Source organism: Drosophila albomicans, unplaced genomic scaffold (assembly GCF_009650485.2).
Source record: "Drosophila albomicans strain 15112-1751.03 unplaced genomic scaffold, ASM965048v2 ctg37_pilon, whole genome shotgun sequence".
Taxonomy (NCBI): domain Eukaryota; kingdom Metazoa; phylum Arthropoda; class Insecta; order Diptera; family Drosophilidae; genus Drosophila; species Drosophila albomicans.
Genome location: NW_026263666.1, coordinates 1,252 through 62,199, shown reverse-complemented (window position 1 = coordinate 62,199; position 60,948 = coordinate 1,252). Strand labels below are relative to the sequence as shown.

General features: G+C 35.6%; 3 protein-coding genes across 16 annotated transcripts; 2 read left to right on the top strand and 1 right to left on the bottom strand.

The window, feature by feature from the left end:
• The first annotated feature begins 570 nt into the window (after positions 1-570).
• On the top strand, positions 571-8,945 carry LOC117573107 (glutamate receptor ionotropic, kainate 2). 5 transcript variants are annotated; one of them, XM_034256025.2, is made up of 14 exons: positions 576-940; positions 2,376-2,789; positions 2,845-3,020; positions 3,759-3,812; positions 4,784-4,948; positions 5,010-5,162; positions 5,247-5,450; positions 5,513-5,716; positions 5,793-5,897; positions 6,827-7,084; positions 7,244-7,690; positions 7,792-7,989; positions 8,052-8,442; positions 8,506-8,945. In XM_034256025.2, the coding sequence occupies exons 1-14, from the start codon at positions 748-750 to the stop codon at positions 8,784-8,786; spliced, it is 3,243 nt and encodes a 1,080-aa protein (XP_034111916.2). In that variant the 5' UTR covers positions 576-747; the 3' UTR covers positions 8,787-8,945. The 5 variants fall into 5 exon arrangements, with proteins under 5 accessions (XP_051864320.1, XP_034111916.2, XP_034111917.2 ...); XM_034256026.2 differs by lacking the exon at positions 6,827-7,084; XM_034256027.2 differs by lacking the exon at positions 7,244-7,690 and having other exon boundaries at positions 578-940.
• On the bottom strand, positions 8,939-11,159 carry LOC117573099 (ADP-ribosylation factor-like protein 4C). 2 transcript variants are annotated; one of them, XM_034256013.2, is made up of 5 exons: positions 10,976-11,159; positions 10,794-10,897; positions 10,627-10,724; positions 10,275-10,377; positions 8,939-9,604 (listed from the first exon to the last, which is right to left on the bottom strand). In XM_034256013.2, exons 2-5 carry the CDS (start codon positions 10,893-10,895, stop codon positions 9,059-9,061), a joined length of 849 nt encoding a protein of 282 aa, XP_034111904.1. In that variant the 5' UTR covers positions 10,896-10,897; positions 10,976-11,159; the 3' UTR covers positions 8,939-9,058. The 2 variants fall into 2 exon arrangements, with proteins under 2 accessions (XP_034111904.1, XP_034111902.1); XM_034256011.2 differs by having other exon boundaries at positions 10,794-10,913; positions 10,976-11,157.
• A 710-nt stretch (positions 11,160-11,869) lies between these two features.
• Positions 11,870-29,508, top strand: LOC117573098 (putative uncharacterized protein DDB_G0290989). 9 transcript variants are annotated; one of them, XM_034256000.2, is made up of 12 exons: positions 11,870-11,944; positions 13,081-13,126; positions 14,579-15,163; positions 15,379-15,471; positions 15,557-15,883; positions 17,255-17,339; positions 17,618-17,806; positions 23,588-23,803; positions 24,307-24,767; positions 24,855-24,972; positions 25,127-25,705; positions 28,757-29,508. In XM_034256000.2, the coding sequence occupies exons 2-12, from the start codon at positions 13,109-13,111 to the stop codon at positions 29,317-29,319; spliced, it is 3,234 nt and encodes a 1,077-aa protein (XP_034111891.1). In that variant the 5' UTR covers positions 11,870-11,944; positions 13,081-13,108; the 3' UTR covers positions 29,320-29,508. The 9 variants fall into 9 exon arrangements, with proteins under 9 accessions (XP_034111891.1, XP_034111897.1, XP_034111894.1 ...); XM_034256006.2 differs by lacking the exon at positions 14,579-15,163; XM_034256003.2 differs by lacking the exon at positions 23,588-23,803 and having other exon boundaries at positions 24,400-24,767.
• Positions 29,509-60,948: the final 31,440 nt, after the last annotated feature.

The window sequence follows — 60,948 nt, the reverse complement described above, 5'->3', positions numbered from 1 at the left end:
TTTTAGTATATTTACTTGGTATATTGTAAGACTAATACAGCAAGAATAATGTTGCACGAAGATAAAGTTTGGTTTAGATTTTCTACACGCCCACTTCTGTCCCGCAAATATTTTTAAGGTTTTTGTATTTTGTATGTGTAGTATATCGATATATAAAAAATATCGGTTGTTATATTTTAATATATTTTCTGTATGCTAAAATGGTAATTTCGGTTTTGTTTCGATTAAAATGGGGAGTGGTATATAATTTTCTTATTATTATAATTGTGGAATTAACTAGAATACAAATTTTAATCTTGTGCCGCACATGTTGATATCAAAAGCCCTATACACATTTTTCACTGTTTAAAAAGTGAACAGGTACAAAAAGGTTATTGGGGTTTTTTCGTGCAAATTTTTTAAGTATATTATAAGGTTTGAATAAATGGTTTAATTTCTTAATTATTTTAATAAAGGAATTGACTTTTGTTGACATACATTTTACATAATTGTAATCTCAGCAGGCACCTTCTTAAGGCGCATGCGTTGGAATGTGGATGAAAGCTTAAAATGAAAAGCTGCAATGAAGTATGTCATACAGTTTTGTGGCTGCTACTACGCTTTAAATAATTATTAAATATATGAATAACAATCTGTACATTAAATTAGGTTACATTATAAAAAGTTGATAATACTTAAGTGGAAATAAAATAAAAAAGTCAATGGATTTGATGTTCATGAACAAAAATAATAAATAAAAAATATTCAATGCCACAACATATTAGCAATTTTTGTAATATTGATGATTGGTGTCACTTCTACGAACGTCCGTTAAAAAAAAGAACTAACTTTATGAGAAAAGGTTTATTAGAACTTAACGCATCCTACGGGATTTTTGGATATCTTATTTTACTGTCAATGTTATTATTAGCCAATGCGTTGCCTCCAGTTATTCGAGTTGGTGAGTTAACTAATTAAAAATACCAAATTTTCACTCGCTAATTATAGACTACCGTTATAGTTTTTTTATCAATAAGGTCCAATAGTTTTTAAGTAGCTGATGTTTATTACGCATCTTCGATTCCCTTTCTCTAATATGAAGCACGATAATTCGTCCGTTGACTCTGATTTCGTCGAAGTACTGTTCCCCTACATATGTTAGCCGCAGGAACATTTTTATACCCGCTACCCATGTGGTAGAAGGGTATTATAACTTTGTGCCGGCAGGAAATGTATGTAACAGGTAGAACGAGGCATCTCCGACCCTATAAAGTATATCTATTCTTGATCAGCGTCAACAGCCGAGACGATCTAGCCATGTCCGTCTGTGTATCTGTCCGTCCGTCCGTATGAATACCTAGATCTCAGAGACTATAAGAGATAGAGCTATATTTTTTTTCGACATTTGTTATGTTTGCACGCAGATCAAGTTTGTTTCAAATTTTTGCCACGCCCACTTCCGCCCCGCAAATCAAAAAAATCGAATAACAAGCGTAATTTTGGTATATTCAATAATTACTATAGTAGTTATGATTTCTGAAAATTTGGTTGCGATCAGATAAAAATTGTCGAAGTTATTAAAGAAATACTTTTGTATGGGCAAAAACGCCTACTTACTAGGGGTCTGAGTTGCTTTGGGTGACAATATGGTATATTATGCCGTCTATGGTATATTTTGAATGTGGTACTATATCGATATTTTTGGCATACGATACCCTTTGGTATATTTTTAGTATTTTCGATTTTTTTTGGTTTATTTTGAAAAAATACCGCAATATTTTCCTTTTATTCAAAGCGGGTATGTCACAGTCGAGCACACTCGACTGTAACTTTCTTACTTGTTAAACTTGTTAAATTTCTGTATCAAGGACCAATTTGCATCTGAGAATATGTAGAACTTGTAAAAAGTTATCTTAATATACAATTGAAACTACTTTTAAGGTTAGAAATAAAATGGGTTTTAAGACATTTCGGTTTTAAGTGATGCACTCTGATCTATTGAAAGGAAAAAAAATTGTTTTTGTTTTTTTTTATGATTTCCATGTTCGTAATAGGGTTTTAAAATACAACGAATTAATTTTTGAATCAAAAGAAACAATGTAATATATTTAATATGATTTTTTCATAATAAGTCGTATACATGCATATTCATAAGCACAAGCTAAGGCGACAGCGGACAGAGAGCAGTGAGATTGTAAGAACGAGCAAGGGTGCCGATCACTGATGAATACATATGTACATACATATGTACATTTATAACAGCGTTGTTTGATGCTTAAATTTCTTGGCATTATTTCGCTGAAAGCACCTATAAAAAGTGACTGCAGCTTTCTAAGTTTTTCTTGTGTTAATATATACACTTTTGTTTATTTATTTTGGTTGATTTCATGTCTAAGGCGCTATATTTACTGAAGATGAACGCGATAGTAACATTGAATCAGCTTTTAAATATGCAATTTATCGCATCAATAAGGACAAATCGCTGCTACCTAATACTCAACTCGTATATGATATTGAGCATGTGCCTCGTGATGATTCCTTCCGGACAACAAAAAAAGTTTGCCGACATTTGGAAACTGGAGTTCAAGCGATTTTTGGACCAACAGATCCACTTCTAGCTGCTCATGTGCAATCAATTTGTGAAGCTTTTGATATACCGCATATTGAAGCTCGCCTTGATTTAGAAATGAACGTCAAAGAGTTTGCTATTAATTTGTATCCATCTCAACACATTATGAATATGGCCTATCGAGACTTTATGATGTATTTAAACTGGACAAAAGTTGCACTTATCTACGAAGACGATTATGGTAAATATCAATGTATTATTGATCTAATTTTCACCTATCACATTATATGTTCTAGGTCTCTTTAAGCAACAGGACCTAATTCACTCATCTGCAGAGATGAAAACGGAAATGTATATAAGGCAAGCAAATCCGGAGACCTATCGCCAAGTCCTACGGGCAATTCGCCAAAAGGAAATTTATAAAATCGTTGTTGATACAAATCCAACTAATATCAAAACTTTTTTTCGATCAGTACGAGCGATGACTATATACTTACTATTATTTACATTATTATTATTTATTTGTTGTATTGTAATTATACAATTATCGGTGCACTACCCATAGGGACTGAAAAATATGTCGGAGAACAGTTATTATATATCCGTTTCAAATACATTCTTTATATGTATGTATGTATATGAATATGTATATGTATATGTATATGTATATGTATATGTATATGTATATGTATATGTATATGTATATGTATATGTATATGTATATGTATATGTATATGTATATGTATATGTATATGTATATGTATATGTATATGTATATGTATATGTATATATATATGTATATGTATATGTATATATATATATGTATATATGTATATATATATATATATATATATATATATATATATATATATATATATATGTATATGTATGTGTATATCTTCGATGATTTCTTTGACAATGTTCCAACTCCCTATCTCTGCCATTTAAATACATCACAAAGAGGAGCTAGAATTTTTTTTACCTGAATAAATGATTGGTCGTCTATTTCAAGACAAATTTAAAAGAATAGATCATCGAAAGATCCACAAATTGGTTTTTTAAATTATTAGAATCGATATGTGAGTGAAATTAAATGTTTATGCCCATGAATGTAATTTGTTACTTCACACAATTTCGCCGACCGTATATATTATTTCTTACAAAGTCTAATGCCGAACACAATACCATTACTCGTGATTTTTTTTTATAGATATTACAGCTGCAAATGAACGATCATCGATATCATTATATGTTTACAACCTTTGTAAGTATAACAAATTTTAATTTGGCTACGAATAGTCCTTGATGTAAACTTTTAAACTTCTTTAAAATATAGCTAATGCGATAAATTAAAAAAAAACAAGTACGAAAGTTACAGTCGAGTGTTTTCCACTGTGAGATACCCGCGACCCATTTTGAATAAAAGCAAAATATTGCGGTATTTTTCAAAATATACCAAAAATATACTGAATGGTATTTCTGTAATATCGATATAGTACCAGATTCAAAATATACCATAGACGGCATAATTTACCAGATTGTCCGCCAAAGCAACTAAGACCCTTAGTAAGTAGGCGTTTTTGCCCATACAAAAGTATTTCTTTAATAACTTCCACAATTTTTATCTATTCGGTATATTTTGAAAAAATACCGCAATATTTTGCTTTTATTCAAAATGGGTAGCGGGTATCTCACAGTGGAAAACACTCGACTGTAACTTTCTTACTTGTTTGTACTGTAAATGGACTCTCGTCGCTTTACGTCTCTTTGCAAAGTTGGGTAGATTTTGTGCCTGTACCCATTTTACACACAGTCTTAAGTAACTCCTACCTTTTTATGATTTTTTTTTTTTAGCTTTTGTTGAACTTTAGAGTAAACACTAGAAAACCACAAGCTCTTTCAAGTTGAAAGAGTTGTTGAAAGTTTCAACATGGATACGAAAATCATTGACAAGAAGTACAATCACAATACTTTGCACAACATTGATCTTTTTTTGCTTTAAGTTATAATTTTATTATTTTTATTTATTTTCAGTTTCTCTTACTATTTTTATCATTTCATATTATTATTTTAAATATTATTACTTTTTGTTTATATATAAATATAAATAAAATTGTTTCACATTTGCATTTTACTACTAAGACAATTGTAATTAACGATTGAGGATGAAAAAGATCTCGGTTAAATTTCGTTTCCTCCAGAGTATTATATACAAAAATCATTTATTTATTTTAGGACTTGGAGACATATGACCTTGAGGATTTCAGATATAACAGTGTCAATATTACAGCTTTCCGCTTAGTTGACGTGGGAAGCAAACGCTATCAGGAGGTTATAAATCAAATGCAAAATATTCAGCATAGTGGATTAAACGTGATCAATGGGATGCCGTATATTCAAGTAAAAGAGCATTTTCTACTGATTGATAGACAATACAAAGTGCTTTTCATTATAATCGCAGGCGGACTCCGCACTAATGTTCGATTCAGTATATGCGTTTGCCTACGGCTTGAAAAGATTGGATAGCAGTCACACGTTGACTTTCACAAATATTTCATGCAACTCTGATAAGACTTGGGGTGATGGACTTTCGCTATATAATTATATTAATTCGGTAAGAATATACATATATAAATACATATACTAATTCATAACGTTTGTATACATTGTATATATAAAATACATTTTTTGTTTACAGGCTGCAGTTGATGGCCTAACAGGAAAAGTCAATTTTATCGAAGGTCGACGGAATAAATTTAAAATTGATATACTTAAATTAAAGCAAGAAATAATACAAAAGGTTGGTTATTGGCAACCAGATGTCGGAGTAAACATTTCAGATCCAACCGCATTTTATGACTCGAATATTGCAAACATTACTTTGATAGTCATGACACGAGAGGTTTGTTTAAGCTACGAATAACAGGACATGACTATATGTATATGTAAATTGTTTACATTCAGGAACGTCCATATGTAATGGTTAAAGATGATGCAAATTTAACAGGAAATGCTCGATTCGAGGGATTTTGCATAGATTTACTAAAAGCAATAGCACAGCAGGTTGGTTTTCAATATAAAATTGAATTAGTTCCCGATAACATGTATGGTGTGTACATACCGGAAACAAATTCGTGGAATGGGATTGTACAAGAGTTAATGGAAAGGGCAAGTATAACAAAAAAAAAAAAAAAAAACAAAAAAAATGTGTTCACAATTTAAATTAAATTTATTTTTAATTTAGCGCGCTGACTTAGCTGTCGCCTCCATGACAATTAACTATGCCCGTGAAAGTGTAATTGACTTTACTAAACCATTTATGAATTTGGGAATAGGAATTCTTTTCAAGGTACACATTTTTTTAAATCATATAAAAAAAACGAAATATAATTTCATGAGAACTTCGATTTTTTTATAGATTATATTAAAAAAAAAAAAAACCAAAAAAAAAAAGAAACAACAGTATTGCTAGTAGAATATAATGAGTTTTTAATTGTTTAGCCGAACATATTATTTACTTAAGCGGCAAACACTAAGACTTGCAATTCATAGTTTCTAAAGCTTATAGCCTAACCATTTCAATTGAAAATATCAGACCTCTATGACTATATCATTAGTACTTGTCGTGTTACAAGTCTCGGATCATTTTCACATTCGGCAAGTAAATATTCTTGATGTTGGGGTCCGGGTGATTGTATTTCGTATATCCATGATCGCTTGTTCCTTGAAAGTGTTTGCGTTTAACTCTTAAAATCACCCGGGTGAATGCCGTTGCTGCTCACCTCTTTTCTTGAAACTATTTCTGTCAACTCGGTTCGCGGATTGATTTTATTTTACACTTGAAAGTCTCTTCTTTGAAAAGACTAAAATTTTGTGTGTATATATATATATTTGCAGTTTCTAAAAATATTATCTATAAGAACTGTTTCTTCTTTTAAGTTTAATGGAAATATTTTCTCATAATTTTCTCCGACTGATTCAACTTCAACAGACGGCAAAGTACCGAGTGTGTTCCACTAAATTTGTAGTCTGCCATTGCCACTCATTTTTTTGCCACTCATTAAAAAAAAATCATGATATTTGTCATGTAGCATTTTCTGATAGCAATAACCAACCAGCCATAACCAACAAGAGAATGTAATAGGACTGCATTTTAAAACAATTGCAAACAGATTCCATTAGAGTATTGCCACACCTTTAAGAATAAACTCACTGATTGGATAGTTTATATGTACATGTTCGCTATAATCAAAAATTTTATATTGCTAAATCGTTTAGGTTCCTACAAGTCAACCGACACGGCTGTTTTCTTTTATGAACCCATTGGCAATTGAGATATGGCTTTATGTGCTAGCTGCTTACATATTAGTATCATTTGCCCTATTTGTGATGGCTCGATTTTCACCTTATGAATGGAAAAACCCACATCCATGCTATAAAGAAACTGATATTGTTGAAAATCAGTTTTCAATATCAAACAGTTTTTGGTTTATAACTGGCACTTTTTTACGACAAGGATCTGGGCTGAACCCAAAGGTATGTATAAGTCTTTATATTGATGATATATGTATATATATATATGTATGATGCTAAGTGTTATTAATTGAAAAATACCTCTAAATGACCATTAACTATTTTTATTTTTTTTAAAACAAATGTTAAGTATTTTAACATTGAAGTTGTATTGACTTTCAGATATCAGATCGGGCTCAATCGAAGTTTTTCTCTTTCATGAATCCACTTGCAATTGAAATATGGTTTTATATAGCTTTTGGCTACATTCTTGTATCGATATGTATTTGGATAGTAGCCAGAGTGTCACCATTCGAATGGGTTCACTCAAAACCATCTTGTTCTATGGCATGTGATCAACGAATTCGAATGTCGAATTATATCAAAGAACCATTGGGACTTGAATCCTTAAGAAATCGAGATTTTATTCAAGACAATATAGATGTCATCACCTTGGAAAATTTTGCTTCAGATTGTAATAATATTAGTACACTATATAGTGGTGAAGATGGAATTGAGGCCGACGATACTTTGGAGTTAGTAAGCGTCCAAAATGATTTTACTTTGAAAAACAGCTTTTGGTTTGCTATTGGTGCTCTTATGCAACAAGGGGCCGATTTATATCCAAGGGTAGTATAAGATAACTTTATATATATATATTTTATATTCCTTCATATTACTAACATAAAGTATCCGAACTATTATGTAAAAATATAAAAAATTTTTTGCAGGCGACATCAACACGAATTGTCGGCGGATGTTGGTTTTTCTTTTGTTTGATTATTATATCGTCCTATACAGCCAACTTGGCAGCTTTTTTAACAGTTGAACGGATGATAACTCCAATAGAGAGTGCATCTGACTTAGCAGATCAAACTGAAATATCATATGGAACCTTGGAAGGTGGATCCACAATGACATTTTTTCGGGTAATTATGCCGTTGCTTGTTGTCTTTAAAGCGCCGCCATACAAATTTTTATTTTGCTTAAGGATTCTAAAATTGGTATTTATCAAAAAATGTGGAGATATATGGAAAACAGAAAATCATCTGTGTTTGTAAAAACATATGAAGATGGAATCAAACGCGTTATGGAGGGCAATTATGCTTTTCTTATGGAGTCAACAATGTTAGATTATGCTGTGCAGCGGGATTGTAATTTGACACAGATTGGAGGACTACTCGATTCTAAAGGTTATGGTATTGCAACACCTAAAGGGTCGCCATGGAGGGATAAAATTTCATTAGCTATTTTGGAACTTCAAGAGAAGGGTATTATTCAAATCCTATACGATAAATGGTGGAAAAATACTGGAGATGTATGTAATAGAGATGACAAAAGTAAAGAATCTAAAGCAAATGCTTTGGGTGTTGAAAATATTGGTATGTGGACATCTTTTACAAAAAAATATATATCAAATACTAATTATATATGCATATTTAAAGGTGGTGTGTTTGTTGTACTTCTCTGTGGTCTTGCACTTGCTGTTGTTGTTGCTATATTTGAATTTTGTTGGAACTCGAAGAAAAACTTACATACCGATAATCAATCTCTGTGTTCGGAAATGGCCGAAGAACTGCGTTTCGCTATGCACTGCCAAGGGTCCAAGTCCAAACAAAAGCCATCACTAAAACGTGATTGTTTAAAGTGTGTTCCACCTTCGACATATGTTCCGACTAATGTAAATTTACAAAATTTGGGCGTACATTACAACTACTTTAATTAAGATTGCTGCCGAAAACTTGAAGCAATATATGTATATATATACATATATATATGTAATGAAAAAAAATTGTTCTTAAATACCTACAACATATTTTTGTATCCCAACTTTAAAAAATGCAAAAAAAAAGAATAATAAATTGTATTGGCGGAAAATCAAAGTAAAGTGGTAAAAATTTAATTATAGATATATTTAATGTAATGCATTTTATAAAGCATAATTTTTTTAATTTTTCTAAGATTTTATTTTCTAAATTGTGTGGTTAAATGTAAATATTACCGTTTATTTTTTTTATGCGACTTATTGATTTTACGACGTTTTAAGATCATATCGTATAATGCATTTAACCCTTCTTGTAGACCTTCACCGGTTATAGCACATGCGGGCTGAATGTACCATCCTTTTAGATAAATTGACGAAGAAGATGGATTTAATCTATTGTGATTTATTACAAATTGCGAGCTGGTGTTTTCTGTTTTAGGCGATATTGAAACTTGCAAGCTTGGACCTTTAGTTTTACTTCGTGATTCATCCTGTAAATTTTCAGAAAATGTCTTATTTGCTTTGTATTCATGTTTTTTTTTGTCAAGATCAGTTATCATATTGACATGGTGTAAATTGAATTGGTTTAATGCATCATTATCCATAGAACTTTTGTCTTGCGGTTTGCTATGACAGGCAGTGCTCCCTGTACCTGTTGGGCTCAATACATTCCCTATTGGATTTTGCAATTCATGTAGACCTAATAGCTTTTCAAGTTCTTTAGGACAACATGCGTTAGGTAAATCTTGTTTATTAGCTAAAATAAGTACAGGGACACCCTGAAAAGACATAGATATAAATATGATATTATAAAAATGTACAAGAAAGCTACAGCCGAGTGTGCTCGACTGTGAGATTGATACCTGCTACCCATTTGAAACTGTGCGGTATTATTCTTAAAATATATCAAAAGTACCGAATAAAATATACAAAAGGCTAAAATTGGAATATTGATATCGTACTATATTGAAAATATACCAGACTGTCAACCAAAGCAAGTAAGCCCCATAGTAACTAAGCGTTTTTTCTCATAGAAAAGAATTTCTTAAATAGCTTATACATTTTATATCTGATCGCAAGAAAATTTAGAAATTTCAGGAATCATAAAGAATATAGTTATTATTGTTTGTACCAAATTTTCGCGACTCTAGATTAAAAATTAGGCTTGTTATTCCAGTGGGGGAAAGTGGGGATGGAAAAATTAAAAAAAAAAAACATAATTTGCGTGCATAATACCTCCATCTTTTATAGTCTCTGAGATCTAGGTGTTCATACGGACGGACGGACATGGCTATTTCGTCTTGACGGTTGACCATGATCAAGAATATATACACATTCATTTCCTGGAGGCACAAAGTTATAATTCCCTTCTACCCTATGGGTAGCGGGTATAAAAATGCTGAAACAATTTTAAAAACACAAGAGTTTAACTCTTGCGGGACAGCACACCTGATTATCTGGACATTTCGCTGTTCGCATTAATTCCATTTTGGCTTCTTCCATGCGTTCAGTGTCTACAGAATCTACAACGAATAAAATTCCATCTGTACATCTGAAAACAAGAAAATTTTTGAAACACGATAATATATGTAACCTTTGTCCGAATAGTAGCAAATCGTAAAAAAACTAAAAAGGTAATCTCGCTCGCTTCTCGATCAATTAATGTGTATGTAAATTTGAATATGCATGTACATAATTTAAAGACTTAATTTTATGTCCGTATTATTTACATTCATTACATCCTTTCATTTATATAAATGTCTTTTTACCTATGTAGGTAGATATGAGAGTATAAACTTACCGAGTGTAACTTCGCCACAACGGCCGAAGTTTTTCTTGTCCTCCTACGTCCCAGACAAGAAAATGAACACCCTTTGCCTTCCCTAACGTCCCTTGTACCTACAAAATCCAAAGAGAAAAAAATAAAATGTATATTATTGTAATTTACATTTAATACTAATGTTGTACCTTTTCGCAGTTAAATCCAATTGTTGGAACTGTGTTTAAATACTGATCAAACTTAAGTCTATAAAGCGCTGTTGTTTTTCCAGCAGAATCCAAGCCTAGCATAACTACATGAAGAGTTCCCTATAATTAAGGGCAGCACATAATTATTACATTTAAGCACATTGACCTTTAAATAAAGTCACCTGTGATGGTAAGGACTCCAATAGATTTCCATTTTTTGTCATTGTAGCCCCCATTTTATATTTGTGACGTTTTATATTTAGTTTTGTTTTTTCTTACATTTTAGGTTTCTATAATTGCATTTAGGGATGCTCATACAATATCGATATTCCTGATAAATCGATAACAAACTTGATATTTTCAGTGTCTCCGATAATAAAAAATTATAATTATCGACTTAAAAGTATATGATGACTTCAATGACTTTTTAAATTTGTGATTTGAATTATTTAACTGTTCTAATTGTAACTGATTCTAGAAACATTTTTTAATTTTTCCTCGGAATTAATGGATATATCTATCTGTTTTGGTAATTTGTTTAATTATTAAACAAACATTTGTGTATCTAGGTATGAAAATTTGTTGGTATGCATGCCTAGTTTTTATTTATTTTATTTCGGATTTAATTTTTTAATAAAAATATATTTAAAAATTTTAAATAAGACTATGAACTGTTCGTTATAGAGATAGATTTGCGTTTCCGTTCAAACATTTATACATATGTATGTATGTACATATGAATTTACGTTATACAAAACACAAACGATACAAATAGGTATATACACATGTGTATATATATACATATGTATGCATCCATTCTATAATGTGGTTGTGCGACTTGTTTTATAGTAAATAAATAGAATGTGGACAGTGTGGATGCTGTGTCCCATGTGCACTCGCATACTATAATTCAAACGAGACCCGCACACACATATATATATATATGTATATGTATATATCTATATCTATATATATTTATGTATATGGATTTCAATCACATATGTATGTATATATTTCTTTCCTTCGAGGTCATTTTTCTAGCTCAGTTGGCATTTAATTTTTTTGTTATCTTTCACAAGTAGAGTCCGTTATTCTAAGATTGATCGTACAGCTTTCTTCGGTTGTAATTATTAAAAAATTCGATAAAGTTGGTGAGTGTTAAGATTGTTATAAGTTTCTACAAAATAATTGAAAAATTTGGAAAAAATAATGTACATAATAAAAGTATTTTTATATACACATATGTACATATGTATCTACCTTTAACTATAAATTATATAATGTGTTTGTATTCAAACCCAATGAACAGCTTAAAAATATGTAGTACATATGATATTCTACTATGAATTTGAGGACATACTAACGTATACATACATATACATATGTATATGTACATACACAATATAATTGCATCTACATTACATGTACATTACACTGTATATTCAAAATAAGTGTAAAATGTAGTTCACTGACTCGAAGTTTTTTGTCTTCAATGTATTCCATCTAATGCATATACACATAAATGCATAATTTTAGAAGCATGTTATCCCTCCAGCAAAAATATTGTTGTAACTGTCATATACACATATGTACATATGTACATACAATGGCGAGCGCATGCTGATATATATACATATATGTATACTTACGTACACATGTAGGTGTGCATCCGTTTAAAATAAAAATAAACCAAAACTATTTATTTTAATTGCTTATAGAAGATAACCTCATTATGCTTTGTGTAATTATCGACTGTAATTATTGCTTCAGCTTACAGTCGATAAACGGTATTATGTCTTTATAACCAAATTAACCAAAAGTTATTATGCATATGCCTTTAATAAATGCATAACATTAATATTTTCAAAACTAAATGCTGGCATTTAGTTGAAAAAGTTGCTTTTTATAATAATTTAACAGGTTAATCTTTATAGAAACTTAAAGGAGATCATATGTTTCTATGCATATCAAGTTTGAAATGCATTTGGTGACATTTATAGCTTAAGCCAGTTTGCTTCAACATGTTTTCTCATTTTGGTGGCTCCTTATCAAAAAATCGTGTAAGAACGAGGTTTTTAGTGTGTTAAAAGGGGGATGGGAGCAAATTTGTAACCGTGTAAGACCGAGTTCGTGCTAAAAGAGTCCGAGTTAATCGAGGGCCAAGTGTATTAAGATTAGCCTATTGCGCGAATTTATAGTTCACATATGTAGTTAGAACTGAGATAATTTGATTTAGCCTGTATTTCTGTTTCTTCAATAGTATTAATTAAAATGTTTTTTTTTTTAGGTGTGGAGCATTCTGAATACAATTAATTATGGATTCCGTAACTATGGTAAGAATTCAAGACCTGGACATTAGTATAACATTTATGCAAAAAAGTAACATTGCATTATTTTCTTGCACAGTAAATTATTTATATAAACAGGCTATTTAACAATACATTGAAGGGTTTTAATATTTAGCAAACATAGTACTTACGAATATTTAAAGGAAAATACAATTGTAGTAATATAAGATTGTAAGAATTGTAATATCATATATAAATATATAAAACGTTAAATTAATGAACGGAGTGTTTGCCGGCAAACATTTTTATATAATATTTTATTACTTGATAGCAACAAAAAGTAAAACTCTCGGTTCTTGTAAGTTCTTCGATCTCAAGGATAATGATAACATAAGTACTAATTAATTTAATAACATATATTCAAATTTGAATAATTCACATTTTTTCTCTTACTTTACCTAAGCAGTAGAAATAATATTTACAGTGGTACACACTTTGTACTGTGAAAGTTATGATATCAAACTAATAAAGAACGCAGTGTGTGGCGTAGAGTATTTTCGACACACTAACACTAACTCAAAAAAAAACATTATTTTATTTTAAAAGTACATCCAGTAACAGAACAAAAATCTTGTATTGCTTAAATTATTTACAATTTTTTAATTGAATTAGTAATGGGAAAATTAAACGAGATATAAACATGTAAGAAAGCTACAGTTGAGTGTGCTCGATACCCGCTAACCATTTTCAATAAAATATACCCAATTAATATACCGAAGTAAAACTTAACAATCTTTCGACATGTGAGTTACCCGGTATCCTTTCTGATATACAGGAAAATCTTAAATTGTATCATATATTTGGAATAACGATGCAATTAAAAATAATTCAGATTGTCAACCAATCAAAAAATTTTGTGTGTGTTGTACCTTTTCGCAGCTAAATCCAAATGTTTGAACTGCATTTAAATAGGTTGTCTGCTTGGACATAACCACAGCCACCACGAATCCTAGTCCAATTACTGATCCGGAGTAAGTTTTGTGGGCACTCGATCTCCATAGCTCCAGCATTTTAACATGCACTACCATTTTAAACTCCTCAATTATTCAATTGTTGGTGACCTGCTAATATTATGTCGATATATAGTTTTAATCCCATTCGACAAGTTCGCATCTTTAAACAGACGGTCTATATGCATATATAAATCGCATTTCTTCTGATTGTTACTTTTGGCATTGTATATGGTAAAGGTAGCGGGTATAAATATTAATAAAATATGGATAACGAAAAGAAAATGAGTGAAATGGAAATAATAGTTTAAGTATAATATAACAAACAAACGTAAAACCAAATGTCACAACATATTAAAAAAATAACAACTGGATAGAATATTCGCTTCTGCTGGAATACATTCAATCGCTTAATGATTGCTTCGATACATAAGCACAATTTAAGATTATACTTAATTATTCAATTCTTATTTTTTTTTTTGTTAAGACCGAAATTCATGAAACTGAAATTTCAAACTCAAATGAAAATGAAAATGTCCCATCCACGGCTGATATAACGAGCAAGGATGAAGAAGGTGCTGAAATTAAAAAGGATATCCAGGATACCGCTACTGCTACTGCTACTGATCAATCATCAATAAGTAAAGATAATTTCGCAGATGACAAGGAAAATGAAAATCCTGAAAAAATCAATATAATTTCTACTGACAAGAAAAACGAAGAGAAAACTGAAACGGACGCCATAAGTGCTGTCATTGTCGACGATATTAAAAATGTCGAAAGTTCAGAAGAGAAGGAAATCGGTACGGTACTGTCAATTGAAGTAACCGAGAGTCGCGATGTTTCAGACGAAAACGAACAAAAACAAAATACTGAAAGTTTAGTTAAGGCAGATATTGTCGATAGTCCAGTTACATCCAACAATGAACAGATTGAACCAAAATACGATACAACTGAAACATCTACACAAGATATAGAGGAAGACGTAGAGGAAGAAGAAGACTCGGAAGATAGTGAAACTTCTTCTGAAGATGAAATGCCAGTAGCAGACACCAATAAAAAAACAGAAAAAGTATACAAAATATATTTTTCCTATTGAAAATACTGCATGAAAATGTTAATGGACTTTGGTTAAGTGTTTCTATATTTTCATAAAAAAATTACTGTTAAGCTTGACAGACGGACTATATGTTTTAACTCTATAAAAATCTCAGAATGACTGCATTATCATTGATTAATTATTTTATGGAAAATGTACATATGTAAGTCGTTTAAATCTTTTATTAGGTGGAAGATTCTAATATTTCAAAGCCTTCAGACTCTGGAAATGTTGTGCAGAACGAGGAAGTTAAAGAGGAGGTAAAAAATGTCAACACAAACGTAAGTACTATTTATATTACTTGGATAACGATTTCACAGCACCTCAAGCTTTAAAATCCTTCGATTAATATTTTCATTTTTAAAGGATATTAGCAACCAGATTGAGAACATTATATCTGATATTGATATAAATATAAAGGCACAAGAAAAAATCGCACACCTTAAGGAGCAAGAGCTTGAACTAATTGAGAAACAAAAGCAATTAACAAACCAAATTCATCAACAGCAGTTATTAGCACAAAAACTAATTGCACAAAATCAAATTAAAGAGAATGAACTCAAACGCTCACAAGAGATTCAACAACAACAACAAGTGCAAAACGAAAACCTCAACCAATATAGGCAGGATTCAGTGTTAGAAACATATGCAAATAATTATAATCAAATACAGGATGACATCTACAAGACAAAAGTAAGTACGGAATATTATTATAACTATGATAAATTTTAAATTATCAAAATTAAGTATTTGTTTTAAAAGCTGGTGTGATCCGTTATGCTTCTTGAACAAGGATAATATTGAATATATGATTCATATCAATTACCCTTACTAATTTGATTTTTTGCTCTGTACTTATTGATGTATAAATAATATATACAGGGTGCGCCATATAGACAGGACCTAATGAAATGTTGAATAACTCCTCCATTTTTTAGCCCATTTTGGAAAATAAACAAGATTCATTTAGGGTACAGAATGCCATTTATTGACAATTCACTCAGAATACAATGTCGATCAAATGACCGCCTTCATTAGAAACACAAAAACGGCCCTTTTTTGGGCATTTCGCATTGTATTTGACAACATTTCGGGCGTAATAGCAGCAATTTAAGCTTTGATATTAGCTTTTAGTTGTTCAATAGTCTTACTCTTCAAGTAGCCCCACAGAAAAAAGTCCGGTGCCGTCAAATCCGGCGAACGAGGAGGCCACTCCAAATCACCCTTTTTTCAGACAACGCACAGGCACGCACAGTTTTCACAATTGAACGATTGCTTTCGATGTACAGCGCTACAATTTCAGCCCGATTTTTTGCTGTGAGTCGATCCATGTCTAAAATGGCATAGGCTGACGTTTCAGAATCTGGCTGGCTTGTCAAAATAGGCTAAAAAATGGCGGAGTTATTAAACATTTCAATAGGCCCTGTCTAGATGGCGCACCCTGTACATTTTATGTTTAAGTTTGTATTCAATTATACTGATATACAATACATGTACACATTCTTCATCATTTACCAAAATAATTTCCTTTCACAAATTGATGCGTATATAGCTATATATGTTTATATATATATATATATATATATATATGTGTATATAGATATAGATATACTACTTTCACTCATATTTTCAGTTATATGAAACTCTCTTGTTCTGTGCTTTGCTCCGTTCTCTGTGAATACCACTATAATTAGCATTGAAAAGAGAGCTCTCTCGAATATAAATTTGTACACATGTGTGAATACTGTATTTATAGAGAAACTCATGCAATATTTATGTGAGCATGTTAATGAATTCGTATCTGTCTTAAGCAATAGACTTTACGATTTCTGTAAAATAGTTCAAAATCTATATGTTTGTATAATAAAGTAGTTAGTTAATATTAATATGCAAGAGACTTGCACAATAGAAAGAAAACGAGGCTTTCGCCCTACCGATCGTTACGATGAACGTAAAAAGAAAATTTTACTTGAATTGAGTTCAAAAATATGGCAAAGCAAAAATGTACGTATGTACTTAGCTTCCGAATAAGTATCAAATTATTTTGTGTATAAATTAAAATAGGAATCTTCAAATCTATCAAGGACAGTTGATTTGCGCAAAATATTTACTCCAGCTACAGATGCTCCTCAAATATTACCCAAGAATCGTAAGTAATGCTCCTCCATTGTGTAAAAGGTGATACGTAAAATAATTATTTCAAATCTTTCGGTGACCGCCCAATATCAAAATGCCTACACATTGCTTTGCGTGCATGTCCATGTGTTATTATTATCACCCTGATTTTTCTGCTTACTGATAACAATTAATAATTTTTTTGTATTAAGTTAAGATTGCTGAATTTCAATTACGTATCGCCTTTTTCTTAAATATATATTTCTTGGCAATATAATAAAATTGACATAAACTTCGTTAAACACTATATAGGAAAGCTATATGCCTCATCAGCATTTTATTCTCCAACATTGCATCCTACTGTGGAGGACCAGGTTGAGCTTGCCCGCCGAATCTCACATTCATTGAGTGATATAAGCAATCAAAAGTCTAAAGGACAATCAATGTTTGTCAATCGAAAAAAACGTTCAGTCAAATGGGTTCACGAAGGTTCCTTCCAAGGTAACAGATTTCTCGATTTCCATTAATAAGGAAATTATCTACATTTTTGTTGTGTTAAATAATATTCTTACGGACCTGCAATGACTTTTCGATACTTGCTAATGTTTTATATGCAAATTGAATTAGTAAGAAAAAAACTTTGAACAGCCTACCCAAGAATATTCTTACATAGACTTTATTTGTACTAGTCAGATTGATCCAGAGATTTATTTGCGTTCCTCAAATATTAAACATAATAATTACGATCAATAAAGGGTTCTAGAGAAATCCAAACTGAGCAAATTAAAGCCGATAACCAACACAAAGCCGAGATGACTTAAAATCTTCAATACTTTATATTGATTCTAGTTTGGTAATAATTAACTAATTATAATTATTATTACTTTTACCGAAATCTATTAAAAACAAGGAACACCCGTAAATAAAAAGAATAACGAAATAAAACACACATATGAATGAACAATGTGCATACTACATATGTCTTCATATACTATAAAAGTAACTAGTGGATCCGATGCGTTTCTAAAATACAACCTAACGAAAGATATAAATTTCCAGCAGTCTCGCAAAACGCATAATCGATTTTAAATATTTTTTTTGATTTGAATACAAACACAAAGCACACATAAAATCAATCAAAACAAGTAAGAAAGCTACAGTCGAGTGTACTCGACTGTGAGATACCCGCTACCTATTTTGAATAAAAGCAATATATTTTGCGGTATATTTCTCAAAATATACCGAATATACTTCAAAAATACTAAAAATATACCAAATGGTATATGTTGTATATCGATATAGTACCGCATTCAAAATATACCATAGACGGCACAATATACCAGATTGTCAGACAAAATAACTAAGACCCCCAGTAAGTAGGCCCATACAAAAGTATTTCTTTAATAAATTCGACAATTTTTACTTGATCGCAAACCAGGAATCATAACTATTATAGTAATTAATGTATATACCAAAATTCGTAACTCTAGCTTTAAAATTACGCTTGTTATTCGATTTTTTTGATTTGCGTGGGCGGAAGGGGGCGTGGCAAAAATTTGAAACAAACTTGATCTGCGTGCAAACATAACAAATGTTGTCGAAAAAAAATTATAGTTCTATCTCTTATAGTCTCTGAGATCTAGGTGTTCATACGGACGGACGGACAGACACACAGACACACAGACGGACATGGCTAGATCGTCTCGGCTGTTGACGCTGATCAAGAATATATATACTTTATAGGGTCGGAGATGCCTCCTTCTACCTGTTACATACATTTCCTGCCGGCACAAAGTTATAATACCCTTCTACCCTATGGGTAGCGGGTATACAAATTTACAAAAAGCTGATAGAGCTTGAAAAATATTAAACTTTAGTTAAAGAGCAAACTAATTAATTTTTCGTTATTTAAATTACGAGCGCTTTTTATAGAAGTGTTTATTATATTCCAATTTATAAAATACAACGCTAATGGCTGGATATTACACTAAAAGCAAAGGTAAATATTTATTATTTATTTATATTAAAAAACATTTTTTCTTGCCTCAAAAACTTCGAACATTGACGATAAATATTGCAAGATTTACAAATCTCCCTAAGACGATATGTCTAAAGATTTCTGCGGCATTCCGAGAATCCGTTAATTAAGCGGGTATGATTGAGTAATCAATGTAGCTCCCACTGCAGTCTTTCAGTCTCCCAATAGATTTAATCAAGAATTGAATTCGCATATGCAAGTCAACACAATTAATATTATCATATAACAGAACTTTTTTATACGATAGCTGATGTGATATGAACAAGAGCTAGGTGGAATTTTAAAAAACCATAATCAAATATTGTAAGATAAGAACAGAAAAATTGAAATTTTTTCAACAGCACTGGTTTTTTGTGCACACAGATCAAGTTTGTGTTCAATTTTTACCACGCCCACGTCCGCCCCGAGAATCCAAAATAAAAAAAAAAGAAATGCAGTCCTTGTGTGTCCGCCACTTAACTGCAAGCGTCTAAAACACAAGCAGTTGCTGTCGTCTTCATTTTTGAGGCTTTCGTCCCGACAAATTAAAATTGACGCACACGAGCTGCTAGTCTGCGCGGCAACTGCGCGTTGCAAAACTTCACATGCATACACATATTAACGAGCATGTATATACGTAGACGCATACATACAAACGAAAGCACAGCGCAACGAAATACGCCCGTGATCATCGTTGCGATAGTGCTTCAAGAGATGAAGTATCTATGTATTATATGGGTAGTGCTAGTACAATATCAATATATCAAATATAGCCGGTATAATTAACCCTTTATATGGCATAAATTCCGATTTTGATGCGGTTTTTGTTATTAGATAGATACGAAAAAATAAAAAATACACTTTTTTTCGTTTTCCCAATTTTTGATTTTTTACCCTTTTATTAAGGATAAACGGTAACGGTAAACATAACGAAACTTTTCACGTAACACATAACACATAACATAATAACTTGACTGCATATGCATTCTAAACATAAATACCTTTTCAACTGTGCAGTTCTGTTTAGACAAATAACTTGTATTTTAGGAAATATTTGTAATACAAAATTTGGAACGGAGGTCACACGTGAGTGCTTCACAAAAATTGGCGGGAAAAGTAAACATATGTTGTGAAAACACATAGTTGAGAGTGACCATGTTTTACAATTAAAAAAAAAAACATTGTTGCATAATGATATCACGTTAACACATGACACTTTCTTGATATACATTATGAAATATTTGAATTCAAACGGTATGTTGCAGATATGCAACACGGCCATATAAAGGGTTAAGTATTTTTGTGGTATATTAATTTGGTGTGTTTTAAAAATAATGTGCACTAATTTACTCTAATTGAAAATGGGTAGCGTGCATCTCAAAGTCAAGCACATTCTTTGCTTTCTTACTTGTTTGTGCTGACTGACTAAACTATCGACACACAGCCGAAATTGTAAAAGATGTGATGCTGCAATACTTACGCAAAGATTTATATATTCTTGATCTAAGCCTCTTCAATCGGGCTTTTAAAGTTATTAAAATTAAGTAAACGCACTACTTTAAAAAAAAAAATATTCCTTCTGCATGGTCTTGCCATGATTTAAAAACTAAAAATATAATAGTTGTTTTATCATAATTGCTTCATAGTTAAAATAAGGATATTATGGATATATACAGGTATGCTCCGGTTTTCACTTTCGGTTTTCGTTTTTGGACCAAAACCGAGATTTTCGTTTTTAGGTGCTCCGGTTTTCACACGTTTTTGGTCATCGTTTTGCTATCGGAACGTTTCATTTTTTGCTGCTAAAACAGCTGACTTGTGTTTTGGTTAAAAGTAAACAACGCGAAAAAACGTCTTTTGTATGTCCAATTTCGTGCGTGGACTGAACTCACATAAGGATTTTTTTATCCTGCATAGTTTATTTATGCTTCCCCTGAATGAAATATATTTGCTTTTTGCCTTTTTTGCAAAGAAAGATTGGGAACTTTCTTTAAAAAAAATCAGTTGAATGACAATCAGCTGTTTCCCACAAAAAATTAGGATGCCACCTTTTTAATAGATTTCATTCCGGTTATTCCAACATTTTTTTTATAAAATGTTAACACATAAGTAATTAAATTAAATAAATTTATTTTTAAAAAACATATTTTACCCAACTTCAACAAATTTATCGACATCCGTTTGATTATACAAGTATTTTTAACTTGCTTTTTCATTCTATCAAAAGTATGGCAGCTTAGGCGATAACTCATGGTGTCGGACTTATCGGCCGCTCACCAAAACGAAAATTGTTGTTGCCGACGGCAAAATTTGATATCCAAATTTGAGGTGGGGTCAGAAATCAGTCTTTTTAAAAATAATTACAAGCCTAATTGATCTGCTGGCGGTCTTAAAAGAACGACAATAAATCAATGAGTCAACTTATTTTTTTCCTTTTGCAAATAGGATCCGATTTAATATAGAAAAAGGCATTTACTTTTCATTTCTACAAGGCAAATTTTCTCGTTTTGGAATTCGAAAAAATCTTGTGAAAGTGAAAACGGGAGCACCACCGGAGCATGCCTGATAGAATAACCAATAGTATATATACATATATTACTGCTACTACTGCCTCTAGAGGAGGTGAGTGAATTAGAAAACGAACTTTCATTTTTGACCGAAACTGAAAAAGGGGATTAATATCGATTCTAAAACTACACGAACTTAAACAACTTCATAAAACAATCTAAAAAACAAAAACGCTTGCTAATTTGCAAGAAAACTGCCTACTATTTACATATATAAAATTGTACTTGCAGGCTAAGCTGAATACTATAGCAATGTTGAGACGAGATACCAAATTCAATTATCTCAAGTGGCAATACTCTCATTCGTAGAAAATCTAAAATTGTATTTAAATGTTCGACAATGAAGAAAGCTTCAATCGAGTGTAGTTGGCCTTGATGTAATGAAATACCAGTAATTTAACAGTATACCGCAGAGTTCAAAATTATTTATACTAATTATTCTTCCATAATTAGCTATAAAACTGGAACAATTTCAGTAACCTTTACGACTGTTGTTATAATTTTTGATCTGCGAGCAACAATCACAAATGATGCCTTATGATCATAGCTTGAAAATAACTGTTAACCGCTTTTTTCCTTACGCTCTGTTCGCGAGAACAACCGAAACAAGTAAGAAAGCTACAATCGAGTGTGCTCGACTGTGAGATACCCGCTACACATTTTGAATAAAAGCAAAATATTGCGAAAACAAACTACAACAAACTAAAAATATACCAAATGGTATATTTGGTATATCGATATAGTACCACATTCAAAATATACCATAGACGGCACAATAACCAGATTGTCAGCCAAAGCAACTATGACCCCTAGTAAGTAGGCGTTTTAGCTCATACAAAAGTATTTCTTTAATAACTTCCACAATTTTAATCTGATCGCAACCAAATTCTTAAGAATCACAATTACTGTAGTTATTATTGTGGTTATCAAAACTCTAGCTCTAAAATTACAATTAAAACTGTTATTCGATTTGCGGGGGCGGAAGTGGTCGTGTTAAACATTTGAAAAAGAAAACTTGCCGGATTACTGAAAAATACATACATTACTATCAGGGCCTTTTGATGCTTAAATTTGTTGGTATTAATTCGCTGTCGGTATAAGCAAGCGGTTTGTCGCTAAAAGCGGAAACGCACTAAGTGGAGGTCCTTTCATATAAGTTTGTATGGGGACCAACCAGCAAGTTTTCGTCGCAATAACCGGACGGAAACTATAAGCGGAGTCGGTATAACCAGATTCTACTGTATATAGATTAAAATTCGACATTTTTTATTACTCAATATATATTTATTATCTACATCACAATTTCAACATAAATACTTTATGCTTGCAGCTTCCACAATTAGCACACAAAACTGTTGGTTTGGGGTTAATTAGTTTTTAACATTAATGTTTAATATTTCACCACTTCCTAAAAGCATGTTTAATACTTAAAGCAGCAAATACTAATGCTACTGTTTCTTTTAAGTACGAATATTTATTTTGTTACCAATTTTTATTCGAAATAAAATAAAATGCAAGACGGCACAGACATATGTACATATTAAATCGACAATCTAACTTAGAGGGGGTTGATATTTCGAAAATAGAAATACCTACTATTGTTTATTTTTATATTATAGTATTTCAATTTATAATTAATTAAAATTAATTTATAGTAATATTAAAACAAACTGTAATATGCCTGTGTTATCTGAATAGGGGAAGACGACATTGCAATTAAAGAAAATGCTGAAGTAACCACGAGCAAGGAACTAACCCAGTTGGATAAATTACCATTAAAACTTATTATGAATCCGCGTGGTCAAATGCGCGACTATAACTCACTAAAAGATTCTATAAATATTGAAACAGGGCTTTTATCACCTGAAAATTGCGCTGAGCTAATAACCGCGTTACAACTGCATAAGGGTCGAGGTAATCATTTATTCGCTTATGTTATATATATTTGTGTATTTCATGTATAAGAATCAGTAAATATTATTTTTTTGCACATGTATTCGATAAAAAAAATTTATTGGTTATTTTTCCTTTACACTTAATATAAAAAATCGATAACAAAAGTTTTTAATTTCATTATTTTTTTGCATACTTCAAACCGCGACTTTGAAAGATAATTGTCGTTAGTGTTATTTGGATTACATTCAAGCAAAAACCTTAGGCGTTATAATTTTTGAAATAAACGAAAATTTAATTTACAATATTTTTTCAAATTTATTTAAAAGCCTTTTTAGGGTTTGTTTATTGTTTCCTAATGAGTCAAACCAATAAAATTGAATTCTGTTTTATACTTTTTATACAGTACAGTAACTACACAGATAATAATATTACATAAAATAATTAACCATTTCTTTTTCAAACATGGACAATCAACAACAAAATTGCTTTGCGCTTGCCTACTACTACTATCGCCTAAAAAGGAGCTGAGCTCTTTGCAAAACGTCGTCGAAAGGCTGATAATTGGGTAGTCGACGAGACTAATGCCGGTACTCACAGTCCATCTGGTATTCCAGATTTTCAACAATACCCTGCAAAACCACCTTTATCACCAAGTATTTTACCAGCATATTCCGATGCTGGTAAGCATCGGGTTCAACTGAATTTACATCAGGATCATCTAATTGAGAAATACTCAAAGCCTGGCGTTACCGTTGTTAAATCGCCTTGGGAAGCTGCTCTTCAAACTGGATCAGCAAGCACAGCATTTCTGCAAGATCCAACATATAGTAACAAACAGACGGCCACTTCTTCATTTGGATCCCCAGTACATTTTAAACAAGATGTAAATGATTTCTCTGAACTGACTCATTCATATTCACGACCACCAACCTTCTCTAATAGCATTTTATCAAATACTATTGCCGAAGAATCGAATAAAAAGGTATGTACTTTACCGTTTAAATTAAAGATTTTGAAAAAAAAATTGAAATAACAACAAGTATATTGTATATTTACAAATATTTACAAGATCAATGATACTCGTCTTCTCAATCAACGCAATTTGCCATGCAATCCTCAAAGAGAACTAGCTTATAAACCAAGTGTGGCTCAAGGCTGGGGAGGTCGCAATGTTGAGTTGCCAAAAGGTAAGTGTTTTCGAAATAAGAAATTATTTTCTACAGAAAGGTAATTTATTTAATTAATATGTTAATATATGTAAATATGTATGTATATCGTTTTCAATATTCAACGAATGAATATTCGTTCCTCTGCCATTAAATAATTAATTAAATATTTCAGAATATTTTGATGAAAAAACTGGGTACAATAATAATAGTGACGATCTGACGAACTATCTTAGTGACAGGAATAATATTTTGGTGCTTAAAAATCTAAATCTTAATCATACGAATAGTCAACAACATAATTCAAATAATTTGTACACAAATAATACTACAAATCCCGTTTTTATCGATTCAAATGATGAAGTGCTACAACGACTCTACCAATTGGAGTTATTCCAGAAAAGATTAACTCTTGAATTTGGGATTGAACTTGAAAATAATAAAATACAATCTGGTAGTCAAAAATTAGTCGTCACAACAGACAGTGTCAATAAAAACTCAGGCCAACATAATTTCTCTCAAAATATGAGTATGTCAAATATTCCAGCAGAGAGTAAAAACTGTGAATTAGCAAACAACTATGAAGAAAATAATGAATTTGCTAATGTACGGGAGTTAATTTGCTCATTTGAGAAACAATCATTACGAGATCATGATGCGAAGAATTCCAAATCAATTATAAATGGCAATTACGAATTAACAGCTAATGAAAACGTATCAGTATTCGAAATGGGCGACACTTCTGTAATCGAAGGCATGTTATATTTTTGTATTTTTATTTAGTTACTTTTGTTTCAATTTAAATGTATTTGAATTGTTACTACTTAGATGTGTGTACTGTGCATGCACATAAATCCCTATATGTGTGTGTTTGTAGTTTATTCCATTTAGTCCGCTGTCAGTAAATAACCATGAGATTGTATATCTTATTTGTTTACGGAAAACTGGTTTTCACTGCATTTACGTAGGAATTAATGAATATTCTTGAATCAATTTTATAAACAATTTCTCAAAAACATATATAGACTAAAGCATTTAATTTATTTCGAATTACTGCAGCAAAAACAAGTAAGAAAGCCGCAGTCGACAAAGCAACTAAGAAATATTTGCAGTAATAATAGTAATAAATAACTTTTTTTTTATCTGACCGCAACCAAATTTTCAGAAATTATTAAAATGTAGTTATTATTGTATCTTCCAAATATTACAACTTCTACGCTTCGTAATAGATTTTTTTTTTGTCGATTTTCGGGTCGGATGTGCGCGTGCTAAAAATGAATATGAAAACCAGAAAATTGTCCTACACGTTCATATGGCAAAACTAATGGTTTGAATTCAGAAATGCAGAATTACTATTATGGATTATTATAAAATTGGGAGGAGATATTAAAAATCTAAAAAAGTATTCCATATGATAGAATCTAGGTGTTTATACGGACGGATGGATAAACAAACCCCTTTGGTACTGCTTCGAAATACATATACATATACATATACATATACATATACATATACATATACATATACATATACATATACATATACATATACATATACATATACATATACATATACATATACATATACATATACATATACATATACATATACATATACATATACATATACATATACATATACATATACATATACATATACATATACATATACATATACATATACATATACATATACATATACATATACATATACATATACATATACATATACATATACATATACATATACATATACATATACATATACATATACATATACATATACATATACATATACATATACATATACATATACATATACATATACATATACATATACATATACATATACATATACATATACATATACATATACATATACATATACATATACATATACATATACATATACATATACATATACATATACATATACATATACATATACATATACATATACATATACATATACATATACATATACATATACATATACATATACATATACATATACATATACATATACATATACATATACATATACATATACATATACATATACATATACATATACATATACATATACATATACATATACATATACATATACATATACATATACATATACATATACATATACATATACATATACATATACATATACATATACATATACATATACATATACATATACATATACATATACATATACATATACATATACATATACATATACATATACATATACATATACATATACATATACATATACATATACATATACATATACATATACATATACATATACATATACATATACATATACATATACATATACATATACATATACATATACATATACATATACATATACATATACATATACATATACATATACATATACATATACATATACATATACATATACATATACATATACATATACATATACATATATATATATATTTTTTTTTGTATATAAATTTTTTTTTTATATATGGCGAAACGACCATATTGACAAATTTAAAAATTTAAAATTGTTAAATAAAGCTATAGCTGAGTGTGCTGCGATAAATAGCACATATACACTTCATTCATAGTGTCGGATATATTTTTTTCTCGCTGTTATATACATTTCCTGCTAATCAAAACTCATTTAGCCATTTATTCTAAATACAAAACTACATCAATTTAATTGTCGCGTTCAATTTGGTCTGATTTTTTCGACATAAAATTAAATATTATGATTTTTTTCAGTTTCCAATTTATTTTAATTTTTAGGACTATTTTCGTTTCAATTTACATACTGATACCGGTTATCTAATCCAAATTACGATTATACATACTAACTATTATACCACATTTGTCTTACATCATGAACAATTATACATGTACATACATATGTCCATCACATATCAACATAGATTCAGACTAGAATACACCCAGTCCTTTTTTTACGCGATCTCTTTTTAAGCGATTTCACTTTAACGCGGTTATTTTTGCAGCGCAAATTTCTTTTTTTACGCGGATTTTTCACTTTAACGCTATTGCTTTTTTTGCGTTTTTTGCTTGTTTACATATTTTTACGAGTAATATTTTTTGAATATAATACGGGGAAGTCCCAACAACAAAATTTTACTCTATGTGTATCAATTATTGCAAATCTAGTCATAAGTCGGATCAATCAGAGCATCAATCCATAGTTCTTACTATTGATTCTGATACAAATTCTAATGATATCAGCGCCGGCAATCAAAATAAGCGGCAAAGAATAATTCCACTTCGGATAATGACAGTGATTAAACAGCATTCAACGATTTTTTCAATAAATCTACCTATGTTTTTTTGTTTTCTTCTCTTTTATATATGGTTTCTGTTTTGTATTTTTTATTTTGTTATGAATGAATAAATCATAAGTCTGAAATTTGAAACTTATTGTATTGTTTTTGATTTTTTTGCGCGTATATTTTGTTATACGCGATATTTTGTATATTCGGAACCAATTCGTTAGTTTATATTGGAAAACTAACCATTTTTACGCGATTTTTTTTTACGCGATTAGTGGCAGAACCAACAATCGCGTAAAAAAAGGATTGGGTGTATAAGCTTAGCAGGCAGATACTGCGTGTGCAGTCTTTTATGTTAAGTCGTCTTTTGCCCTTTTATAAAAATATGGCGAATTTAATTTAAGCAACTGCATCAACCTACTTGATTAATTTGAATATACATGTTTTATAAGTGTACTAGACAATTGTATTATGATGATGATAAGTAATATTTTTAATTATTTACATATTTTCCTTTAGGTCTTTATGTACCTAAGGAGATTTCGCTGACTAGCTACGCACCACCTCCTGTTCAACAAGGTTCATCAATAGCCAATTATGCTAAAGGATGTTCAACTGGAATTGGGGAAACACTCAAAGGGTTTCCAATAAGCAATACAGGATTATATTCATCACAGCCCCCTAAACAACAACTTTATGGGCAACAGAGTTACGTGAAGGGGCCCACCAGTTTTAGTCCCTCACCAATACCATACGAAAAGTTGTCAAAGTTTGAGGAGACGTCTAATCAAAGATCATTAAACCAAAGCTTTATAAACGTTGATAAAACGAACGGATATAATAACCTACGGAATGTGACACCCGCTCCATTCGGAACAGAGCTTGAGAATCGCAATTATCCTCCACAATCATCGGTTTACAACAATAAGCGAGTGCACAATGCACCAGTAACAAGCTTCCCAAGTCAAAGCTTTAACAACTGTGCACGTGGCTGGAGCGTGGGCTCTGGCAATCAACAAAATTTGGTATTCAGTCCAAAAGGTCAAGTTTCCGCAAATAGACTGCCGTATTCTGACTTTTAAACAGTTTACTCCATAAATAGTAATATTAAAAACCTATACGATTTGTTACACGATTTTGATTTGCGATACGTTAATCTCCTATATTCTATTTTTAAAAATTTACTTTTTTTGAACATAAACAGGTGCAGATACATGATTGTTTGTTATTGTTTATATGCGTCTTTTAAATAATAATATTTAATTATAAAACTGGCGTTTTATCTAAGAATGTGAGTGAATATAAACGGTATGCGGATCAAGTTTGTTTCAGATTAGTGATTAATTTCAAAGCTAGAGTTTAATGATTTAACTGCAAACATCTAAGATACGAATAATTGTTGTGGTCTATTATTTTTGGCCTTCCCTACTATAAATGACCACCAAGAGATGGCAACACTGCATTTAATTGCAAACATCTAAGAGGTCTTCAGGTCGGTCATACCAAAACTGTAGCTACTCCATCATTGTGTTTACGTTGCTCGGGTGGATTAGCAAAGACTTGACTATGCACATCAATCGCTGATAGTGCACCGCGCAACTGGAGTATGCATTTAAACCTCTAAAAAAAAGAATAACCAAAATTGCAAGTACGTGACCGTTTATGTATGTGTCCATCAATCGTTGATAAGACACCGGGACCACGTAATCAAAACGCAAATATAAAATCTTTTAAATATAAGAACAAAGATTCAAAGATTCGTGACCGTGTATGTGTCCATCAATCATTGACAAGATACCGGGACCACGTAATCAAAACGCAAAATATTATCAGAACCCGAAACCCAGAATCTTTAGAAAAAGCTTTCGAACTTGCAAAAATAGAAAAACACTTTTTCTACCAGAACTCTAACAACCAACAGAATGGTCGTCACCGTGAGAACTCTAACGACCGGCGAAATCAGCGCCATCATGACAATTCATGATGACCGGAACCGTCCGTGCGAGAAACATTATCAACAAAACCAGAAACAATCAGGTAGTAACAAAACCAATAAAAATGACTCGCGTCAACAATTCCAAAATCGACAAGAACCAGTCGGCTTCGTAAACAAAAAATCCCATGGGCAATTCTTACCTTACGTTCTTTTATCTTCTAAATGTACTACAACAAAACCCATTTAAATTCCTCATAGACACCGGCTCCACTTATCCTTCTATAAAACCTTAATTGATTGCAAGGGATCAAATTCAACAATTGGATAACCATATTAATATTCATACCGTTCTTAACACGTTCCAAATCCAAGAATTTACTGAATTAATTATCTTCGAACAGTTTAAAGCAAAAAAAAAAAAAATTCTTGTAAAATTAGACATCCAAACAGAACACATGAGCGATGAGGAAAGACAGAGCCTAACTAAACTATGCAAGCAGTTCAAACAACTTTTCTAACGAGGATCGTCAACTAACGTTTTCAAACGTCGTCAAACACTCGATTTCAACAGATGATGTGTCTATTTACACATAATCTTATAGATACCCTTTCATCCACAAAGAAAAGGTGCGGAATCAAATTTCAAAGATGGTTGTCACTCCCCTTGGAGCGCACCTGTATGGGTCGTGCCTAAGAAAACTGACGCTTCAGGTCAGAAGAAGTGGCGATTGGTAATTGATTTCCGTAAACTAAATGAAAAAAACATCTCAGACAGATACCCAATTCTTAATATAGCAGATATATTAGACAGCATAGGAAAAACCAAATACTTCATAACAATCCATTCGGCAAGTGGCTTTCACCAGATAGAGATGAACCCACGTGATGCAAACAAAACAACGTTCACCTTTGAGAATGGACATTACGAGTTCACAAGAATGCCTTTCGGCCTCACGAACGCACCTGCAACGTTCCAACGCGTTATGGACAACGTCCTAGACGACTTAGTAGGGAACGTTTGCTTCATATACCTTGACGATATCATAATATTCTTCCCGTTTCAGAAACATATTACAGAAATAAAGTCAGTGTTTGATAGGCTATTAAAGGCGAACTTAACATACAAGGAAATTGATTTTTTGGGACACATAGTCACACACCAAGGAGTTAAGCCTAACAGCCTAACGGACAAGATCCAGGCAATGACAAATTTCCCTTGGTCGTTCCTAGGATTATTAGGCTATTACAGGAAGTTCAAGATTTCGCGAGAATAACTAAACCAATAACAAGAGAACTGAAGGGTAAGAAATCAATAGTAATAGACGATGAATTTAAATAAGTAGTAGCTTATTCAAAGAACCTTCTGTGTAACGAACCGATACTAGCCTATCCAGATTTCACTAAACCATTCACACTCACCACAGACGCAAGTATTTCACCATTGTTGCGGTACTATGGCAAGGACCGGTCACCATCGACAGGCCTATTTCGTTCGCCAGCCGAACACTCTCAGAAACGAAAGTCAGATATTCGACTATAGAGAAAGAAATGTTAGCGATCATCCGGTCCGTAGGTTACTTTAGACCATATGTTTTTTTGACCGCAGATTTAAATTAGTCAGATCATAAACCATTAGTCTGGTTTGAAAACGTGAAGGGTCAAAACCCAAAACTACTTCGATGGAAAACCACCCTGGTCGCTTACTAGAATCAACTTTAAATGTAAATGAAGATCCACTATAATAACGCTTGTTCAGAACCCACTGAATCATTTTAATATCCAATCGATTTTTCAAATCGAGCCAACGGCCCCAGTGCAGTTAATAACACCATTGCCTCGTAAAGTAAGGCGTATCTTTTCAGAACCCGAGCACACTTTTAACTTGATTACCAATATACTCCAGACCATTCTCAAATTAAACAAAACGCATGCCATTTTGGCACTTTTGTATAATTGAAGAAGCATTCAACAATTACTTCACAGAAAACAAAGTATATAACATCTGTCGTTGCAAATCACTTTTAATCGACCTGACTAACAAAAAACAGTACAAAAAATCGTACCGTCTTAATAGCAATCACTGAGGAATCGATGAGATCCTTAACCATCTCAATAGAGATGTCTACTTTCCACCCATGAAAATGATTATCATACAAATAATAAAAGACTGCGACATACATATGTATGTTTAACACTTAAATACGATAGACAACCCTACAAACCTTTCATGCAAGCCCACCTGCACCAGCAGAACCTTTAGATGTTATTCACATTGACATTTATACAATCAACAATACGAACAATTAACAGTCATCGATAAGTTCTCAAAATTTGCACAACCATATCCATCAACCAATAGAAATTCAATCAGAGTCATCGCAGCACTTTAGTATCTTCGGTTTACCAAAGAAATCGGTCTTTGACCAAGCGCAAAACTTTCAGGAAATTTTCTCAGCGACTTTCTGACTCAGTATAACATTATCACTCATACGACATCATTCCAACAATCATCAGGAAATGCACCTGTTGAAAGACTCCATTCAACAATATCAGAACTGTACAGAATAATTGTTAACCCTAAGGCGGAACTCCAACACCAATGCGACCATGCAGATATACTTTCGGAAGTATTGACAACATACAACAATGTGAACCAGCAGCGGTTATACACCGTTTGAACTTTTCCATGGTAGAACTCACATATTCGAAAAAACAGTGAAGTTTGACAATCACCACGACTACTTAACCAAATTGAAGGAATTTAGAAGGAAACTGTACCCCCAAATCCAAGAACAACTAGGTAATAAAACAGAACAAAGGTTACCCAAGTTAAACCAAGAAAGGAAACCACCAGTCCAGGTCGAAAACAATAACGTAGTATTTGGGAAATAGAATAGAATAAGTTAATCAGGAAAAACAATTACGCCCAATAACCTACTTCATTCCAGAACCACACAGTTTTTCTCCTTGGAAAAACACAACGGATCTTCCTCTCGCACTCATCCATCTGGGAAATGCTCATATAACACAGAACCATAGAACCTTAACCTATATTGTAGACATCCAAGAATTCAAGTTGTGTGTTTCCAGAATAAGAAATACATTGATATCTCTTAGACTAGATACAACATTCAAAATTTCATTAGAAGTTATACAAGGGAAATCACAGCAATTGGAAGACGGAATAGAGACCCTATTTCCACACATAAGAAATAAGAGGGGTTTGATTAACGGCTTAGGAACCATGCTTTAATCTATAGCAGGAAACTTGAAAGGGCCTTTAGCAGACCCAGGTTGTTCTACAGATTTGTACAACTATACGCCACTGAGGTAGGCGACAGGCATTCCTGTAGGTGGCACAGGTGCGGTTCACGAAGTAGCCGGCAGATCTTGTAGAAGTAGAATTGTGCCTACCCGGCACTCACAGTCTACTTAAATTTCCAGCTTAAGTTGACTTTCGCTTCCACACGCATTTCAACGCAAAGATCCGATTTGTGCGGATGTGGTATGGGAATAAATGAAAGTGGTTGTCGCCGACATGTTAGGTTAGGTTAGGTGGGACCGGCTGCCCCTGTACGGGGCAAAGCATAGACTAGTAGAGGTCCGTAGCTGTACCGGTAGCTTATCTACGTCTCAGAAGTCGCGCAGTATGGACGCCTTCTTAGCAAAAGCCAGTAGCATCCTAGGAGGTAGCCGTGAACCGTCCCGAAGATCGTTGTGGCACGGCGAATTAAGGTATTTCAACCGGAGTCGGGATAACGCTGGGCATCTACAGAGAAGATGCTCGAGTGTTTCCTTAACTCCGGGCTCGTTGCATTTCCTGCACTGATCACTGTTCGTGATACCCAGCTTTACAGCATGGACAGCCGACAGACAGTGACCGGTTAAAATACCTAGCATTAACCTGCAGTCTTTCCTTGAAAGCTGCATGACGAAATTGGTTAAGTTTTTATTGGTAGAGGCACACATCAGCCTTGCAGTTTTGCACGAGTTGGCATTGCGCCAGCTAGCATCCCACTGAAGTCTGGAGCGCACCTCAATTTCCCTGCCTAGAGTTCGCAGGGATATCGGAACATTGCACATGTTACCGACATCGAGCCCCAGTCCCTCTTTGGCGAGAGAGTCTGCGATCTCGTTGCCCTCGATGCCCTGGTGGCTTGGGATCCAATAGATACGCACGACCGCAGATGCGTTCAGCGACTCTATTGCTCTTCTGCTGTCCAGGACAACTTTGGACTTGACCACATCAGAGTATATTGATCTTATTGCAGCCTGGCTGTCAACAAAGATGTTAATAGAGTTATGATTACACTGTAAACCCCGAGCCAATTCGGCAGCCTTGCCAATGGCGAAAACTTCCGCCTGGAAGATGCTGCAGTGGTCTGGGAGTTTATAGGAATGTTTGGAGACCGGGTCCGGGCAGTATACGGCCGCTCCGACACCATCATCCATCTTCGACCCGTCGGTGAAGAGGTTGAGGGCTTCGGGAATGCATAACCCTTCCCGCCAGCAGTCCGGTTCCAAGAATATTGTTTTAATATGGTCAGTACTGGTAAGGGGGATAGTATAGTCCAGGTCTATACTAGTCTCCCTACCAATGGCGCTGTGACCATAGCCTAACAGACCCAGATTGCCTGTTGCGGCAATCGTTAGGGACGATTTTGCGGCTATGGATTGCGCGTATATGTTCAACGGTTCGACGCCAGCTATTACCTCGAGGGCTTTAGTTGGCGTCGACCTGATAGCGCCTGTGATGCACAGTAGCGCTTGACGCTGTGTCCTTTCCATGATGGATAGGTACGTCCTTTTTTACGTGGCCTGCCACCACACTATAACACCATAGGTGCGGATAGGGCGAACAACTGAGATGTATATCCACCGCATTAGATTGGGTGAGAGGCCCCAAGTGCAACTAAGCATCTTTTTCGCCATGTATAAGGCTCCGGTGGCCTTCTTCACCCTTTCTAGCACGTTAAGCTTCCATGACAGTTTGCTGTCCAGAACCACACCTAGGTATTTTACTGCTAGGCTCGGCTTTAGCATGGTGCAGCCTATTTTTGGGGGGGACCACGCAGGTACCTTATACCTCTTCGTGAAGAGGATAAGGTCCGTTTTGTCCGCGTTAATGCTGAGCCCGGCTGATTCGGCCCATGCTTTAAATTCCCGTAAAGTAAGTTTCATTACGGAACTAAGGGTGGTTGGGCATTTCCCAGTTATCAAAATGCTTATGTCGTCGGCATAGGCAATTAACTTGGGGGCCCGTCTAGTGAATTTTTGAAGTAGGCTATTTACGACCAGATTCCAAAGGAGAGGCGAGAGAACCCCACCCTGGGGAGTGCCACTTCGCACTACCTTTGTAATGGCCGCATCGCCCCACGTAGCCACCACCCGCCTGTCACAGAGAAGGCGGTTGACCCACCTGTGGATCGCTGGTGCCGACATGTTAAATCTACGAATTATTTCTTACCGCAGTGACGTCCTCCAATAATGAACTAGATCGCGCTATTATCAATCAGCTGCTTAAATGCTATAAGATGTGACTGTCACGATAGTCATTAAAATACCACTTATCATTCTTTCAACAATAGATTACAAAATACTTAAAACTACTAATCAAATTCAAACTAATTTACGTCGCTTCGTGACAAGTTTGCCTGCTTTACTAATTATAGATTAAATGAAACAGAAGTGAATTGATTTTTCACTTTTAATTTTTTGGGAAGACTTACATCAACTATTGAATTAAAAGAAATATATCGATCTATGGACATTTCCAAAATGACGCTCCGTTACTTTTGTTAGACAGAATATTACAAAAATAATGAATTCATTTAATCGGTGGGCCTTCTTCTGGAAGTGTCCATATGCAAAACCAATCGACTGAACCATAAATCCAGAGTCAAATACTCTATTTAGACCAAGTGAATCTGCTTCAATTATGCAGTTCTATGATGCAAGTGCTTACAAGAAAATTGCATAAAGCGAACAGCTGTTTAAGGGTGAAAAAGTTCACAAATTTAAGAATGAAAAATAAGAATATCAAGGGCAATAGAATCAAATCAACCGAAAATTAGCAAATTTAATAATTTATGTAATGTTGAGGGTATTGAAAAATTATATATTTTTGTTATAAATTTTATTTTTTATTCATCAAATGACTTTAATTATTTCCGTTTTACATCATAATAGCAATTCGCTTTGCAACGATCACATTTCTATACAAAGGGGTCCAATTGATCGTCTTAGCGATTATCCTTGTTTCGTTTTAGATGTCGTTTGTGCCATCAATTTGTGGGTGTGGACGGGAGGTTATCGATATATCGCGTGCCGATAACAGGGTGCATAAAATGCCATCTCCAGCAGCGGTGTCATTTCCGCCTTTTTCCCGTCAGATTTGGACTTTTTTGAAGTGTGATTCGTGAAAAATATGAAAACACCGGCCAGTGGGAATTCTGGCTTTTTGTGCAAACTTAGTCTTTTTTTAACTTACTGAAATTTTAGAGATCTTTAAATTGAATTTAACGGCTGAAATGTTAAAAATGTATTTCTATCGACAAAATATCGATATTTACTTGTATCGAATAACTTCGCTCAAAATTTCGCACCTAAATTGGAGCGTCTTCAATCACTAGGGGTGTTGGATTATGAAAAAATATCGTATTGATAATATTTTCTGTCTAAAAAATATCGTACGACGATACTAAGAAATATCCATTAAAATTATCGATATATCGATACTTTTGATATTTTTTAATGTTTAATAATAAAGGTTTTCTGTTGCTGTAAATTTGGGTCTTTTATAGGCCAATATGTATAAGCAAAAAAATGTTAGAATATATGATTTTATCAACCATTAACTGCAAATAAGAGCAACTTGAGCCACAATAGACTATTTTATTTAAAAAGTAAACAGAAACCGAACTACCAGGCTTGTTTAAGCAACTTAATGCCACCTTAGCCAGCATGGCGAAGATCCAGAAATCCAACGGATTTGTCTCCCAACTACAAAATTGCATACTAACAAAAAGCTGCGTTTCCTTTCATTCGGACCTCTGGACTCAAGAGTCTCGGAGTTCTATGGTCATTTTGTGCAGATATAGAAAACTTTTCTGAAAGCTCAATGCGTCCATGTCTTGTATTTTTTGTTTCAAATCTCTAAGCGATGACCACATTAGCTTCTTTTAATTTTGTATTAATCATAGAAATCATGGGAATCACTAAGCTGATGGTGACATAAGAATCTACGCACAAACAGCACATTGCTTTATAAAAATTTGCTTTTTTCTTAACTTTTTCTCTCTGGTATTAAGCTTTTTTTTTACCTTTTTTTCGTTGATGCTGCTTTTTTTGCTCAGAAAAATGTGACACTACTGATCTCCAGGGGTGGGAGGGAGTATTAAACTGCTCCTCCTGTTAAAAATGAGATTAAAAGAGAACGTCAATTTTTTTCACTGGACATTGGCATATGGATTTTCTTGGATCAAGGGAGTTGTATTTAGAGGGGGGTTGGAGACGGTGAGTTTTTAGTTACTTCATCGTGGAGTGGAATCAAGAATTTTAAACTAAACAAAAAGCTGCTTAAATTTTCTCAAAAAGCCAGAATTTCCGCTGAGAGCTGTTTTTTATATTTTTCCCGCAATCACACTTCAAAAAAATCCAGATCTGATGGGAAAAAAACCGAAATGACATCGATGCCGCTGGAGAGGAGCCCGAGTGCGGACAACCGTCGCAGAGAGACGACGGACATCAACCCACCAGCCGGAGCGACACAACGACGTGAAGCAGCGGATGCCAGACGACGCATCCAGCGCCTAATAAAGTGGTGGAGCTCGTCTGAGTGAGTCGAGTTGCAGTGACACCAGACCCGTGCCCGAATAATTTTCTGTGCACTCTTACTCAACAAAATCTAAATGAAAAGATTATTAAAAGAATGTAAACAAAAATATTATATATATATGAAGTACTACATTACACAACACTGAAAATAGATAAATTGTATTGGAGTGTTAAACAATAGAAATGAGAACAAAATTTAAAAAATAAAAAAAAAACTTAACTGTGATTAGAGTAAAATTTAAATTAAAGTCTATAAAAAAAATGATATTAAATTAATTGAAAAGAAAATAAAACAAATGAAAATTTCAAATTAAATTAAATTAACATAAATTAAAGTAGATCTACATTTGTTTTTGTAAAAATGACAGAGTAGGGACGACAAAACACATTCATACATACCTAGAAATTTACTTGCGGCGAGATTTATTTTATTATTTATTTATTAAAGGCTTAGACTATAAATTAATTTATAACCTAGCGTAGATTTACTAGCGCTGGATGCATTGGCCTTTGGCTAGGAACAAGTATAATTAAATTATTTACAAAAGGTATTTAACTATAATGATTTACAATCTATAATTTTAGTTATATTTATATTTTTATATTTGCTGCTTTGAAGAAATTGAGGATGTTAGATATACTATTAGAGGAATTAACACATTTAAGTTTTCTACAAATATGTAACTGGTTGCATTTGTTAGGGGAGAGACTGGCGCCGGAAAAGGTGCTCCATTCAGATATTTTAATGAAGACGTTGTCTAAGTTGGCTGTATGTTGTCTTTGATTTTGGTTGAACTTTACGATGATGTGAAATTCGTCAGCGTAGTCTGCGAAGGAGAAGTTTCTTTGGATTTTAATACAGTAAGCTAACTTGTTATAAACAATTAAGAAGAGGATTACTGATATAGGCGATCCTTGGGGGATCCCATTGGATAATCTGCCAGCAACCCGACAGATTATTTTTCTATTATTCATCAAGTTAATATCATATTTTAGAATATTAGAATGCAATATTGGGATATGTAGAAGAGTTTTTGTGGTTAATGCAAGTTTGCGTGTTGGCTATAATGTTATGGTCTGAGATAGGTAAGGAGTTGATGATATGTATACCAGTTCTAGTTTTGAGACCACAGAGCCTTCTAATATTGCACCAAATTTTGGTTGTGTGTGTCTGTGGTTGTATATCAGATGTAAATGCTGTAAGAGATTCTCTTTTGGAAATTCTAAGTTCCCTTCTAAATTTGGATTTGGCTTTGCGAAAGGATGTAATGTTAGTGTTGGAGATACAATTTTTTAGTTTGATGGCTGCTTTTTACTTTTCTTTATTAAGGTTTTGTAGCTTGTCTTTCCACCATGGAACATTTTTGTGGTGTTTGTATGGGGAGAATGTGCACTTTGCAGAATTATTTTGTTTAAGCAGGCTGTTTCTTTGTTGATATTATTGCTTATTGGAGTAATCTCATTAAAGTTCTGTTTTTAAAGGAGGGCCACTCGCCGTTATTGATTTTAAAAAGTGGTTTGGATTTAGTTGTATTGTTGCTATTTTGAGTAGGCGAGGTGATAAGAATAGGGTAATGGTCGCTGCCATGAAGGCCATTTAGGATTTGCCACTGAAGTAAAGGGTAAAGATTAGATGAGCAGAAAGAGACATCGATATGGGTGAATGAATTGTGTGTAGGTGATTTGTCGTTTAACACAATAAAATTGAAGTTGTTAATACATTTTGAAAGTATTTTCCCCCTTTTGTTGAATTTGAGAGAGCCCCACATAGGGCCCCAACTGTTGAAGTCACCCAGGATGAGTGAGGTCTGTTCATGAGATTGGATTCTGTGAAGGTTTTGTTTGAAGGTAAGTATGCAGATATAATGATTAGTTTTATAATTGAATGAGCCGTAATCCCATTCGCGTCAAAGTCGTTTGTCAAAGATCCGGATCCGGTGCCAACATTCTGAAATATTCTGTCTCATTCTGGAATATTCAGTCTTATTTTGGAATATCCGTCTCAATCTGGAATATTCTCGGATTTTTTGACATATATATATTGTATGTGGAACACTTTGAAAGTTTGGAATTGGAGTCATGACATAACCTCAACCACGACTATGGTAAATCGGGAGGAATACGTGCCTGGAAAAGAAATGATGAGTGATTGTCAGCAATTAGATGGAGCTGCTTGGACCTGCCAATGGTTTGCATGAAGCCGTTAATGTGCAGGCAGCTGTCGCGGGTTTTGAGCGCAATGGAGCAGCGAATATAGGCCGCTCATCTTCGTCATATGGAATCAGCACTTCGTCGAGTTCATCAACTCCTATCCAGCGTAAACCGGCAAACACACAAATGTATTTTGATAGTTCAGGATATGGCACGGTGATCAACAAGCTCCACATGGATTTATCATCTCGTGGAGGTTTGACAATGCCATACCAAGCGAACACTGCAGCAGCGATGGGTGGTATTATCAATGGATTGCCACAGCCGGGATCAATGGGATTGCCTAGTAATCTTCAACAACCAAACGACATGCACGCTTCCAGTTCATTGGCTAGGAGTGGGCCGCTTACATGAAATGTACCCATGTAGTGATCGGCGAGGTAAGTACTTACCCATGGCCAATCGACACCTCCAGTTCTGCTGGGTAGATAGTTATGTTCCAGAGTTGCCACCAAGTTCATAAAGAGTGGCCCAACTTTCGGCCGTAACACGTGTTGCCACCATGGTAATATTATTTTGGCAATAATCACAAGAAGAATTGAATTTTCTCGAAAACGGCTTAACCGATTTGAATAAAACAAAAAGCAAAATATTTATCTATTTGATTCGAATAGAATGAAATAGCGCGACATGGCCAATAAGTTGGGGATATATATGGGTAATAAATATGATAAATAGGTATGTACATGATCGCCATTTTTTAAATTTGGCAACGCTTTGACTACTTTAGGTATTGCGCAAAAATTCAAAAATGTGTACTATTCTACTAAAATGCGATTTTCTCGAAAAGGAAAATCACGATTTGAATAAAACAAATTGCAAAGCATTCGAATTTTTTATGTTTATATTATAACAATGCGCGCCTTCTCAGACAAAGTCTAGGAGAGCGTATAATCGAAAAATGTAGATGTTATTTTGAATTTTCTCGGAAACTATGATAATTTGCTATGTAGTATATATTGGGAAATGATACATATGTTAATTATCTATTTTTTAAAGTATTGACCAATTATGTACATAGTCAAAATGTTGAAAAATCTGCAAAACAAAAATTCGACGCTAACTTTTTACTAGCTTCGCAGATGTTAAGCGTTGCCATGCCAAATTGAAATTTATTTGTAATTTTCGCAATAATCACAAAAATTGAATTTTCTCGAAAACGGCTTAACCGATTTGAATAAAACAAAAAGCAAAATATTTATCTATTTGATTCGAATAGAATGAAATAGCGCGACATGGCCTATAAGTTCTGCAAGTATTAAGAATAATTTGATGATAGCGTTAACATAAAGTTTTGCCGCTAACAGTGATCAAGTAAACTGCAAAATTACGATTTAAATAAGAATATTTAATTGCGTATATTTATTAATTATAACAAAGTAATATATATATAAATAGAGTATTTAAATGTAATTTTAAATTATAGTAATTTTTGTTTCATTTAGTTATTTTCTGCAAGTATTTGAAGTCCCGGCAAAGTCCAAATGGTGTTATTTAACACTGACTGGTTCCACGCTGGTTCCAGTGATTTGATGCACCTGCGAAATGAACTTGTTTTTGCGGGTTAGGAAAAGGTCAATTTTCTCAAAAGCAGAAAATTGGATTGCAACCAAAATTGCTATATATCTTCCTTATAGTTGTATCTACGAAAGTATAATGTGCGCTATGGCCGACAAGAAAGTCAAAAAAAAGTTACGGTAATCGGTAGCATTGATTTTTTGTGCTCATTTTGTATGGGGCTGGAGCTGAGGTTATCGTACTTTTTCTCAAATATCTCAAAAACGAAAAGTTTTAAAATTATGAATTTTTGAGGGTATATTTATAAAACAATACTCTATAACTTGTTATAAGTCGATTTGGCCGACAACTCGTCAAAGCCGAGATATTTGCAAAAATGTTGCTACCCCAATTTTTCAATCACGATTTTAGTGTATAAATACTGCATGAAATTTGACGAACATGGATTTAATAGAAAGATAATTTAATTTTCTATTGTTTTGCATTCAAACTTTTTTAATTTTAGTTTAAATACCACGTAAAAAGACGAAAATAAAAAGTTTTTTTTAGCCGATATTTTTTTTATCGATATGTGACGCTAAAGTTGCGGAGCTATCTTGACGCACATATGTTTAGCTAAAGTTGAATAAAGGTTTTCTGTTGCTGTAAATTTGGGTCTTTTATAGGCCAATATGTATAAGCAAAAAAATGTTAGAATATATGATTTTATCAACCATTAACTGCAAATAAGAGCAATAGCAATTGAGACACAATAGACTATTTTTTATTTAAAAAGTAAACAGAAACCGAACTACCAGGCTTGTTTAAGCAACTTAATGCCACCTTAGCCAGCATGGCGAAGATCCAGAAATCCAACGGATTTGTCTCCCAACTACAAAATTGCATACTAACAAAAAGCTGCGTTTCCTTTCATTCGGACCTCTGGACTCAAGAGTCTCGGAGTTCTATGGTCATTTTGTGCAGATATAGAAAACTTTTCTGAAAGCTCAATGCGACCATGTCTTGTATTTTTTGTTTCAAATCTCTAAGCGATGACCACATTAGCTTCTTTTAATTTTGTATTAATCATAGAAATCATGGGAATCACTAAGCTGATGGTGACATAAGAATCTACGCACAAACAGCACATTGCTTTATAAAAATCTGCTTTTTTCTTAACTTTTTCTCTCTGGTATTAAGCTTTTTTTTACCTTTTTTTCGTTGATGCTGCTTTTTTTGCTCAGAAAAATGTGACACTTCTGATCTCCAGGGGTGGGAGGGAGTATTAAACTGCTCCTCCTGTTAAAAATGAGATTAAAAGAGAACGTCAATTTTTTTCACTGGACATTGGCATATGGATTTTCTTGGATCAAGGGAATTGTATTTAGAGGGGGGGTTGGAGACGGTGAGTTTTTAGTTACTTCATCGAGGAGTGAAATCAAGAATTTTAAACTAAAAAAAAAGCTGCTTAAATTTACTGAAAAAGCCAGAATTTCCGCTGAGAGCTGTTTTCATATTTTTCCCGCAATCACACTTCAAAAAAATCCAGATCTGATGGGAAAAAAGCGGAAATGACATCGATGCCGCTGGAGAGGAGCCCGAGTGCGGACAACCGTCGCAGAGAGACGACGGACATCAACCCACCAGCCGGAGCGACACAACGACGTGAAGCAGCGGATGCCAAACGACGCATCCAGCGCCTAATAAAGTGGTGGAGCTCGTCTGAGTGAGTCGAGTTGCAGTGACACCAGACCCGTGCCCGAATAATTTTCTGTGCACTCTTACTCAACAAAATCTAAATGAAAAGATTATTAAAAGAATGTAAACAAAAATATTATATATATATGAAGTACTACATTACACAACACTGAAAATAGATAAATTGTATTGGAGTGTTAAACAATAGAAATGAGAACAAAATTTAAAAAATAAAAAAAAAACTTAACTGTGATTAGAGTAAAATTTAAATTAAAGTCTATAAAAAAAATGATATTAAATTAATTGAAAAGAAAATAAAACAAATGAAAATTTCAAATTAAATTAAATTAACATAAATTAAAGTAGATCTACATTTGTTTTTGTAAAAATGACAGAGTAGGGACGACAAAACACATTCATACATACCTAGAAATTTACTTGCGGCGAGATTTATTTTATTATTTATTTATTAAAGACATAGACTATAAATTAATTTATAACCTAGCGTAGATTTACTAGCGCTGGATGCATTGGCCTTTGGCTAGGAACAAGTATAATTAAATTATTTACAAAAGGTATTTAACTATAATGATTAAATAACTATATATGTATATAATATGTGCAAGCTATAATTTTAGTTATATTTATATTTTTATATTTGCTGCTTTGAAGAAATTGAGGATGTTAGATATACTATTAGAGGAATTAACACATTTAAGTTTTCTACAAATATGTAACTGGTTGCATTTGTTAGGGGAGAGACTGGCGCCGGAAAAGGTGCTCCATTCAGATATTTTAATGAAGACGTTGTCTAAGTTGGCTGTATGTTGTCTTTGATTTTGGTTGAACTTTACGATGATGTGAAAGTCGTCAGCGTAGTCTGCGAAGGAGAAGTTTCTTCGGATTTTAATACAGTAAGCTAACTTGTTATAAACAATTAAGAAGAGGATTACTGATATAGGCGATCCTTGGGGGATCTCATTTTCCAAAGGGTAGGTATTGGATAATCTGCCAGCAACCCGACAGATTATTTTTCTATTATTCATCAAGTTAATATCATATTTTAGAATATTAGAATGCAATATTGGGATATGTAGAAGAGTTTTTGTGGTTAATGCAAGTTTGCGTGTTGGCTATAATGTTATGGTCTGAGATAGGTAAGGAGTTGATGATATGTATACCAGTTCTAGTTTTGAGACCACAGAGCCTTCTAATATTGCACCAAATTTTGGTTGTGTGTGTCTGTGGTTGTATATCAGATGTAAATGCTGTAAGAGATTCTCTTTTGGAAATTCTAAGTTCCCTTCTAAATTTGGATTTGGCTTTGCGAAAGGATGTAATGTTAGTGTTGGAGATACAATTTTTTAGTTTGATGGCTGCTTTTTACTTTTCTTTATTAAGGTTTTGTAGCTTGTCTTTCCACCATGGAACATTTTTGTGGTGTTTGTATGGGGAGAATGTGCACTTTGCAGAATTATTTTGTTTAAGCAGGCTGTTTCTTTGTTGATATTATTGCTTATTGGAGTAATCTCATTAAAGTTCTGTTTTTAAAGGAGGGCCACTCGCCGTTATTGATTTTAAAAAGTGGTTTGGATTTAGTTGTATTGTTGCTATTTTGAGTAGGCGAGGTGATAAGAATAGGGTAATGGTCGCTGCCATGAAGGCCATTTAGGATTTGCCACTGAAGTAAAGGGTAAAGATTAGATGAGCAGAAAGAGACATCGATATGGGTGAATGAATTGTGTGTAGGTGATTTGTCGTTTAACACAATAAAATTGGAGTTGTTAATATATTTTGAAAGTATTTTACCCCTTTTGTTGAATTTGAGAGAGCCCCACATAGGGCCCCAACTGTTGAAGTCACCCAGGATGAGTGAGGTCTGTTCATGAGATTGGATTCTGTGAAGGTTTTGTTTGAAGGTAAATATGCAGATATAATGGTTAGTTTTATAATTGAATGAGCCGTAATCCCATTCGCGTCAAAGTCGTTTGTCAAAGATCCGGATCCGGTGCCAACATTCTGAAATATTTTGTCTCATTCTGGAATATTCAGTCTTATTTTGGAATATCTGTCTCAATCTGGAATATTCTCGGATTTTTTGACATATATATATTGTATGTGGAACACTTTGAAAGTTTGGAATTGGAGTCATGACATAACCTCAACCACGACTATGGCAAATCGGGAGGAATACGTGCCTGGAAAAGAAATGATGAGTGATTGTCAGCAATTAGATGGAGCTGCTTGGACCTGCCAATGGTTTGCATGAAGCCGTTAATGTGCAGGCAGCTGTCGCGGGTTTTGAGCGCAATGGAGCAGCGAATATAGGCCGCTCATCTTCGTCATATGGAATCAGCACTTCGTCGAGTTCATCAACTCCTATCCAGCGTAAACCGGCAAACACACAAATGTATTTTGATAGTTCAGGATATGGCACGGTGATCAACAAGCTCCACATGGATTTATCATCTCGTGGAGGTTTGACAATGCCATACCAAGCGAACACTGCAGCAGCGATGGGTGGTATTATCAATGGATTGCCACAGCCGGGATCAATGGGATTGCCTAGTAATCTTCAACAACCAAACGACATGCACGCTTCCAGTTCATTGGCTAGGAGTGGGCCGCTTAAATCCTACCTACTTTTACTGGAAATCCTGACGAATGGCTGCTGTTCAGTCGACGGAAAGATGCGGATTCATTAACGAAGAAAATCTTATACGCTTGCAGAAGTGCCTTAAGGGCCAGGCACTGGAAGCACTACACGGAAAATTGATGGTGCCAGATACAGTGCCGTATGCAATTGGAACATTAAGAATGCTGTATGGCCGATCAGAAATAGTCCACGCCGCGTTACAAGGAAAATTGAGAGACGAGCCAGCGATAAAGGCAGATAATTTGGACTCCGTCATTCGACTAGCCCTTGCTGTCCAAAATTACTGCGCAACCATGTCTGCATTGGGTCTTCATGACTTTTTGCATGATCCTGTCTTGTTGAACGAATTGGTTGCAAAGATGCCGAGCAGTATGAAGTTGGACTGGGGTCGACACCGATTGGCAAATCAAATCGTCAACATGGCCACATTCGACAATTGGTTTTTTAATGTGGCAATGTGTGTTAGTATGGTAACTCCGTATGATGTCGGACGAACGACCTCAGCCAAAACTTCAAAAGAAAGGTTGTTTGTACACAGTGTTACCGACAACAATGAGGAGACTCAACAGCGACAGCATCATGGAGAATCGGAGAAGACTGCATGCCCAAAATGTGAAGGCACGCATCGACTGTCGGAATGTGTCGACTTTCGAGCATCGAACGTTAAACATTGCTGGGAGTTTGTAAAAACGAAACGGCTATGTTTCTGTTGTTTCTGGCGGCATCTCGTACGAAATTGCAAAGCTAAAGAAACCTGTGGCGTCGATGGATGTAAATCAATTCACCACGTACTGCTGCATACTGCCGCAGGCAGTGATGGGAGAAACAAGTTGACTGGGCAAACAGTGCCTCGATCTGCCAACAAATAAAAGTCTTCAATCATGTTTCATGGAAAGACGGCAAGTAGCCCTCTCTTTCGCTATATCCCGATAACGATCCACGGCAAATCCAAATCCGTGAAAACATTTGCTTTGGCCGATGAAGTAGCTGCTAGTTCTTTAATTGAAAAATCCTTGTCAGACGAGCTCGATCTAGAAGGACCGGCAACTCAATTGTGCCTGAAATGGACCGGTGATGTTTCTAAGGTTGAAAACCATTCGCAATCGTTGGACGTCACTGTATCAGCTACGAGTATGGAATCGCAGCGATCTCGACCTACCAGAGCCTCGACCAGCAATTATTGGAGTCTCGGAGTCTCCTCCGTACGTTGCCTATAGATCCCTATTCCAACGTACGAGCACGAATCATCATTGGACTCGACAACATTAAGTGGACTATTCCGCTGGAGTTGCATGAAAGTGAAGACGACGACGTCATTGCAGCACGTTGCAGGCTTGGCTGGGCTTTTTACGGCCACTCAGCAAAGGAATACTCATCGATTCTATGCCTGTTACATATTTGCCAATGCAGAGAGACTGGCAGTTTGGATGTTGCATTGAAAGAGTATTCCTCTTTGGAATCACTGGGAATTGTCGCTACGAACAATCTATTACGATCCAAAGACGATGAGCGATCGATGCAAATCATGGCAGATGAGAAAAGGTGGTAAGTGGTCTTGCGTGACTCCTATGAAATGTGTCTTAAGCGACTAAAATGTCTCGAATCAAAAATGTCGAAAGATCCGCAGTTACGCAACTTCATGCAAACGACGATGAAAAACTATAAGGAAAATCGTTACATCAGACGCCTGGATGATAGTGAGTTGGCGCGTAAAGATATAACATTGTTTCTTCCTATCTTTACAGTCACCAACCCTAACAAGAAGAAGACACGTTTAGTGTGGGACGCTGCAGCGAAGCTCCAAAGGCTCTAAACGTGTGTCTGCCTGCTAAAACGTTCTGACACACTTGCATCATTAATGGGCATTCTAATACGCTTCAGAGAACGCCCAATTGCTATTTCGGGTGACATACGCGAAATGTTCCACCAAGTGAGAGTGCGACCAGAGGATCAGGCGTGATGGAAACTCGCAACGGCCACCGGAGGTATACGTCTTCCAAGTTATGACATTTGGAGCATTGTGTTCACTTTCCTTGGCGAGTTACGTTTTGAAACAAAATGCTCAACGATATGAAGCTGAATATGCCGAGGCCGTAAAAGCAATTTGCGGCAACACTTTCGTCGATGACTGGCTTCAGTCTGTGGATTCAGTAGCTGAGATGACAAATCTGGCCCAGGCTGTAAAACTAATTCATGCTGATGGTGGATTTGACATGCGACTCTGGATATCCAATTCTCAAACAGTGGTCTGTCCCCTCGAAAATAGATATGACATGTTGGAGAAAACAATTTGTTACCCAGACGTTGATCCGGAAAAGGTTCTGGGCATGTGGTGGCAACCTGGAGAAGATTGTCTAACGTTTATGGTGAAGCCAGGTACGATCGCAAAGGCTCTGGATGGTCGGCCAACTAAACGCCGCGTCCTGAGCATGATTATGACTATATTCGACCCGCTTGGAATTGTTGGATTCTTTAACATACGCGCCAAAATCATTCTGCAAAATATATGGAGGAGTGGAGTCGGATGGGATGAGCCGCTTAAAGAAGAAGACGAGTGGCGTCGTTGGTTGGATTTGGTGCCAACGTTAAACAATCTGCGTATAGCCCGATGTTTGAAAGGAGTTAGTGCAGCTAGATGTCTGGAAATGCATACATTTGTAGACGCAAGTGTTAATGCGTACGATGCCGAGCTGAAGCAGACGATCAAGTTCATTGCAGTCTTGTAGCGTCGAAAACAAGAGTTGCTCCATTGAAACCAATTTCGATATCGCGCATGGAACTCATGGCAGCTGTTTTGGGGCTGAGGTTGGCCAGATGTATCGAGTCTGAAATGTCATTACACGTTGACAAGAAAGTGTTCTGGACAGACTCTAGGGACGTTCTATACTGGATACGTTTAGATGTTCGTAAATTTCACCAATTTGTTGCACTCCGCATTGGCGAAATCTTAGAAGGACCAGATGTGAGCAACTGGAGATGGGTCCCGTCAGCGCAAAATGTGGCCGACGATGGTACCAAATAGATAAGAATAGCCTGTCATTAACGAAACGAATAGGTGGTTCAGAGGGCCAACGAGCCAACATAGCCATACTATTCTGCAACACGTCGAAGAGCAATTGGAAGCCATGTCACCTTTGAGCTGTATCTCACCAGACCCAGAAAGATTCAGCAAGCTGTAGAGATTAAGAGCCGCACAGTTGAGAGTATTGGATTTCTTGCGATCTATTGTCAAGACGAGCATGGGATCAGAATTAAAGAAGTTATTATTACTTGAGCGGCCAATCGAGATGGATATCATTTTAATACGAGTGTGCCAGGAAACCGAGTATTTCAGCGAGATGAAATGCTTGAAAGCAGGAAGCAGTATAATGAATCGAAAGAGTAAGCTATTCAAATGATCTCCGTACTTGGACGAGGTGAGCATACTGCGCGTCAAGGGAAGAATCGACCTAATAGAAAGAGTCGAAGTAAACCTAAAGCGACCCATCATCCTACCGAGAACACATCGATTTACATATCTACTGGTTGAGTCGTATCATCGCCGGTACCATTATCTGTAAGACGAGATCGTGGTCAATGAACTAGGGCAAAAGTTCCTGATATTTGGTCTGAGAGTCTTGGTGAGAGAGATGTCTCAAGCTTGTCCAGCATGCCGGATGAGACGCGTGCGACCTCAACCTCCAGAAATGGGAAGCCTACCACGTGAGCGTTTGGCGCACCACATGGCGCCGTTCACCTATACAAGAGTGGATTACTTTGGGCCCATCGACATCATTGCCGGACGACGGCACGAGAAGCGCTGGGGTGTTCTGTTCACATGCATCACAATTCGTGCCGTACACCTCGATATCGCAACGTCGTTGTCAACCGACTCTTTTCTTTGCATTATAAAGGCATTTATAGCGAGACGTGGTTGCCCGCGTCGACCAGGGACGTGGAGAGCAAATACCCAGAAATGGAGTTCGCGTTCATTCCGCCAGGCTCACCGCACATGGGCGATGCATGGGAAAGATTGGTACGCTCGACAAATTCCATTCTAACGGAAATCTTGCCACCTGGTGGATTGCGAGAAGAAGTGCTTCGTGCTGCGTTGGCTAATGTGGAGGGTATTCTCAACTCGCGCCCACTCACATATGTACCACTGGAATCGGCAGACTCAGAAGCGCTTACACCGAACCATTTCCTGTTGGGACACTCTAGTGGAATGCGTGAACGAGACAGCGAAATTCAAAACGGTGTCAGGCTTGCCAAAGGATTCAGAATTTCAAGCCGGTTAGCCGATCAGTTCTGGAAAAGATGGATTAGAGAATATCTACCAACGCTTACGCGTCGTTCCAAATGGTTCCATCCGCCGCCAGATTCGATTGCCGTGAATGACATTGTTCTTATCGCGAGTGAGAACGGAAAACGAAACAGATGGCCCAAAGAAGTTGTGGTGGATGTTCACCGATCGAGAGACGGTCAGGTACGGAGTGCCGTAGTGCGCACGCCAGATTTGAAAATTGGTATTACACAACGCGAATGCTAGTGAATTACAGGGGAATGTTGGCGGCCGAACTAAATTTTCTACTGGGGCTTTGCATTTCCTACTGGGCGTTTGTAATCGGTGATTCTCTTTTATGCATTGGAATTTCACGAATGTAAGTAAAAATATGAAAATTATAATGAAACGTACAAAATGGAATGAAAATAATAAAGATTTCAGCAGATTTTGATCCACTACAGAGTTGTTGTTTTCGAGTAATGGACTGCTCGAAGTACGAGCAACGGCACACCAACCAAGGCACGGATCTGGTGCCAACAGGTAGGTTGTGAAGTTTTAACTGTGTAAGAGAAAGTTGGGAAATCTGTGGGGTGTCTTTGTTTGTATATTTTATATGCAGTCTTGTTGTTTACTTGTAAGTTAATTTTAATGGCTATTATTTCTTGTTGTTTAATATAAATGGGACATTTTTTATGGTGGTTTATGCAGCAGTTTTCGTTTTTGCAGCTTTCATTAAGTTCTTCTATGAGGTGGTGTTTGTCACCACATTTGGCACAGATTTTATCGCTTTTGCAAAGCTTTGATGGATGTCCGAATCGGTAACAGTTGTTGCATCGAAGGGGGGCTGGGATGTAAGGGCGAATGGGAGTTTTCTCGTATCCAATCATGATGTGGTCCGGCAAAGTTGTGGATGAAAAAGTTATTATGTGTAGTCCAGTTTCAATGAGTATACCGATTTTGTTTAATTTGTTTAACGAAGGAGACGTTCTGAGTTTTGAGTTCAGTTTGTATGGTGTCTTCAGAAATCCCACGTAGGTTGTTTGCATAGATTACTCCTTTGCACGAGTTAAGAGTGCGATGTTCGGACACAGTTACTGATATTTTGCTTGTGAAGTTTGTCATCTTCAATAGCTTCTGTGCTTGATGTGAGCTTTTAGTTTAGCAGAGTCGTTTGTTTTTGTGATAGAAGGCTTGTCCACATCGACTTTTGACGATCGGGGGTGGGCCCGCTTGGTTTCTTTTGATTATTGGTTTGTATTACGCGAGAGTGCAGATAACGGAGCTTTCGAGTATAGGTAAGCGCGGCGGTTTACTTAGTTAAGCGTAGCTTGCTAAGTAAGTCGACTGTACACCTCGAGATCACAAGTGTCGAGTTCACTTGCGGCGAGATTTATATATTTATACACCTGGCCATCGCTTAACACGGGGGTTACGTTCCTAGAAATCTTTGTGTTAAGCGAAATCGTGTTAAGCGAAACATGGATTCAGTACAAAATAAGGGGTTACGTTAGCAAAATTCAAAATTGGCAGCAATCAAAATTTTTTATTGTTCAAATTTGGTCTGTTTTTATGAGAATTTCATACATTTCTTCAAGATTAAGCAAAATTTATTATGCATATGCCTTTACTAAATGCATAACATTCATATTTTTATACCCGCTACCCATAGGGTAGACGGATCTGAGAGACTATAAGAGATAAGAGCAATAATTTCGATTTTTTTGATTTGCGGGGGCGGAAGGGGGCGTGGCAAATATTTGAAACAAACTTGATCTGCGTGCAAACATAGCAAATGCTGTCGAATAAAAATTATAGCTCTATCTCTTATAGTCTCTGAGATCCAGTGTTTCATACGGACGGACGGACAGACGGACATGGCTAGATCGTCTCGGCTGTTGTATATGTACTTTATAGGTTCGGAGATGCCTCCTTCTATCTGTTACATAAATTTTCTGCCGGCTAAAAAATGTATAATACCCTTCTACCTTTTGGGTAGCGGGTATAAAAAGGTTGTCCTTTACGCCGTTGTGGCTTTATTGATGTTTCGCCTCGTCCTACTGCTTTATTTTTGTCTCATGTTCCTTTGCCATGTTGAAATATCTGTTAATATAAGTAAATAAATTAAATGTTAGTAATTAAGAACATTTTTAAATAATATAATTGTAATTACGATGAGCGACATGGTTGTGTGAATTTTCACATCATCGGTGGGGAGGGGAAATCCACAGCACTACACCGGATGAGGAGCAGCCAATGATGAGCACCAACTTAAGGGAGATGGCGCCGATGTTGCCATCTCAGCTAGGGTGAGTACGCCGGTGTCCAGTGGCCCTACTCAAACATAAGAAGGATCAGTAAGTTGTAGATTATTGTCGTTTTCTTTGTACTTACCGTCGTCAATAGTTTGTTTTATATGTATTTCAATTGCGCGGCAGCTGTTTTGTATTGTGATTAGTGATAGTAGTGATTAGTATCGACGGAGTTATCGATTGTTCAGCTTGCGGGCCAGGGATGGAACTCATCCTGAGTACCGATGAGCAAGCCGGCACGGCCCCAGGGAGGACAACAAGTCCGTAACAATATGGCGCCCAACTTTGAAATTTGAATTCAAAAGAAAAAAAATAAAAAAAGATAGTTCCAACGATTTAGTGTAAGTCCCTTTGTCGAGTGAAATTGTGATCATCTGATATCTTATGTGGTACGAGGTAGTAACCCATAATTGCGCAGCTCTGATCGAGATTCCATTTGATGACAGGATCCAAATCTTAATGTCAATTTTTGTAGAAGGATTTGTTCATTTTGTGGTTGATGCGCATGTGTCACTCTTACGATGTAGTAGAGAGTTTGTCACGTGTCATCGTAGCATGGTGGCAACTACGAACAAATACTGTGATAGAATTGTGATATTAGGTTAGCATTGTTGTATAGGTAGTTTCTCTTTGTTGTTTATGTTTACTATTTGTTCCATCTCATTTCGAGTGGCGCTTGGATGTGTGCTGGCCTGATGCTCTATTATCAGCATAGGCGACAGGTGACCCAGATCGATACAGGATCGATTCTGCGCCGCACCTGCCACGCAGCGGACACCAATCGTGCTCAAAAGCGAGACGGAATCAAAATAGATTTCAGGTAGCGCTCCTTGGATGTCATCCATCACGAAAGTGATTAGTGCTTAAGTGTTTGTCCATTGTTTGAATTGTGCGTAGTAAAGCGTTGGTTAGGTCATAGTGTGAAGTTTTTCTCTTCCTTCCGTTTGTTAATGTTATAGAATGAAAAAGGGTTACGTATTTATTTATGGTATTTATTTAATTATTATAAGAGTTTATCTTGGTAGTTAGCGGATTTCTTATATAGCAGTAGATTAATAGGAAAATTAAAATGTCAGAAAGTCGTGAACCAGCAGGAGTATCTGAGGTGGTATCAGTAACTGCCAGCAATTCGACGGATAGGAGCCGACAAATCTGTCCACCGGAGCCGATGGATTCAGTCATCAAGTCCACCGTGAACGCAGCTCTTGCGCAGGCCCATGCGACCTACAGGAGTTCACTGGTGGAGGGTATTGAAGCATCGATACGCGATGAGATTCGCGCAGGCTTTCTGGAGATGATGAAGCTGATGCAGGATATCATCCGGCCGCAGACGGAAGATAGTAGTGGCAGTTGACCCGCCGCTGCGCAGCAGAAATCGATGGTAAACACAGGAGTAATCCAGAAGGACTACCAGAATGAGCCGGAGCCGAATAGGGCCACAGCTGGACCTCGGCGTACCCACCCTGCCTGAGATGGCCACATCGGCGCCATCTCCCTTGCGTTGGTCACTATATCAGTGGCTGCTCCTTATCCGGCGTAGCGCTGTCGAATTCCCCTCCCCTCCATGCTGAGAAGACTCACACAACCATGGTCAACGTAAGTACTATTATATTCTTCATGAATTTTTCTTAATTACTAACATTTAATTTATTTACCTATATATCATTAACAGATATGTGGATTCCAATATGGCAAAGAAATAAGATCAAACAAAATCACGCAGTAGGACGAGCGAAACAACAACGGCGTAAAGGACAACTTCTCTTTAATGCGTTACACTTTCTGGAGATTGGTATGTTTTCATTTATCAATTTACATACGCATGTTCGTATATAAGTATATATCTGAGTCGCTTAATCATCTACCTTTACCTGCCTAAGAGCTCTTGGGATTGGTAAAGGGGCGATACGGTGAGGTGAGATCATGCATATATGTAAATTCATAAAGGTAAATATATGTCGGAGCAAGTTCAGTAATTTGAATTGCGCGCCTAAGTCTAGAATTGCACGCCTGCGTCCTGGGGCGAATTGTGTAGTGTTGCAAAAGGCGAGAGCCTTTGTATACTGTACAACACTAGAAAAAGTGAGACGACAGCATATGCGGTTGTCAGTGTGTCTCAGTGTAAGGTTGATAGAATGAGACCACAATAGAACCCATATGGGTGTGAGTGTGGTAGTGCAGAGAACTGAAAGCGTCCAGTTGGATTGTGAAATAGGAAGAGATCAACACACGCTGAGCCTCGCTTCACTATTTTTAGCGATAATAATAAAAAGATGGCTGAAATAAACCCACAGACGCAACCAACAAACGATGAAGCAATTCATGCTTCTACATCAGAAGTGGGATGTAACTCCGGATCTACAGTATTTTCGGATCAGTTTCGTGCCTTGATGGAACAGCAAAATCGAAGTTTTATGCTACTAGCAAACACGTTGCATACGGCGTTTCGAGAGCCTCTTCAAAGTAACGGCATTGTTTTGCCGAAATTTAATTCGGACGTCTCTGGAGCAGATGCAATTCAGTGGTGCGCGACTGTGGACATCATTTTGAGCGAAAAACCGTTGGAAGGCAGTGCATTAATAATGGCATTAACGCAGTCTCTTGAAGGAAGCGCTTCACAGTGGCTATCGCAGATCTGCTACCCTGGAATCACATGGCAGCAGTTTAGGCAGTTGTTCGAGCAGCGGTATGAAAATACTGAGACACCGGCGGCCGCAATTCTCAACCTGTTGGGTAGCCAACCAAATGCTGGCGAGAGCCTTGCCGTTTATGCGAGCCGAAAAATGACGTCACTTGTCACAAAATGGCGTGATATGGAAAAAGAAGAAATTGCCGCATCTGTGGTACTTGGGCATCTAGCACATCATGACCATAGATTGCAGCGCGTAGCATACACAGCAAGTATTCACACCAGACGCGAGCTGCAGTCTGAGCTGCAAGTGTTTTCATTAGACAAAAAGCGATCCAACTTCTCGCACGAGGAGCCGAGTGCTAAGCGTTTTAAATCATCTGCAGTTAATTGCCACTCCTGTGGTCAGTTTGGTCACAAAAAGGCAGAATGCAGAGTGAGGAAGCAGTCATCTACTGGGGAGAATTATGGAGATAATCGAGGGATGTCACATCGTGCCAAGACCACCATAATATGCTACCGTTGCAACGAACCGGGACATATTTCTACTCAATGTCCAAAGAGAACTGCTGGAAAAGAATCTGGATCGCGCACACATAAGCGAGTTGAGATGTGTGTGGTGGAAGAACCAAAAGCATTCATGATGCAACGAGGTGAGAAGTTTCCGATTACTTTTGATTCCGGAGCAGAATGCTCTTTGGCTAAAGAGAGCACATCGCATAAGTTGACCGGAAAAAGAATTAATAATGTCGTATCGTTAAGTGGTATAGGTAATGCTAATTTAGTGAGTACTATACAAATTTTAAGTAATGTAATGATTAATGGAAATTGTATTGAAGTAATGTTTCATGTAGTTAACGACGATTGTATGAAAAACGATATTGTAATCGGGCGTGAAACCTTAGCCCAGGGATATTCAGCAGTAGTATCAAGTCAAGGAGTAGAGTTTGTTAAAGACAAAACAATTAACGTTTGTGCAGTAACTGACAAAGAATTTGACTTTGATAAAGTAGAAACCGATTTGTATGATGCAAAGAAAGACCAATTAATACAGTTATTGAAAAAGTACTCAAAGTCGTTTATTCGGGGAACCCCTCTTACTCGAATAAGTACTGGAGAAATGACTATTCGTCTTAGTGACCCGACCAAGACGGTCCAAAGACGCCCGTACCGATTCAGCCCCAATGAAAGAGAATTATTAAGAGCAAAAGTTCAAGAGTTGATTGAGAATAATGTAATTAGAGTTAGTTGTTCACCTTATGCCAGTCCCGCATTGTTAGTCAAAAAGAAGAATGGATCTGTTAGGCTCTGTGTAGATTATCGTGAATTAAATAGAAACACAATCGCTGATAAGTTTCCATTACCTCTAATATCTGATCAGATAAGTAGATTGAAAGGAGCAAAGTATTTCACTTGTTTGGACATGGCGTGCGGATATTATCAGGTTCCATTACACACTGACTCCATCGAATACACGGCTTTTGTGACTCCAGACGGCCAGTTTGAGTTTCTGTCAATGCCGTTTGGTTTAAAAAATGCGCCTTCGGTTTTTCAAAGAGCCGTAATGAAAGATTTAGGTGAATTAGCGTATTCTTACGTTGTCGTTTATATGGACGATATAATGATTATAGCATCCACTAAAGAAGAGGCACTAGAGAGATTAGAAACTGTTTTAAAGGTTTTGACAGAATCAGGCTTTTCATTTAATGGGGAAAAATGTTCATTTATGAGGAAAACCGTACAGTATTTAGGATACGAAGTACAGGCTGGGGAAATCCGCCCCAATTTACGTAAGATTGAGGCCCTAAGTGCATTGCCACCACCCAAGTCCATTACTACGTTAAGGCAATTTATAGGATTGGCCTCGTATTTTCGCCAGTTCGTATCAGGATTTTCTCAGTTAATGAAACCTCTGTATTCTCTCACTTCTGAGAAAAATAAATTTGTCTGGAAAAATGAACATGAGGTAATACGTAAACAAATTATTAGAATTCTCACAAGTAAGCCAGTTTTATCGATATTCGATCCACAATACCCTATAGAACTCCATACGGATGCAAGTGCCATCGGTTATGGAGCCATACTCTTGCATCGAATAGAAAACAAACCATATGTTGTAGAATACTTCAGTAAGACTACTAGTCTTTGTGAGTCAAAGTACACATCGTATGAGTTAGAAACTCTCGCGGTTATCAATGCCGTTAAACACTTTAAACATTATCTGCATGGAAGAAGGTTTGTTCTTTTTACAGACTGTAATTCGTTGAAGGCGTCCAGAACAAAAATTGAATTATCTGCTAGAGTATACCGTTGGTGGGCATTTCTTCAAGCTTTTGACTTTGACATACAGTATCGAGAAGGGAAGCGTATGGCTCATGTAGATTTTCTGTCAAGAAATCCTTTGCCTAACATGAATAAACAACGACAAAACAAGGTTGTTGAAAAGCGTGTAGAACTGATGACCATTACAGAAAGCTGGATTCAAGCAGAACAGCAGCGTGATCAGGAAACTTTGTCTATAGTAAAAAAATTGAAGGAAGGTGGACTAACCGACGATTTAGCTGCAACCTACGAGATGAGGGCAAACGTGTTATACAGAAAAATTCAAAGACATTCTAGAACTCGTTGCCTGCCAGTTGTTCCTCGAGCGTTTAGGTGGTCAATTATCAATCAAGTTCATGAGTCTATTTTGCACTTAGGCTGGGAAAAAACCCTTGATAAGGTTTATGAGCATTATTGGTTTGTTGGAATGTCAAAGTACGTAAGAAAATTTGTTGATAATTGTATAACCTGTAGGGTGACAAAATCAGCGTCAGGAAAAATTCAAGCTGAATTACATTCAATACCAAAAGTCAGTATACCGTGGCACACGTTGCATATGGATGTAACCGGAAAACTAAGCGGCAAAAATGACCGTAAAGAATACATCATAGTTCAGATTGATGGCTTTACAAAATATGTTCATTTGTATCACACATTCAAACTAGATGTAAACAATTGTATAGACGCGTTGAAATCATCAATTGCTTTGTTTGGTGTGCCTACTCGTGTAGTGGCTGACCAAGGCAGAAGCTTTACTGGAGTGAAGTTTGTAGAGTTCTGTAGCTCTCAGAAAATACAGCTTCATTTAATAGCAACTGGTGCTAGTCGCGCCAATGGTCAGGTGGAAAGGGTGATGAGTACTTTGAAAAATTTGTTGACAGTTGTGGAATCTAGTGAACGGTCATGGCAGGACTCTTTGGGAGAAGTGCAATTATCATTGAATTGTACAGTAAATCGAGTTACGAAATCAAGTCCTTTAGAACTATTAATTGGCAAGTGCTCACGACCACTGGGTCTGGTTCCTATTTGTGACGAGGAGAGCGAGGTAGATTTAGACAAACAAAGAACAGAAGCTGTAAAGAATATGCAAAGTGCAGCACAATATGACAAAATAAGATTCGATAAGGGCAAAGCAAAAGTAGTCAAGTTTAGTGAAGGGGATTATGTCTTACTCAAAAATAATGAGCGACAACAAACGAAGTTAGATCCAAAGTTTCGTGGACCCTTTATTGTGACAGAAGTTTTAGACGGCGATCGGTACAACTTACGGTCTATTACAAGTAAGAGACAGTACAAGTATCCCCACGAGAGTTTACGCAAAATGCCGGAAGGGCAGGTACCAAGCGAGCTAGATATAGATGGGGATGAAGTTAGTTCATCTGATGAAGCGGTTGAAGACCAATGTGGCATTGGTGAGAGTGAAACGGGCGAAACAGACCGTAGAAACTAGTGTGGCACTAGTGAAATGTAAGACCAGTGTGGCACTGGTAAGAAAATCAGTTGAAACAGACTGTATTGGCTAGTGTGGCACTAGTGGAATGGAAGACCAGTGTGGCACTGGTGTATTATAATGTGTTGTCAATGCTACGTGGTGGTACCTGGCCCGGAGGTTAAGAAATGAAAAAGGAGAAAATGTTACGTAAAGAAAAAGTTGAAGGAAAAGAGAGAAAGAATTTCAAGTTAAGAACGAAGATGTGTAAGATTTTGCCTTAAGAGAAATGAAAATTTATAATTGATAAAGAATTTAAGTTTGTTAAATAAAGTTTGAATCGAATGATGGCTTGCTTCTCTTTGATATTACACGAGGACGTGTAAGTGGTCAGGATGGCCGTGTCGGAGCAAGTTCAGTAATTTGAATTGCGCGCCTAAGTCTAGAATTGCACGCCTGCGTCCTGGGGCGAATTGTGTAGTGTTGCAAAAGGCGAGAGCCTTTGTATACTGTACAACACTAGAAAAAGTGAGACGACAGCATATGCGGTTGTCAGTGTGTCTCAGTGTAAGGTTGATAGAATGAGACCACAATAGAACCCATATGGGTGTGAGTGTGGTAGTGCAGAGAACTGAAAGCGTCCAGTTGGATTGTGAAATAGGAAGAGATCAACACACGCTGAGCCTCGCTTCACTATTTTTAGCGATAATAATAAAAAGATGGCTGAAATAAACCCACAGACGCAACCAACAAACGATGAAGCAATTCATGCTTCTACATATATATATATATCCCGTCGCGAATAATTTGTTGTATTGTAATGTGTTTTGTCGTCCCTACTCTGTGATTATTACAAGAAAATAAATTTGAATTTACTTTAATCTACTGTACTTTAATTTAATTTGGAATTTTAATTTATTTTACAAGATTTTTAAATTAATGATTGCTAAATGAGCACATCAGCAGAAAATATAGACAGCAAATCTCAGAAAACAAATTAATTGCTGTTTCCGTTTACGTATCTTAAGATTGACGACAGTTGCGAGTATTTGGACGTACCGCACTGGCGGTCGGAAATAGGGCGGCTTGGAATTGACTCACCAGTCAGTTTCCTCCTCCTGCCTCAGCGTTGGCGGCGTTGTCTCGCCCACTATCCCACGTCGTGGATGCTGCTCCACGTCGTTGAAGCGCCGTGTGTCTTCTCGCGGCGACGGTTGCCCGCAGTTATCCAGCGGTGATTGTGGCCGCTGGTGTTGCTCGCCGTTGCTCTGGTTGTTGCTGCTGTTGCTTTGGTTGTAGCTGCCGTTGCTCTCTGCTGGAGTTGACGTTCTTGTTGTTGCCGTCGCCGCTGTTAAATCCTCGTGCTTGGCAATCTTCTTCTTGCTTGCAACGTTATTGTTGTTATTCTTAATGTTGTTGGCAATGAGCGCAGCTGCAATCGAGCTACGCGATGCTGCAAGTCGTTGCTGCAGCTGCTGCTGTTGCTTCTGTAGTTGTTGTTGCTGCTGCTTCTGTAGTTGTTGTTTTGCTGCTTCTGTTGTTGTTGCTTTGCTGGTTCTGTTGTTGTTGTTTTCGCAGTGGTTGTTGCTGTCGTTGCAGTTGCTTGTTTTTGCTCACACTGTTGTTGTTTTACGATTCTACGATGCAGCAAACACACGGAGTAGAGTCTTTTTCTTTACTTTTCTGGTGGACCGTGTCCAACCTTGATCGCAAACCAACTTCACGAGACAAAAAAAAGTCAAGATCGTCCGGCACAATCTTCCGGCCGACCGTCTCCAACCTTCATCCAAAATCAACTCGTGACACCACTCCCAAAAAAAGAAAAGACAGTCAAGATCGTTCAGCACGATCTTCCGGCCGACCGTCTCCAACCTCGATCGCAAAGCAACTCCACGACTCCGCGAAAATCCACATGCTCCTCTAG

What these genes read in the sequence shown, in the direction of transcription:
- LOC117573107 (XM_034256025.2), top strand. Translation starts at nt 748, where the DNA reads ATGCCACAACATATTAGCAATTTTTGTAATATTGATGATTGGTGTCAC. An exon ending in ATGGGATGCCGTATATTCAA is followed by an intron (nt 4,949 to 5,009) that starts GTAAAAGAGCAT and finishes TTATAATCGCAG; the next exon opens with GCGGACTCCGCACTAATGTT. An exon ending in TGATAGTCATGACACGAGAG is followed by an intron (nt 5,451 to 5,512) that starts GTTTGTTTAAGC and finishes GTTTACATTCAG; the next exon opens with GAACGTCCATATGTAATGGT.
- LOC117573099 (XM_034256011.2), bottom strand. Translation starts at nt 11,029, where the DNA reads ATGGGGGCTACAATGACAAAAAATGGAAATCTATTGGAGTCCTTACCA. An exon ending in TTGTGGCGAAGTTACACTCG is followed by an intron (nt 10,378 to 10,626) that starts GTAAGTTTATAC and finishes TCTTGTTTTCAG; the next exon opens with ATGTACAGATGGAATTTTAT. An exon ending in CGAAATGTCCAGATAATCAG is followed by an intron (nt 9,605 to 10,274) that starts GTGTGCTGTCCC and finishes ATGTCTTTTCAG; the next exon opens with GGTGTCCCTGTACTTATTTT.
- LOC117573098 (XM_034256000.2), top strand. An exon ending in TCACGAAGGTTCCTTCCAAG is followed by an intron (nt 17,807 to 23,587) that starts GTAACAGATTTC and finishes TTATCTGAATAG; the next exon opens with GGGAAGACGACATTGCAATT. An exon ending in CGACACTTCTGTAATCGAAG is followed by an intron (nt 25,706 to 28,756) that starts GCATGTTATATT and finishes ATTTTCCTTTAG; the next exon opens with GTCTTTATGTACCTAAGGAG.